The sequence below is a fragment of the Gossypium arboreum genome, chromosome 12 (assembly GCF_025698485.1).
Source record: "Gossypium arboreum isolate Shixiya-1 chromosome 12, ASM2569848v2, whole genome shotgun sequence".
NCBI lineage: Eukaryota > Viridiplantae > Streptophyta > Magnoliopsida > Malvales > Malvaceae > Gossypium > Gossypium arboreum.
This window is the reverse complement of record NC_069081.1, coordinates 75,297,358-75,369,446: the sequence shown is the minus strand read 5'-3', so window position 1 is coordinate 75,369,446 and position 72,089 is coordinate 75,297,358. Positions and strand designations below refer to the sequence as shown.

Sequence of the window (72,089 nt, the reverse complement as noted above, 5' to 3'; positions counted from 1 at the left end):
ATAAATCATACTTATGGGTATACCATGGCCGAATACATCACAACACCATACCATTTTAATTTTGGTCATGGTTAAACAAAGAACTTAATGTCTCACTCAAAAATGCTAAAAAGAAAATCCAAGATTCCTCAATCCACCATCACATGTATCATTATCAAGCTTCATATTTAGCATGCAATGGCATTAACACAAAATCCACCTTGGCCGAATATCATCCCCATGACATAGCAAAGATTTGAACCATGGGCTAATTAGAACTCAAGCTAGCAACTAAAAACATGCATGAATCTCATGGCATAACCTCAAACATACCTTAATCTAGACACAAGTATGGCCAAACCTCCTCCTAATCCTCTTCCAAACCAAGCATGAAGCAAGAACTCCTTCCTTCTTCCTTAGAATTTTCGGCTCAAAGAAATGAAAAAGGATGAACAATTTTTTTTTTCTTTTTCTTCAACTCACGGCAAAATGGGCGGGAATGGATGAGACCATTTTTTTTTCATCACTCCTCCCTTTCATTATTCAATTACCATGCTCATTATTTTATTTTTTCCTTACATACACCATTGTCAAAACATGTTTTATGACATGTTTTGCCCATCACTCTTTGTCATGGCCGGCCACTAGCAATTAGGGGGGAAATTTGACATGCAAGTCCTCCCTTTTGATTACATGCACTATTAGGTCCTTATAGATTAGCCTATCACATTTCAAAAGTGTCACACAAGTCCTACTAACTGAATTCACATGCAATCGACTAAATTGAAGCTTGAAATTTTCGCACATTCATAATTACATATTCTAGACAATAAATATTACGTTCAAACATTTCGGTGACTCGGTTTAGCGGTCTCGAAACCACTTCCTGACTAGGGTCAATTTTGGGCTGTCACACTGAACCACTAGTCCTTATACCATTTACTTCAATCTGTTTACCATCTTCATTTTGGACAGTAAATTTCTTTTTATAACAACCCAAAATTACTCCATGTTCTGACAACCAGTCCATACCCAGTATAATTTCAAAATCGCTGAATAGCATAATCAACAGATCAACAGAAAAGATTCTATCCTGAATCATCAACGGACATCTTCGACATATTTGATTTACTAACATAGTTTGCCCAATGGACTAGAGACTTCTATCGTTATTCTAGACAGTTCAGATTTTAAATTTCCCGTCCCAACTAGTTTTGTATTAACTTAGGAATGTAACGATCTTGGATCTATTAAAGCATATACAGGTTCTGAATGTAAAAAGAATATACATGTCACTACAACATGAGCATCCGCCTCCTCTCGAGTTCTTACAACATATGCTCGAGCCGGAACTCTTACTTTAGATTGTTGGGTAGCATTTTCACTAGTTCTTCTAGTACCTCCTCTAGCAACTGGACCACTTCAGCCTGATCCTCGACCTCTAGAAGCAGATTCAGATCTTTGTGATATCATTGGTGCTGACTTACCAACCCTCAGACAATCCTTAACAAAATGAACATTGGATCCACATCAGAAACAACCCCCAGTTAATTTTCTACATTCTTCTCTATGTCTGTTTCCACAATACTCACATTCTGGAATTTCAGTGTTCTGAGCTGGGCTTCTGATACTGCCAGTAGATACTGTAGTTTGTCTCTTTCGACTTCTATCTCCTCTTTCTGATCTTGAACTGAATCTTTCACTACCACGAGATTCCCTCGATCGTTTGAACCGCAAACTTGAACTAGCAGTTCCAGGAAGTTTTCTAGCTGAACAAACAGTTTCAGACTTTTTACTCTTCCCCAGTACTTGCTCAATCATTTTAGCTCTTTCTACTAAATCTGCAAATTCTGTAATTCGTAGAGGCATCAATTGCAGTTGAAATTCATCTCGCAGTCCTCTTAGAAGTCGCTTGCATCTGTCAGCTTCAGTCGGTACAAATTTAGTTGCATATCTGCTCAATCTCAGAAATTCCCATTTATAATCTACTACGGACATATCTCTCTGTTTTAGCATCAAAAACTCATGTTTCCGGTCTTCCATATATGTCTCTCCCAAATACTTCTTCTGAAATTCTCGTTGAAAGAATTCCCAGTTTACCTGTTCTTCTGGTATATTCTGAATCACTGATTCCCACCATATATAAATCTCCTCTTGTAACAGAGAAACAACATATACCAAACTTTCCTGGGCGTGCATTCTAATTGCATCAAAAATCTCTTGGTAGTCTCTATCCAATTTTCAGCTGTTGTTGAATCAGTTCCCTTTGATCCCAAAAATTCTATAGCTCCATACTTTCACAGTTCCTTAATAGGGGCTCTTCGGGTAGCAGGGATAGAAGTAGTAGCAGGCATACTTCCTACCGCTCTTTCAAGAGCTTTGGCAATCATTTTAAATATTTTTGTATTATCCCTTCCAGTATTCGGTGGTTGGTTACCTACCAGATTTACACTTAGGGTTGCAGATTCAGATTCATTTACATCATATGATTCATCTCTACTGTACATTTCTTGATCAGTACCCTCGATACTTTCATCAGACATCTTTTATTCACTATAAAACAAAGTTAATTTATCAGTAAATAAATCAGCATCCAATCCCGACTCAAAGTTAACGTAATAATGGCATGTACCTCTAGACTCTATTTCGTGCTCGATTTAGTCCTAGAATCGACTAAACCTGAGTAGCTATGATACCACTAAATGTAACACCCCCTAACCCCAAGTCGTCACCGGAATAGGGCTATGAGGTATTACTGGACTTATACACTAACATTTATACAAAACCGAGTCATAAACTTTACATTCCAGATCACTATTTATCAAACTTCATCATAAAGTCCCTAATATGGGTCTACAGGGCCCAATATATATTTTAGAAGTGATTCGGGACTAAATTGACAACTTTGGAAATTTTTCCTTGAAGATAGGGGCACAAGCCCGTGTGGCCTGGGACATGCCCGTGTGGCTGGGGACATGGCCGTGGGGCCAGGCCATGGGCAGATTCTGACTTATTCACACGGCCTGGGCACACGCCCATGTGACTTGGCTGTGTGAAGACATGATTTTTGACCATTTTAAAGCTATTTTCACATGCTAAACACATCTATTTCATGCCCAAACATTTACTAATAGTTCTTAAATCAAATATCATTCATTACGCCATTCAAACTTAGCAAATATTCTTTCTTCTACATCAATACCTCAATTCATATCGAAATTCTACTAAGTTATCATATTAGTCAAACTCGTGTAAATATAACTTCCAAAATATACATATTTTACCATGTTTCAACATCTTTCACACTTATTCTTTCCAATTACAAAATAAAATCATATTCAGCCTAGGTACATGCCATTTTACCAGAAGAAAAGTACTTCACCACTTTGAGTTCAGGATTGGCTTGGATACTGAGTCCTTAACTTTCTTTCGTACCTAGTCCTGCGCACGAAAACAAACCATACGCTGAGTATGCACTCAGTGGTATTTCTATAAACTAATGCTTAAACAAATATGAAGCTATGTATATACATTGTAACTTAAACTTTTTACTTTCATAATCTTAATAGTTTTGTCTTTTACATTCAATTTATATCTTTTACATTTCATTCAATGTCTTTCAACATCGTATATCAGTTTCAGTTGCACAAACGATAATAGTCAGTCTTCAGTACCTTTATTTACCCCTATTAACATGACTCGGACCTGAACAGATACACGGATCCAACCCATACACCGGGGATAATATACAGTGTTTCATCGGCCAGAACGAAAATACACCGTAGGATAACGAATGAAACAATGAATAGTCCATAGTCGTGCAAGTACCTCTTCAGAATGAATCTGGAATAGTCATAGTAGTCGACACATATACTGTCTCATCGACACACTGTCCAAATATCCCTAAACACTTCCAATCCTATGGCATGCCAATTATATCCGACTAGCCCGACACTGTTAATAAGGTATTAAAATCATATCATTATAATACGAAACGATGAATGATTTTCATCATATCATTCATTATACATTCTAACTATTAAAAATATCATTTACATTGTATTAAAAACATTAAGCATAGTTTATAGAAATACAAACCAAAATTCTCAAGTTTACTCGATACTCTAGTTCACTTTCTCCTTTCCCCTTTTCGATGACATTTTCGGTGCTACGTTAGCTACATAAATTTTAACATTTAAAATTATCAATATATATTATTTAATAACACACTCTTGTATTTCCATGTATTTTTTACTTAAATTCCAATTTAGTCCTTCCACTATAACCATTCTTTTCTTCAAAATAAATCCTATATTTTCATTCAATTATCATTTTAAACTATTCCAACTCTTAAATTTACAAAATAAAACATTAATTATAACATCTTCTCAATTCAATCCCTATTATTGCAAGACCTATGTTTTCTTTTACAATTTAATCCTTCTTCCACTTCTAACTTGAATTTCCATCAAATTAACACTTAATTCTTCCATTTATTCAACTTAATCAACATTTAAAATTTCAATAACTTTCTAAATTTCAACATAACCCAAAAAGTATTTTTTCCTAGGATTCCATAGACACCAAAATTGCAAGAAAAAAGATCAAATTGACTTACCAATTTAAGCTTGAAACCTCAAAGCCCTAATTTTTCCTTTCCTTTCTTTCTTTCTTTCCCCGCTCTGTTTAGTCCCTTTCTCCTTTCTTTTTCTTTATGTTTTATTCCTTTTATTTTCTTTATTCTATTATTATTATAACATATATATTATTATATTATTAAATTATTATAATTATTATTTCTTATTTAATAAGTAAATACTTATTTATACATACATTTGTACCAATTAAAATAATACAAATGTATTCATATATACCACACACTTGTCTCCTAAGGCTTATTTGCTAATTTAATCCCTTGAATTTTCTATAGTTTATAATTAAACTTTTACACTATATTCAATCTAGTCCTTTCACTAAATTAGCCTTGATTAAGCTAAATTTACTTAATTAAAATCTAATTAACCTCTCACTTAACTACGTAAATATTTCTAATAAATATTTACGAATCTAATTTTCAAAATCGAAGACCCAAAAATTCACTTTCTGATGGCCTAAAAATTTGGTTCATTACATTACCAACCACATAAAAAAAGTTCATTTGCACCTAGATATATATACATCATCAAGCTTTCCAAAATAAGCCAATTTAGATGGCTATACACATAACCAAACATTTATCGTTTACAAACCAAATCAAATGCCTAAATCCATTACTAACATATATACCAAAATGACCATAACTCCTATACATGCTATATAACCAAATACATAAGTTCAAAAGTACCAAAGTGATAACTTGATAGTGTGATGAGATCTCCTACGACTCCCAAATCCGAGCAAGCTTCGGTAATACTATAAGACATGGAAAAGTAACAGAATAAGCTACAAAGCTTAGTAAGTTTGTATAGTAATAAAATCAACTTACTATACATGCAAAATTTGAGCAATTAAACATATCATAATATAACTCAGATTGATCCACAAACCTATCACATATGCATTCAGAAGGTTAGATATGAAATTCACAAGTTTCTTCGATTCAATGCTTGTACGGTTCATGTACATACTTGTATCAGCTCATATCAATCTCATACTTATCCATATCTTTGATATACCCGTTGAACCATTTAGAATACTATCGGATACTCGGGAATCTCACACCCTAAGTGCCAATACATAGTTGAAGCTATCTCAATCTCATATCTCATATAATGCTCACTCTCGAGCTATCAACGGGTCTACTCACACAAGCTGACAGTCAAGACGTAGCTGCATGGTGCTTCTCACACTAGATAATGAGAATTTGCAACAAATGTCGGATAACTCAGCCACCGGTAGGACGTACGGACCAGCACCCAAACACATAACCCCTAATGACATGTCATTGTATCCTAATCTATTCCTAAGGTTCAACCGAGATTTCACATCGCCGAATCTTCGTCGAACATATCCATAAGGTCGTATTCATAATTAATTCAATAATAAAGCATTTAAAACACAATTATATTAATGCTTATTAACATGCGAACTTACCTCGATTGCAAAAATAACGAAATGGATCGACTAGTCCAATACTTTATTCTTTCCCCGATCTAGATCCGAACTTTGCTTTTCTTGATCTATATGTAATAAAATTTAACTTATTTAATTATCATCTATTCAATTTAGCCCAAAAATCATATTATAGAAAATTACACTTTTTCCCTTAATAGTTTAACATCTTTACAATTTAGTCCTTTGCTCATAAAAATACAAATTCATGCAATTAGGTTTCTACCCATGCTAGCCGAATTTCCCCCATTATCATAGAAGCCCATATTTTTCATTTATTTCACATTTCTACCACAAAATTTTCACATTTCACAAATAAATCCCTAATTGACCATTTTATCAAAACTTAACAAATGTTGTTTATCTAACAACAACCATTTATTTTCTATCATCAAACATCAAAATATACACATATTCATCAATGGTAAAACCCTAAACCTTTAACAATTTTGCAAATTAGTCCTTGGACTAGCTAGAGTAATTTACAACGATCTCAAAAACATAGAAATTAATAAAAATGGGACAAATATTGTACCTAATTGGACGAAAATGCCTTGGCCAAATGAAAAACCCTAAGAATGTCTTCTTCTCTTGTTAATTTTGGCTAAAGGAAGAAGATGGACATCAAAATATGATTTTGTTTTATTTATTTTAGTTTATTATATTAATTACCTATTTACCATTTACTAATACATTAAAACATACATAAATAATGTCCATAAATGTCCACTCAAATTTCAAATGGTCCAATTGCCACTTAAGGACATCCACTTTAAGGTTCCATAGCTATTAGACACATTTAGCTAATGGAACTCAACTTTTACACTTTATGCGATTTAGTCCTTTTTATCAAATTGAACATTCAAATGATAAAATTTCTTAACAAAATTTTCACACAATCATACTATCATGTTGTAGACATTAAAATAATAATAAAATAATTATTTTGACCTTAGATTTGTGGTCCCAAAACCACTGTTCTGATTTGACTAAAAACGGGTTGTTACACGGTGGACTGAGAGGGTATCCGTATGCCTAGGAAGAGGCCAAGAGGCTGACTTAGGTTGTAACGCCCCCGTACCTGATACCATCACAAGAGGCTGACTTAGAGTATGACGAGGTGTTAACGGACTTAATTCATTAATTAAACAGCTCAAACAATTTATTTAGAATTTCCAGACAAGTTGGCTAACTGCGTCACAGTCGCTAAAAAAATCATATCTCGAGTTACTAAACTCGAAATCCAATTCCGTAAATTTCTCCTGAAAGTAGACTCAGATATCTACTTAATAATTGTTTTCTAGAATTTTTTGGTCAGGCCAATTAGTATAGTTTATTAGTTAAAGTCTCCCCTATTTCAGGGTTCAGCTACTCTGACCCCTGTGCACTACGAATCAAATTTCTTTTTGTAAAGAGATCCAATGACTATGAAGTTTGTTTCTATTAAAAATAGACTCAATAAGGAATCCATAAATATAAAATTTGAGTCCTAATTATTTTTACACAATTTATGGTGAATTTATAAAGTCGGAATAGGGGATCTAGAAATCTCTCTGACCCTGTTTCACCAAAACGTAAATATCTCATAAAATACAACTTTTTTACCTAGTTTCTTCCACATGAAAATAGATTCATTAAGATTCAATTACATATTTTATTCATCATCTAATTCTATTTCTACTATTTTTAGTGATTTTTCAAATTCAAGTCACTACGGCTGTATGACACTGTTTTATAGCCAATTTCACCATTTTATGGTTTTCCATGGAGTAGGTAATACATTAAGCATACATAACAATAAATATAAATTTTGATTAGCCATTCCAATAGCTAATCATCAACAAGCATTTCCACATCACTCGTTCACCATATCATAAGAATATATACACAAAAGGATTATAATGCTATACATGCCATATTCCCAAAATATGCAAGCCACTATACCGAGATGGTCTGTTGATAGTGTGAGCGTGGCTCCGACCGTCTTGATCTCCAAGCCGGCTAGTCAAAACTACAAGGAATAGAAGGGAGGGAGTAAGCATAAATGCTTAGTAAGTTCACATGTAAATAGCAAGTAACAGAACCATGCAATAATACGAAGTCCACAATTGCATAATATCACCAAGGCATTCATATCAGATTTCTCATTCATGATCTTACCATATTATTGTTATATTGAAGTCTCAACCCGAGGGTTAAGTACATACCTATACAAAGTATCCATTCCACAACACTTTCCAACTAGTCACTTTCATCTCGAGAATTCTTCCATTTCACTAGAACTTTACCCGTTGAACACAATCGGAATATAATTCGGATACACGGATTTCATGCACGTAAGTGCCATACCTGTAGCTAGACAAACTCAATAGCCTGCGGAAATTATGTAGCCAATCTACCATGTAACCCGCCCATAAGTGAACTTCTACTCAACTCAACGAGCTCGAGCGTTCGCATCCATAAGTGAACTCGGACTCAACTCAACGAGCTCGGATGCCTAGTTACATCTCACGAACTCGGACTCCGCTCAACGAGTTCGGAACTCAAATATCCTAGTGACATGTCACTTGTATCCTAATCTATTCCCAAGGTTCAAATGGGCTTTTTCCTCGATTACACATCTTTTCCCTCTTCCACGGAATGTCGAAACCGATACTCGGTAGCAATTCAAATTTAACAAGTAGCATACATAATTTGCATATTACTCAATAATAACGACAAAGCATAATATTTCATGATATTAATCATCATATCATATAAATAACATTAAATTACTTAAAATGACAATTATGTTACTACATTTACACATGAACTTACCTCGTATGCGAAAATGGTCATTTTTACCATTTTGTCCATAACTTGGTATTTTTCCATTTTAGCCCGAATTTCGATTTTCCTTGCTCTATGATTTCAAATATAGCCTAATTAGGACTCATATTATTCAAATCAACCCAAAATCATATTTTGGAAAAATTACAATTTGCCCCTAAACTTTCACATATTTACACTCTTGCTCCAAATCTCGTAAATTAAACTTCATCCTATTTTCTTATGTTTTGTGACATGCTGATCATTTTTCCCTTCTATAGCAATATCCAATTCTCACTCTAACATGTATTTATGAACATTAGGTATTTTTACCGATTATGTCATTTTAGTTGTTTTTACATAAAATCACTTAGCAAAAGTTGTTTAACACAATCTCAAGCTTCATATTCTACCATAAAACATCAAAATTCATGTATATCATTCATGGGTAAATTTCTAAATATAAACCCTAGCTCAAAATATTGGTAGAAATAGGTAAACCGAGCTACGAGGATTTCAAAAATGTAAAGAACATTAAAAACAGGCATAGAAATCACTTACAATCAAGGCTTAAAAGTGTTGAAACCCTAGCTATGGTGGAGAGCAAAATTCAGCAGCAACTTATGGAGAAGATGATCATTTTTTTGTTATTTTTCCCATTTTATTTCATTTAATATCCAAATGACCAAAATGCCCTTCCTTACTAAAATTTCAAAAATTCCATTCATGTCCAATTTTTGTCCATAAACTTAGAAATTGGTAAAATTTCTATTTAAGACCTCCTAATTAATACTTCAAAGCAATTTTATACTAGAAACTTCTAGAATGCAAGTTTTGCAACTTATTCAATTTAGTCCCAAATTTCAAATTAAGCACTTTATGCATAGAATTTCTTCACGAAAGTTTCACACAATCATGCAATCATATCATAGACCTCAAAATAATTACAAAATAATTATTTCTATCTCAAATTTGTGGTCTCAAAACCACTATACCGATTAGGTCGTAATTCAGGATATCACAACTCTCCCCCCCTTTAGGGATTTTCGTCCCCGAAAATCTTACCGGAAAAGTGGTCTTCACTTAGATTCCTCAATTTCATATTCGGTGCTGAAGAACTTTCACTCAAGCAATGCCTCCAATATATCTTTTTAATTTCTCATATATTCTGAAAGCTTACGAACTCATCTCTCAATTGTTCTTAAATTTTCAACCCTTATCAGTTTCCCTTGTCATCTTGACATAAAACCAGATCTCAATTTGGTTAATGGAGACTAGAATTCCAAGAAATCCAACAATCAAAGGGACTTGCACTCTTCCGAAATAATCATACAGATTTTCATCATCAATAAATCACAATCCAATAACATCTGAATCAAATTACAGTACACGTCATTACTCTCTGAATGAATAGGAAAATTTTCACTGTGAGCTTCATACAATTCTTTCTGTATAAGCCTCGGAATAATAATACCATGAATCAGATCCAATCTGAAATTCAACATCAGAAGTCGATCTTCACTATACTCTTTTAGTTTACTACTCACTATCACATTTTCCTCTTTCTGCTACGGAAATAATTCTGATATAACCTCGAAAATAATCCTTTCTCATTTTCATCCTAATATCAATACTGGCAGAGATAACTCTGGTAGATCCTGATGCTCGGTTTTAACCCCATTAACAACTCAGATTTTCAGTGGCATCGAATGCTCTAAACTATTACATTACCTTATTGTCTTGAATCACATTACAATTCATACAGATTGAACACTCGAGTCGATCTTAATCACCAGTTAATGACATTTCAAGTAATCCTTTCTTCTAGTTACAAAACAATTCATCATGCCATCCTTTACTATTCATTCCTTACGTTAATCAAAACCGTCTCAATTACATTAGCTCAAATAACCAAAATATCTCAATTGAAGACATTAACTATAATTGACTTACTTGAGAGAAGTAATCCACCATACCGATTGAAACTCGCACTTTTATCACTTATGCCTTTACTGTTGTCAAACCTTACACGAAAATTAGAAAAATCCCAATACTGAAATCACCACATTACCCAAATCAAATCAGAAGTATAGTCATACTTGACATGATTATCACGAGCTAAAGAACGCACTTCGAACATGAGTCATAATTGAAAAATTACAGATAAAGATAATAAGAAAACCGAATAAAGATATCCAAGATAGAGAAACCCAGAATAAAGAAATCCAGAACAAAGAAACCCAAGATACGATACTATGCAGGAAAATCGAAAACCAAACTCATAGGAAAATATAGAAGATCCCGATAATTCCTCAGAGAAAAGAAATCCAGTAGAAAACATCATTTAATCTCACTGGAATCAAATGCAACAAGAACAATGTATCTTCCCATATATACATATCAAATGGAGCATCAAGTAGAAGAAACAAAATCATAGTATCGTACATATTCTCTTATCAATTTTTATTAGGAAGAATATAATAGAATGCCCGAAGGAATAGTATAACAAGAATTTCTTCAAAAGATCAACAACCATAGAAATATTTCTGGGAACGGATAAACACATAGAACATCTTAGAAGAAACTGCTAAAATCATCCCAACAGAATCGTCACACTCAGATATTACACATTGCAGATATCATTTCCCTAACTATTTCTGCCATCACAAATTTCATATTACTTTTCACTAAAGAAGACTAGTTATGAATAAATTTTGATTTGCACTTTTCTCGACCTTGTACCTTAGTACTTTGATTTATCAAAATAAATTTATTCTCTAACTGGAACAGTGCATAACTCCAATAATCCTTATGCCAATCTGATACTTTTCTAGCTTTAACTTTACTTACCAACTGATTCTTCAATCTCTAATCATATTTATAATTATTCTAGCACTGAACTCTTTGGTTTCTCAACCGGAAACTTATTCAGTATAAATCTCATGAAATTCCAATATAAACACCACTTCGGTAAGGGGAAGGAGTTGTAGGGCCTTTGACTCGACTTTCTCATACATATACATATGACACAATTTCCATCATCATAACAACATCATCAAAAACATATCATTTATTCAGGCAATGCATCATTCATGTTGGTTTACACAAATTTTCTAGTTATCCATTTAGACAAGTATACTTATGTATGCATCCTATGTTTTTTGGATAACTTGACTTATCCATTCATCTACTCAAACAAATCATACTCATGACATCATATAAGAGTTAAACAAATATAGATATTTGCATCACAATCGCAACTTTCATTTCGTGCATCATCATATACATATCATTACAATCATATAATTCAGTCCAAACAATTTAACATAGATAAATTCATTTCATTATAATCATTTATCTCATAAAAAAAATATCATTGACATTCATCAACATTCAACGTTCAATCAAGGCAATGACATTTTCATTCATATCATGATATTAGGAACTTTTACTCATACCTCTACGAGTTTCTATTTATCCCGTTCATCTTATCAAGTAAGCCAAGTGCACTATATCATATGAGCATCAAGCAAGTATGGATATTTATCACAACATGACCTTTGATCTCACGTGTTATCACTTATATATATATCATAAACTTTTATTCATACTTTTCTGCATCGAGACTCATCATAATCGTAATTTTATTCAAACACCTTTGCATCACATTGAACATGGTCAGTGCAGCTCTGTTGGAGAGTACCTCTGTCTAAAAAAGACGGTGCTCATACCCGTCGGGAGGCATCACACTATCACGGATCCGTGGCATGTATAGCTAGACTCTTACACGTGCTAGGTTAGTCCGAGAATTGACTAAACCATAGCTCTGATACCACCAAAGGTAAAGCCCCCGTACTCGAGACTGTCACCGGAGTCGAGCACGAGGTGTTAACGGACTTAATTCATTAATTAAACAGCTCAAACAATTTATTTTAGAATTTCTAGACAAGCTGGCTAACTACATCACAGTCGCTAAAAAATCATATCTCGAGTTACTAAACTCAAAATCCAATTCTGTAAATTTTTTCCTGAAACTAGACTCAGATATCTACTTACTAATTTTTTCTAGAATTTTTTGGTCGGGCCAATTAGTACAGTTTATTAGTTAAAGTCTCCCCTATTTTAGGGTTCGGCTACTCTAACCCCTGTGCACTACGAATCAAATTTCTTTCTGTAAAGAGATCTAATGACTATGACGTTTATTTTTATTAAAAATATACTCAACAAGGAATCCATAAATATAAAATTTGAGTCCTAATTATTTTTACAAAATTTATGGTGAATTTATAAAGTCAAAACAGGGGATCCAGAAATTGCTCTGACCCTGTTTCACCAAAACGTAAATATCCCATAAAATACAACTTTTTTACCTATTTTGTTTCTTCCACATGAAAATAGATTCATTAAGATTCAATTACATATTTTATTCATCATCTAATTCTATTTCTATTATTTTTAGTGATTTTTCAAATTCACGTCACTACTGTTGTATGACACTGTTTTATAGCCAATTTCACCATTTTATGGTTTTCCATGGAGTAGGTAATACATTAAGCATACATAACACTAAATATAAATTTTGATTAGCCATTCCAATAGCTAATCATCAACAAGCATTTCGACATCACTCGTTCACCATATCATAAGATTATATACACAAAAGGATTATAATGCTATACATGCCATATTCCCAAAATATGCAAGCCACTATCCAAGATGGTCTATTGATAGTGTGGGCGTGCCTCCGACCGTCTTGATCTCCAAGCCTGCTTGTCAAAACTACAAGGAATGGAAAGGAGGGAGTAAGCATAAATGCTTAGTAAGTTCACATGTAAATAGCAAGTAACATAACCATGCAATAATACAAAGTCCACATTTGCATAATATCACCAAAGCATTCATATCATATTTCTCATTCATGATCTTACCATATTATTGTTATATTGAAGTCTCAACCCGAGGGTTAAGTACATACCTATACAAAGTATCCGTTCGACAACACTTACCAACTAGTCACTTTCATCTCGAGAATTCTTCCATTGCACTAGAACTTTACTCGTTGAACACAATTAGAATATTATTCGGATACACGGATTTCATGCATGTAAGTGCCATACCCGTAGCTAGACAAACTCAATAGCCTGCGAAAATTATGTAGCCAAGCTACCATGTAACCCGCCCATAAGTGAACTTCTACTCAACTCAACGAGCTCAGGCGTTCGCATCTATAAGTGAACTCGGACTCAACTCAATGAGCTCGAATGCCTAGTTACATCTCACGAACTCGGACTCCACTCAACGAGTTCGGAACTCAAATATCCTAGTGACATGTCACTTTTATCCTAATCTATTCCCAAGGTTCAAACGGGCTTTTTCCTCGATTACACATCTTTGCCCTCTTCCAAGGAATGTTGAAATCGATACTCGGTAGCAATTCATATTTAACAAGTAGCACACATAATTTGCATATTACTCAATAATAACCACAAAGCATAATATTTCATGATATTAATCATCATATCAAATAAATAACATTAAATTACTTAAAATGACAATTATGTTACTACATTTACACATGAACTTACCTCGTATGCGAAAATGGTTATTTTTACCATTTTGTCCACAACTTGGTATTTTGTCAATTTTAGCCCGAATTTCGATTTTCCTTGCTCTATGATTTCAAATATAGCCTAATTAGGACTCATATTATTCAAATCAACCCAAAATCATATTTTTGCAAAATTACAATTTGCCCCTAAACTTTCACCTATTTACACTTTTGCCCCAAATCTCGTAAATTAAACTTCATCCTATTTTCTTATGTTTTGTGACATGCTGATCATTTTTCCCTTCTATAGCAATATCCAATTCTCACTCTAACATGTATTTATGAACATTAGGTATTTTTACCGATTATGTCATTTTAGTCGTTTTTACATAAAATCACTTAGCAAAAGTTGTTTAACACAATCTCAAGCTTCATATTCTACCATAAAACATCAAAATTCATGCATATCATTCATGGGTAAATTTTTAAATATAAACCCTAGCTCAAAATATTGGTAGAAATAGGTAAACCGAGCTACGAGGATTTCAAAAATGTAAAGAACATTAAAAACGGGCATAGAAATCACTTACAATCAAGGCTTAAAAGTGTTGAAACCTAGCTATGGTGGAGAGCAAAATTCAGCAGCAACTTATGGAGAAGATGGTCCTCTTTTTGTTATTTTTCCCATTTTATTTCATTTAGTATCCAAATGACCAAAATGCCCTTCCTTACTAAACTTTCAAAAATTCCATTCATGTCCAATTTTTGTCCATAAACTTAGAAATTGGTCAAATTTCTATTTAAGACCTCCTAATTAATATTTCAAAGCAATTTCATACTAGAAACTTCTAGAATGCAGGTTTTGCAACTTATTCAATTTAGTCCCAAATTTCAAATTAAGCACTTTATGCATAGAATTTCTTCACGAAAGTTTCACACAATCATGCAATCATATCATAGACCTCAAAATAATTATAAAATAATTATTTATATCTCGTATTTGTGGTCTCAAAACTACTATTTCGATTAGGCCGTAATTCGGGATATCACATAGGTGGTAATCCTTAGCAAATATGGACTGAGAGGGCATTCGTAGCTAATGGTGGTAAACAACTCAGCTGGGGGTAATTAATGACTTAGTTGATAATTAGGGAAATTCCATTAGGTTAATTAAGGTTTATTAATTTAATTAATTTAATAAATACTTTAATTAGAATTGCACTACTAATTTGTGACTCGATTAGATAAGTAATTATTTTCTTTAATTAATTTAATAATAAATTTCTCCACTATGTAATTACTTGGGTAAGATCCTCAAAATACTTATCGGTGTTTTGTTGTAACACTTCTATATTACAATTTGATATGTTCGCTTGCAGATATCGCACTTAATTTATATATGTCTATTTGCACAATTTTAACTCTAGCGTTCACACGTTTGTAGGCGGTTAAAAGCCAAGATTGACTTGATTCCGTCTCTCACAAAGCACAGGTACTATTCGGTTAAAGTTTATTATTATAAATATCACAAAATGACTCAGTATTGAAAATTTTCAAATCTTCTGTTATAACTATAAAACTATTCTTAACCAATTTTTTCAACATGGGTGAACCGTCGTCTCCACCTCCGTCCACATTTACCCTTCAATGGTATCAAAATGTTTTCACATTTAAAAAATTATAATGTATTTAAATTTAACTATTAACATAGAAATCTTAAAATATATACACTAGTATTTATCACATCCACAAATGTGAGTGAAAATGTAACAACCCAGTTTTAGCTAAATCGGGACAGTGGTTTCGAAACCATAAATCTGATATTAAAAATTATTTTAATATTATTTTTGGTGTTTAAATCATATGAATATGCATGTTTGAAAATTTTATGAGCTAATTCTATCGTTTAATAGCTCAATTTGAGAAAAAGGACTAAATTACGTAAAATACAAAAGTAGCATGCTATAAGTTAAAAGTGCTTATTTGCTATGGTTCATTAAACCAAAGGTCCTTATGATGTTATTATGCCATTGATTAGGTTAATTGACATTAATAGCCTTATAGTTGATGAATAAATAGTTTATTAACCAAGGGTAAAATGGTAAACTATTATTAATGTTAATATTACATAAAACAAAAGCTAAAATCATTTTATTTCCTTCATCTTCCAACCGAATATCAAAGGAAAAGAAAGGTTTTGAAGCTTTTTGAATTTTTGTCACTTGCATAGCTTGATTGAGGTATGAAATTTGTTCGGTTTTTGATGATTTCTATGTTTTTGTGATCATTGCTTTGAGTACTAGCTAGCCCATGCCTCAATTTTTTAAAGTGTTGATGATTTTGAAAGTTTCCATTGATGAATTCATTTGTTCTTGGATGATTTGATGATGAAATAGGAAAGTTTGGTGTTCGATATACATGTTTTGTAAAGTGATTTTGAGTAAAAATGCATATTAGGGATTAAATTGAGAAAAGTGTAAATTGAGGGGTTAAATTGTGAAATAAATGATAAATATGGGCTGATATGTGCACTAGGAAAATTTGGCTAGCATGTATTTGAATGAAATTGTGAAATTTGGTGTATTTGTGAAATAAGGACTAAATTGTAAAATGTGGAACTTTAGGTGCTAAAGTGAAAAAAGTCCAACTATGTGTTTGTGGACTAAATTAAATGGTTTGGTGAATAAATGAGTTAATTTTGAATGTGTTTAGATCAAGAACGAAATAATCGGATTTAGATAGGGGAAATCGAAAGTTATCGAGTAATCGATCTGATTCGTCTATTCTGACTACGAGGTAAGCTTAGATGAAAATTGTAACACCCCTAACCCGTATCCATTACCAGATTAGGGTTATGAGGCATTACTATATAAAACACAGTTCAGCACACTCATTCCTCACCTTCCATACACCAAGAATTAATAAACATTTAAAACTTATCAATTTCAAATATCCACAATTCACTTATTATAAATTCGAATACATGGGTCATAATTCCAATTCAGAAATAATCATACCTTACTGAACATATATTGCAAATAAGCACATTTCAAAAATTTCAACTAATTCAGTACGAACATATATCAAAACTTAACTGATTATGTTCCATAATTACTAAATTCAAACAAAACTTGTATATATCAAAGACATGTTCACATATTTAATACTTCCAATATTCAGTTCCTTATATCCATCATATTAATGCCATATTCATAATTAAAATCATATTCCATTATATATCATTACACTTCATACTTCGAATATATGCCAATTTCTATCTCATTAATCGTATATCAAACATATCATTTGATAACTTCTGCACAAGTTCATAATAAAACCAATTGAATCATATTACATGAATTATTGTGCAATCACATATGAAACTTAAATACATTATAACATGGCCAAACATACTAATGATGCATATATATACAAGTGCGCAATTGATCCTAAAAATAAAAGCCATACTTAACACTTGAACACAAATAACACTCCAGCGTGCATCTAATTCATATCTATATTAATATACTTAAACTTCATATTTTTATCCCATTAACTAACCCAAAACATACTTAATCATTGCCATCATTAACCATTTGAACCCATACCAATACAATCAACCAAAACAATCATAAAACATATTCATTACTTACCACTTAGTAACCGAACCTGTTAAGTTAATATACCATCATCCATTACTCTAATTATACCACATTTCATATTTCCAAAATGAGCTAACTATTAAAACGACTACCAAAACCAAACTCATTAAACATTTTAATTAAGAACATGTAAAACCAAACTTAAGCATAATAAGCAAGTCATTTTCACATGGCTTTAAATACATACTCATTCGAAATAATTAACTCCAAGACTAGCCTATACATGCCACATACCAAGTCTCAAAATATTATTTACTGAAATGATAACCGGATAGTCTGATGTCGTCTGCATCGACTTCCAACCTGAGCAAATCTCCGAAAATCTATAAACATAAGAAAAAGAAAACACAGAGTAAGCTTTTAAGCTTAGTAAGCTCGTATCTTAATAAAATTAACATAACAAATACTTTCATTACAATGCCGTAAACATAATATGCTATCCCATACAACCTTTCTAAATTTCATAACATGTTCTCTTATCAAATTATCATCATTGAATATTATACTTACTCACTTAACCAACTTTAACTTTCACAAACTTATTCAATTAAATTTTCATACATCAACCCTTTCATAATTTCATATAACCAAATGAACACATTATGGGAAATAACACATTTAATCATATATCTTTCTCATATGAATCTCGTATGATCATTTATAATCAAATTCACTTTTCATTCATATAACATCTGACAAATTTCACATATGCAACTTTACAAATCACATCTTATTCATTCATTTATGTTTCATTGGCACATAATCATATTTCATTTCCACATACATCACAATGCATTCTTTGCACATATACATACCTTATTTTCAAATAGGTAATCAATTATCACGTACCTGATCGTTTTAGCTCGTTTAATGTATTCAACTACCATATCAGCAATAAATCTTTTAGGCATAAACTTATAATAATTCACCGGCATAAAGTCTGCTAGGCCTAAGCCTGTATCTCACACCGGCACAAGGCCTGCTAGACTCAAAGTCTGATTTTATACACCGACAATAAGCCTGCTAGGCATAAGCCCAATTTAATTCACTAGCACAAGGCTTGCTAGGCTCTAAGCCCGAATATCACCATTATGAAATTGTTTCATAAATAATTCATATAATATAGCATGTATACCTGTTCATTTTGCTCGATTTAATCATTCAATCACAATTTATAATTTCCCTTTGAATCATTCGATATTTCGCACACTAAGTTTCATTCTCAATATCTCGCACACTATGTCATTCTCAATATTTCGTACACTGAGTGCCATATTTGATTGCCCCGCACACTAAGTGTCACATTTAGTCGATATGTCATCAGACATTAAAGTATTCACGTATATACAATTTATACGATATTAAAGCATTAGAAGCATAAATTTAACAATGCTTATTGCATACGAACTTACCTGCCTAAATTGTAGAGATACCAAAGTTCATGGGCATTTTGGTAATTTTCCCATTTTCCTCGATTTTCCACCCGATCTTGATCTAAATTAATAATTTCATTCAATATATTAATTTAGACAGTAATCATACAATTTGGTCATATTTTTCATTTTTACAAAATTACCCCCCTAAAGTTTTACTTTTATTCATTTTAGTCCTTGATCTCAAAACATGAAAATTAACCATTTTTAACCATAATTAAGCTTAGCTGAATGTTCATGGTATCAAAAAAGTCCATAATTCACTTTATGGAAAAATTACAGTTTTACCCCTAATATTTCAACTTCTTTACAATTTAGTCCCTATATCATAAAAAAAGCAAATTCATGAAATTGAGTAAAATTATACTATATCCAAATATCACTAGTGTCTCTAGCAGCCCACACATTTCATTTATTTCACATTTTAACCACAAAGTTTTCACATTTATCAATTTAGCCCTTAATTGTCAATTTCACAAAAATTCACTTAACAAAAAGTGTTTAACTATCAACAATGACTCATATTCTTCCATTAAACTTCAAAGCCCTATTATACTCATTAATGGAAAATATCAAACTATTCAATGGTTTTGCAAAATAGCCCCCTCATTAGATAGATTAAGCAACAACGATCCCGAAAATATAAAAATAATTAAAAACGGGACTAGAAATGCCTACCATGCATTAGCCGAAAGTTGGAAGCTTCTCCCATGGCTTCTCAAGCCTTCATATTTGGCTGGTAAAAAGAGAATGAAAAAGATGACACCTTGATTCTTTTATTTTATTCATTTTATTATTTTTTTTAACCAATTTACAATATTAACCTTTATACACTTTATTTATTACACCAAATGCCAAGCCATCATATCCCACTATCTCATTAATGAGCTAATTACCAAATAAGGACTTCCACTTTAAAGTTCTATAGCTATTTAATACCTTTAGCTTATAGAACACAACTTTTGCACTTTACGCGATTTAGTCCTTTTTGCTTAATTAACTATTGAAACGATAAAATTTTTCAACGAAACTTTAATACCATCTTATTGACAATTCATAAATATTTATAAAAATATTTATGACTCGGTTTATAGAAACAAGGTCCCGATACCTCATTTTCTAAACCCACTTGACCTTAGGGTCATACCACTTGAACTTAATAAATCGCTTATAAAACAAAAATCACAATATCAAAAACATTTTTAAAATCACAATTAACTCGTAAATATTAAATATAATATTTACAAACCTACTCGTCGGATTTGGTGGCCCCGAAATCACTATTCTGATTAACCCTAAAAACGGGCTGTTACAAAAATAAATGTCTTTAAATTGAATTATATGTGTTTACTTGCCATTGAATTATTATGAATTTTGAACGAGTAACTATGAGCAAGAATCGACAGAGTTTCGACATCTGAAAGTCTCATATGAACCTTAGGAGTAGTATAGGATATGAATGTCATGACTGTAGGTTACCGAGATGTGATTACATGTAAGACCATGTCTGGGACATTGGCATCGTTAACCGATTTCGTGTAAGACCCTATCTAGGACAGTGGCATCGATATGTGATAACATGTAAGACCATATCTGAGATATGGCATTGTTTGAGCTTATGTGATTTCTGAGTATCCTTAACAATTCCGAATGGTTCAACGGGAAAAGTCAAGTCGAGAAAGAATATGTGAATGAGTTAAATGACTCTGGTATGTACGAGTATTGAAAAGGTGAATTAATTGATGAATTTGATTATGTTATTGAATATGTGTTCAATGAGAAAGGTTTGTGAACTTGTATGTGAATAGCTATGCTTAGCATGTTTGAATTGATTTGTAAATGTTCATATGATAGCTTTATTTGTATATGGCTTACTAAGCTTTTAAAGCTTACTTTGTGTGTTCTTTCCATGTTTTATAAATTATCGAAGCTAGCTCGGCCTCAAGGATCATCAAGAAACGTCATCACACTATTAATTATCTCGTTGGTATTTTTTGAAGCTTTGTATATATGGTATATGGCATGTATAGGCTAGTGTCATCTTGGTATATTTTGGGTTGTGATTATAGCCATGAGATTTGGCTTGTAAATGTTGGAATATGGCCATTTAAGTTGGCTCGAATTATATGTTGGATAAATGATATATGTGATGTATATAATGTCCTAAGTGTTGGATTGTTTGGAATGGTTGTATGGATGCTCTTTTAGATAGTTATATGTTATGGTATTATTACTTGAGGAATGGTATATTTTGGTATGATTTGAGGATGATGAATTGATATGTTTGAGAAGCATGATCTAGTTGATGGAAAGGTATTATAAATGTATTTAGAAGTTATTTGAGTTTGATGATTTTGGTACAATGATTTGGTATGTTTTGAATAGAAAATTGAGTAATTGAAATGGTTGTGGATAGTTGACATGATTTGTGTAAGAAATTGCATGTTTTGGCTGCTTATATATGTGATGAAATGGTACCAAATTTTGTTACTTTGGGTGCTTGAGAAAAGGGTGGCAAATTGGCTTTGCAAATGGCCTATTTTTGTCTACACGGGCAGAGACACACTCCTGTGTCTCAGCCGTGTGTGACACACGGTCATGTGTCTCCTGAGGTACCCTTTTGAATTAAAGTAGTATACCCTATAGTTTTAACACGGCCTAGACACACGGGCGTGTCTATTGGCCGTATGTGGCACATGGGCTGGCACATGGGCGTGTGGTCGGCCGTGTGGCCAAGTCAGTAACCTCCTTAATTTTCCCACGACCATGGAACACGGGCATATCCTCGAACGTGTGGCACAAGTTAGTATGTATGCCCTGTTTTTACACGATCTGTGACACGAGCGTGTCTAGTAGCCGTGTGAGGCACACAGCCTGTTCACACAGGCATGTGACCCTTAAATGTTTGAAATTTTTTTATGTTTCCCAAAGTTTGCAAATGTTATCGGTTTAGTCCCGAACCTCTTCTAAGCATGTTTTAAGGTCTCGTAGAGCTTTATAAGGAAAAATGTGAATGATTTGAATGGATTTTGATTATGATTGCATAAATGTTTGTGAATAAGGTGTGTTATTCGGTAATGCCTCGTAACCCTATCCTGGCATCGGATACGAGTTAAGGGTGTTACAGAAAATAATACATCATATATTTTTTTATTTAAAATATGATTTTATATATGATTTTTTTATTTTGAAAAATAACATGAGCAATTACATAACTAGTTTATATATAATTCAGAGTTTGATTTTTACTTGGATAATTTTAGTGGGTGATAATTTTTTTAAAAAAATAGTAATGATCTTTATAATTTTTATTTAATTAATTTTGACTTTTTTATTTTTATCAACTTAGTTGGTGTCATTACACTCAAGGGCTAAGCTAAAAAAAATTAATGGGGTGAAATTCTTTTATAGGAGTTAAAATGCAATTTTATCATTGTATTGACATGTATTTTTATAATTTTTAGAATGATTAGATCAAAAGTACATTATCTTTAGAAGGTCAAACTATAATTTTACAATATATTAACTTCAAATTTTATAAATTTTGAAGAGCTAAACCTGAAATTTCCCATTTAAAGGGAAATGGCCCCTACCTCCCCCCCCCTCACTCGACTGTACTTAAAACATCAAACTCAATTAAAAAGTTTATATATATAGATAAATAAATAAATTATTGTTAGCAACGTAAGAGAGCAGTGGTCAAGATTCTTTGTTAAAACCTTATGGCCAAATGTGTATTTGGACATCACATGGTAATTGAGTGGAATTGTAATTACTAGAATGGTAATTACAAGATATAATTCCCTAAATATGTTTGGTCAATAAAGTGTAATTATATCAAAATTTCCTATTTTGTGTTTGGTAGTACAAATTATAATTACATAGTTACATAATTTAATTTATTTTTAAAATATTAATTGTTATAAAATATCATCAATAATACTTGAGAAAATAATTTCTAAACAAGCAACAAAAAATCATCGAGGTAATAAGAAAGTAGTCAACAACTACAAATAAAAATAACAAGAAAAATAAACGTCATATACTATTTTATCTAATTGCTTTAACATTCCATATTTGTTGAGTTATTCCCTCTTAACATTTAACACATACTAATTATCATCATTTATTGGTTATTGACCAATTTCTTATCATTTGAATCAAAATCTGAATTTGTATGATTAACATTGTTATAATATTTTTTCATGCACTCTTTAAAGTATGAATCATCTCAATTTTACCTACAAATAAAGTTATGAAGTATGCAACATATTAGCACGACCCAACTTTTTTTTTAGACTATACCAAGGAGGTGATGTTGGTATAGGAAATTTTTTTTTTTTTTTTTTAGAATAGGAAATTTCCTATCAACCACATTTTGAAGCTTTAAATGTTTCAAATGAAAGAGTTCACAAGCCATATTTGGTGTTTGTGTCTAGCTCTATTCTCTCAAATCGTATCATACCCTACAACATGGTACAAGAAAATCTTTTGTATTTGCATAATCAACATCTACTTCACAATATTTTTCTACAAAAAATAACATGTAACAATTTGAATAGTTTATAAGAAAAACAAAGTAAATTATGAAAGGTAGTGATGATAATATCAGTGGATTATCAAATTCTATATTTAACCTATTTTTGGATAGTTAACACCCTAGAATTTGAGGCACAAACCAACTTTATAGTCCTTCGGTTATAATAGTTTTTATAAACCTAATTTGTAGCTGAAGGGTGCCCAATAGCAAACCAACTTCATAACATTTCTATAATATTTTGATATTCCACACAATTTAGGTCAAAAATAATATAATATTTATAATATAATCTTTATAATAATAAAAAGGGTTTTATAGAGTGTTCAATAGTTTTATAACCGCTCAAATAAATGTACATGCAAAATAATATAGAATTTATAATATAACATTTATAAACTTAATTTGCTATTAGATCAAAGATTACGAGAAATAATTAGACTTGATGTATCGACTAACAAAGCATTTTTATCTATTAATAAATATAAAATATATTATTATTGTATAAAATAATTTTGCAAACTTGTATAAAAACAATTTGTTATATGTAAATCATGTATGTCTGTTTAGGAAGTTGTAGGGTGATTAGTAATTGCGTGTAATTACTCTAATTCTCAACCTCACACTAAAAATTGAAAAAAGTGTAGGACTAAATGGTTACCCAAACATGACATACTCTATATAATTATAAACAATTACACTCAAATCCAATTACTTAATATTTTCAAACAATATCAAAAATTTAAACTTTGTTAATGTAGTTGCATCTCCAAATTTATAATTGACTTTGCGCAAAAAGTAACATATCTATTTATTTTACAGCCATTTAAAAAAATATACTTTTTGAAGATTTTTGTGGGTATAAAGTGCATGACGTGTTAAAATAAAACTTTTATTTGTTTTTTCTTGTGAGTTTTATACCTATAATTTGGTGAATTTCGTTTTCAAATGCCATGATGCCCGATCATAAAACTTTATAGCGGAATTGCCAACATTTTGGGCCTTTGCTTTAGAGCCATCACAAATCAATTTCACAATTCCTATACTAATTCATTTGTTTGTATTCCCCAGGTGAATTGTATATATTATTTTTCACAAAAACTGGTGTACTCAAAATACTTTTAAAAATATATAATGAATTTAAAATTGATTATATTAATCTTTAAAATAACAAAAAAAAATCATGATTTGAATATTAATTGAAATAATACTATTAATAATTTATTTTAATGTCAATTTCTAAAAATTTTGCCTACCGACTTTGAAAAAGGTAATTAATTTAGTAGTTTCGAGGGAAGATATCGTCTAATAAGTCCTCGCCGTTAAAAGAGTTCGGATAAGGGAAGAAAATCCGTCAGATACTGTTGGAATGGACGTGGATTCTACCTCTATGGACAGGGTATCTTTGAAGGACATGCAGCTCAATGCTAACAATAATAATGTTGTGCCTTTTGCTTCAGAGGTGGATGATATTGAGCTTTTGGACAGTGACGTCATAACCGAGGGTTTCCCCTCTAGACAGAGTGCATGAGATTCTTATACAAAGCATGAGAAGAACAATTATTATAAAACTTTTAGGGAGAAGAATCAGCAATGTCCTACTTAATAATATTTATGCTTTGTGGAAACCTGTTTATGGATTTAGAGAATGATTATTGGATGGTCAAATTCTTGGACGAGACTAATTATTCTAACTCGCATTGCAGTTGGGATTTATGAGAATTTTAATCTAAATCTTTTGGAGGGGTCAGAACATTCTGTTCATCGAGGCTCTCTCCGGCTTCATAACGATCTTCCTTCTTCCTCTATTTCGCCGGATCGGTCAAAGGTTATCGGGACTTGGTCTCATGATACTTTTCTTATTCCAAAGGTGACTTGATACGAAATAATATCAGCTACATATGCAGTAGCACTTTCACCGCAACCTTAGTATTTGGTAGTAACTTCAAAAATTAAATTACGAGTTATTTAATTTTTTTCAAATCAATTCAAATAAATGATCTGGTTTTTGAGTTCTAGCTGAATTGACTTTTACAATTCAAATAATTCAATAACTCGAATAATAGTTTCATGCAAATACTCATTGGATCCTAATAATTTTGGAAATATGTAGAGTGATTTATTTCAAAAAATATTAAAATTTATAGATATTTATATATAAAATCAAAAATTAAAATTTATTAAATATATAAAATGTTAATTTATATATATATTTAAAAAATCTAAGATGATAAATTTGAGGTATTAAATAAGTAAATTACCAACTCCAGTTAATTATCTTGTTTTTTTCTTCTCTTATTTCATTTTATAAGAGTTTTCAAGTATATGTATATATGGTACTTATGTTCTTTTAACTTAGGTTGTGTTTGATAATTTGAAAATTACGCATTGGATTTTTATATTAAAAATTATTTAGTAAACTAGTAAATATAAGTACTGAATATAATTTTATTGTTTGATCAAATTAAATGCATATTTTTTAGTTTTAATCTTATTAATCTAATATTTTATATTATTTTAAATAATTTTGGATAAAAGATAAATATGATCATTTGAATATCTCAATCTTTTAAAAGAATGATAATTTATTTAAAATTTTAATAAAATGAAATCAAAATAATATTTTCTACCTTAAGTGATAAGAACTACCTACCTACTTATCTTATTCAACATTTTTTTGGTTGAAAATTTTATATTAAGTAAAAATTAAAATGATTATCAAGCACATTTGAAATATTAAATGTTGAAAATTTTCATTTTCATTAAAATGTGTAGCGACGTAAAAAAAAATTTAGTTTCGCTTCGTCGCTAATTGTGGCGATCTATTGAAAACTTGAAAACTTAAATTTTGATTTTTAAAATAAACAGGAAGTCGCCACCGATCTTTTTTTCCTAGGTGTGATCGGACACCTATTAGATCTCTTATTAAAACAAAATAAGAGGCTGAGTTTAGGTCTACGTTAAAATCCAGAGAAAAATTAGGGTTCGGGAGTCGGTTACGCGCGAGGAAGGCATTAGCACCCTCGCGACGCCCAAAAATTGGTATCTCATAAACAGGTGTTGTCTTGATTTTTAAAAATACGAATTCAATATAAAATTTAGTCGTGATCCGATTAAAAGAATGCGAGAAGTTTTAAACTTTAAATTTTTTTTGAGAAGGATATACCGTCTTAACACGAGTCGATTGATGTTCACCCAACATAGCGATGAAATCAACGACATGGTGTTAAATCGATATATTGCCTTACGTATTGAAATTAATAAAAACACGAATAAATATTTTAAAATAATGAACAACGGAGAAATATACAAGAATGGACGGAAACGAAAGATAATAGTTGGAAATACATCATGGCACATAATACATACAACAATGATATTTAAAATAATGACAATGCACGCAATATTACATGTAACAATAGTATCATATACGAGAATACAATGAGAATACGATGAATATACATACAAGGATAATTAAGAGTATATATGTAAAATATATATATATAGTTTTAGAAATATATTATATATATAGTGTTTGAAGTATATACATGAGATAGTAAAATACATAACTAGCAACAATAAAATATAATATATACATATATGTGTAAAAATATAATATTAAAAGGGGTATATATATACGTAATATATATAAATACATATATAATATAATGTTAAAATATTCACATAATATACATAATAATAATGTTGAAAACATCTATTAATAATAAATATATACTAATAATCACAATAGTAAAGATAAAAATGTATACGTGACATAATGCAAAAATATATAAATGTTATGATATCTAAAACATATACATAAAAATGAAAGAGATATATGAATAATGTAAAGATATTTGTGTGAAATAACAGAAATATATGAATAGCACGATATTTACAAGTGTATACTTAATATAATTATTTTTTTAAAATGATATAAATAAATGAATACATGAAAATAATACCATATATACAAAAATACCTATATATATATATATATATACACGTAATGAAATATGTGAACTAATATTAATATTAAAGAATATATAATATATGTATATAATAGTAGAAACGAAACGAAAAATATATATATAGTTAAATATAATACAATAATAATAAAACAACAATGATAACAATATTATATATATATATAACAATTAATATTTAAAATTGAATTAAACAGCAAAAATAATATGAAATTTAAGGTAAAAAAAATAGATGAAAAAGGGATGAGATTGGATTAAAACCAAATCTTTGGGGCGAATTTTGAAAGAAATTAAAGGAGAAGGGACTTATTAGAATGCGCGTTAAACTATGGGGGATCAAATAAGTAATTTATCCAAACACTTGAAATGACACCATTGGAAGGGGGACTAAATCGCAAAGTGTAATGGATTTCGGGTCAATTTATAAACAACGAATAACTTGATTATGAATGTAAAAATGCGGAAGGGCCAATTATAAATAGCCCTTCCGCTCAAAAACACGCGATCTCGCCTTAGTGCGGTCGGGTCGACCCGACCAGCGTCCAAAACGACGTCGTTTTATCATTAAGCAGGGGACCAAAGCGGTGCGTTTTGGTCCCTATAAAGCTAAATTTTTTAAAAATTCATTTGAGACCAGTGAGGAAAAAAAAAGAGAGAGAAAGAGGAGAGAGAGGTCCTGAGCGATTTCCACCGGGGAGGATGTCGGTCCGATCGCGGCTGAAGGCAGCCGCCGCATACACACGGCAGGAGAGGTAAAATTTTCAAAATTTTTATTTTTTTTATATTTGTTGTATATTTTTATGTTAAATAGATAGAAAATAAAGAAATATATATATATGTATGTAAAAATCGAAAGGAACAAAGAAAAAAAATACAACCTTTTGTTTCTTCTTTTTGTTTTTAACAACCACTGCTATCTGTTTATTGAAGACTGTAAATTTCTCTTTAGTGTTTACAAAGTAGAAAAGAAGAAGAAGGAAAAAGCCCCTGTTTACAGCTTCTGATTTGGGTTTTTATAACCCTTTTACACCTATTTTTAATTGCTTCTTGTCTTGTCTAATTGCAGGGAGTGGGTATGGTGGAGGTGACTGGTGGCTAGTGGAGTGGTTGGGGCAGAAGGCAAGTGGGGAGGGTTGCAGCTGAGTAGGCTAAGGTTTCTGAAACCCTAAGTCTGGAGTTTGGGCTTCTGGGCCTGGGTCAAGTGTTGGGTTTTGGGTAGTTGGGCTAAGGTTTGGGTAGGGGTTTTAGTGTATTGAAAAGGATCAATCGGGTTTGGGTTGTAAAAGGGGTAAATGGGTTTGTAAGGGGTTTAATTAAAAATGGGTTTGGTATTAGTGGGCCAAAATTGGCCTACTACAAAATGAATAAAAACTTTCAATGGTTTATCAAACACATCCTTATAATGTAGTCATATTATCAACAATATTTCAATACAGCCGGTGTAATTTTTTTAATTTGACTCGAACACATTTATTCACTCGACTCGAATTGAAAAAATTTCAAATCGAGTTATGATGATAAAATAAGACTTTTTAACTCAACTGATTCGAAACATTTTCACTCAATTAGATGGAATGCTTAGCCCTAGTATTTGGATAAGCTCGGTAAATTTGAAGAAGTAATTCTTTTGGGCAAATTTTTTTTTTCAATATTATGCATAGGGAACGGAAAAAAAATAATTTTAAAACTAAAATTAAACCTAGCAATATATTTATTATTGTTATAAAATAAAGAGAGACGGAGAGAATAAAGAATAAAGAAAATATGAAAGCAATAAAGAATGTATTTTATTGATCAAATGGATGATTTACAATGCTTCATCAGAGTCTCTATTTATAGGCATAAGAAGTATAATGAGTAGATATCTAATTCTAATAACTATTAGAATTTAAAGTACATCAAAACTTTTATCTTGATCATGATGGACATCCACTTAATAAGATATTCATAACAATTAATTTGATATAAAAATATTTCATTTTTCAGTAATTAGTTAAATTATATACCAAAATATAAAGCATATATCTTAAAAAGTATTTTTTATTTTTCTTTTTAAATTCATGATTTTTGTTGATAATAAATTAGTGTATGTTCATCTCTCTTATTCCTCATTTCATGTTTAAATAGTTATAATCTTTAAAATTGTATTTTATAATTAAATATTTATCATTTCAATCTATGTATTTCCTAAAGCAATATTTAATGAAAAGATACCTCTTAATTATGTGCATTAACTAACACACAAGTGATAACTATTTGTTTTAGATTGTAGGAAGTCATATTATTTGTCAAGTAAATGTTAGGTTTCTTTTATGTTATGTTTTTAATTGAGATAAAATATAATAATTAGGATGAAATTTTATAATAAAATTATATTTAATAAGAAGAGAAACTCAAAAGCAAAAACAAACTTTATGTTACAATGAGAAAATGAAGATTTACTTTTTTAAAACGATTGAAACTTATTATATTTAATGTGTGAAATACCAACAATTTAATTATTGTTTCATTAATTTAATGCAAATAAAATGACATTTAAACCTAAAATAAAGATTTTCTTTTAATGTAAATTTTACCTTTAAATTAAAAAGAAATAAATTTTAAGTTAAATCGTAACTCTCTTAAAATTAAAAGATAATTAAAAAGTATCAGAATAATTAGTACGTAATTAAAACACCATTAATTTAATTAATACATATTAAAATTTTAACATGTCATTAGTAAATTATATTATTGTTATGAAAAATGTTTATATGGAAATTATTGGGTATTTTTTTATATAATAATTATGTTGGTTATGATGGGTTTAGTTTTAGTTTTAAAAGCATATCTTTCTATTTAAGGGTTGGAGAGAATATAAGTAGTCTTAGACATTAAATTAAAAAATCTAGAAATATGTTAAAAATTATAATGAAGTTAATGCTTGTAAGGTTAAGATTAATGTGTTTTGAGTTAAATGGTGATGTTATGCTCTTAAATTATTAAAGCAATGATGCATCTTCTAAGAAAATTATTGAAAATGTAAGAATATGAAAGTAAAATTGCTACCATCCAAATAATAGAAAATTAAAATAAAATCATTAGCTATACATAAATTATAACATTGCCAAGCAAAAAGGAAATAAATTATGAGTTATCAAAATAGCAATAAAATGTATCACCTATCCAAATATTTTACCAATCACTTCTTCATGAGATACGAAGGAAATAGAGGAAGCAATAAGTACAAATGAATATTGTACTAAAAAAATATAGGTATGCTTATATAGAGATAAATAAATATTGTAACTTCTATTAAAATTAATATTAACAAATCACGGAAGTTAGATTAGATGGCAATGATCTCTCCTACCTTAATTAGTAGTTGAGAATTCGATCATTGTCTTGAGTGTAAAGCAACTTTAAACCTTGTGGCTAACATCTATTCTCTTAATGGGTCAATTACTTTATTATCTTAAGAATTGAATGATGAAAGGCTCGAATGTTATTCTGTTATAAGGTAAACTTTTTTTTTTGCTAAATTTATATAATTTTAGTGTAATTTGCACATTTCAAATCTAGAATAAGTTGATTGACACTCTTGTAACAATTTATTTATTATTTTTTGTCAAAACCACTTATTTTTGCTCCAAATGGTCCTCTATGTCAAATTTTTTATGAAATATATTTTCATTTTATTACCTTGTATAAAAGATATTGGTTGCATTGTCTTCCTCATCATTCGGAATATTAATTTTCTTTTATTAATTTGGTTTTAGCATTATATATATTATTTTCCATTTCTTAAATATCAAATTTAACCTTTAAATTTTAAGTTTTACCTAATTTGCACTTATTTATTCACATAAGAGCTGAAAAATATTATTAGATGTAAATATAAATCAATAAAATAAGTAAAATATATGAGAGAACTATGATAATGACTTTATTTACTCCTAAAATGTATAGATATAAATATAAATAATAAAAATAGAAAATAACGACCATTATAGTCCTATTTACTTTAAGACTCATTTACAGAGTTGATTTTATATTATATTCAAGATTTTATTTAAAATATCTTATAATTAAATAAACCTTGATATATTAATAATTCATATAATATATATCCATATATTTATTTATTGACTCTATACTAAAAACAAGCCTTAAAATATTGACAATTTAATATTATAATGCATAATTTATAAATTGCATAATAGAGAAAATTTTCTCAGCTAAAAAGATAAATGAATAAATGAAAATAAAAGTACTTTCATTTTTCAACAAAATGTAAAAAATTTTCTTTTTTTAATATTTTCACATCATGAATATGTTTTTGGTAGTGTTGGTTCCGTATATTGCAGCTGCAGGGTTTAAACAAAATATTTGGTTTTCGGTATCTCAAGGAAGGTTTGCCAAAAGGGCAAGTAAATTGCAGTCCCCCATTTCTGTAGCCAGAAATTCGAACGTTTTAAACAGGCATAAAAATGGAAAGAAGAAAATTAAGATTACAAAAACAGAAATCCAGATATGCCGCCTATTCTACCAAAACTTGCGTTCTAGCAACCAATTATCGTTTATGCAGATAACTATGATTTTCTCTTCTTGCTTGTTGATTTCGAACCATGCTCATCTTTACCTCTCTTTTTCCCACTTTTATTCGATTGGACTTCACTCCTGCTGGATTTCACACTGATGACACCGCCTGAAAGCACCTTTTCACCACCATTTTCCAAAGCATTCTCCAGTTCACCTTCTCTTCCTTCAATCGCAAATTGTTGGAGTAACTGCAGATTTAACACACCATCCGACTTGCCTTTCATTTCCTCCTATAAAATAAAACATCAAGTCAGATCAAAATAGAAATGAGACCCGCCACAGAAGAAATACCATGCTGATGTACCATACCTCAACTTTCTTTGCAGCATCATTGAGATCCTCATCCACAGAGATACTATGAGGTTCCAACACTCTCTGGAGGGGAAAACCATATATATAAAAACACCACTATGCAATAAAGGTGGGTGAACTGCAAGTTAAAACTTAACCACTTACTTCTTTTAGTCGAGGTAAAGCAGATTCAATCTCCTTTGATGCAACCCCATACAAATACTTGTACAGCTTTATCATAACCTTCTTAAAATATGATAGTATCTGCTGCCTCTCTAGTGCTTTCTTCAATTGTTCCTGCAAAATGACAATAAAAACAATTAAACACGTCAGTTTTAACCAAACTTGTCTGTCATTCAATTCCTCCCTCTTATATATTGGAAGAGCCCCAAATGCAGATATGTAGGTCACCCAGGTGTGTTAGTCATGTAGGTACCATAATGTTAACAGTACCAAGACCGGATTTTAAACCAACATGCAAGGATAGAGTCCTTTTTTCTCCACTATGCAGTTTACAGTGGTCAAAGAGTTGTAGAAGTCTAACCAGGTGTGTCAGTGTTGTGTAAGCAAAGCATGTAATAAGAAAGTTTTGAGTATCAAACCTCAACATAAGAGACATCCCGGTTCTGCAAGCCCATGCAGAGTAGAATAGAGGCCTGAACATATGTTAAAGTAACTGGGATCTTCCCTTGGAAATAAAGATGTGCGAGTATTGATAGAAGGTCAGTGATCTGAAAAAGGGGAACACAAAGTTCTTAAAAAGGCAATACTTTCAAACTTCAAGAGGTAAACTCTGTATTGGATAATGTTACTAAAATAAGTTTCACCACGACGTACATAAATGTTCTCATTCTGCAAGGTTTAATTAGTCTTTGCTACTGAATGGAAATAAGACAGAGCAATATGGCAAAATGACAGTGGAATGCTGACAATACTGCTTTACTTTTCCCAACAGATAAATTTCTCAAATAAATAAAAGACTAGTAAATTAACACCCAGCTACATTTCATTATCAAGTGCAGATGTCATAATTTGATAACACTATACCAGTTAGGCGTGATATAGATTTATGAATAAATCACACAATGCAGTGATGTACTGCATTTTCTATCAGAAATCTTACCGAGAGGTAGTCGATCAGATTATTTGAATAATCTTTCAACCGTCCCATATCATATGGTGATAATAAAGTATTAATTAACTTTGAAAGTTCATCTGACTTGGAAGGCGCGGGCTCTATATCCGTAAAGTCCATCTTAGGGTCCAGGACACTGAAAGATAGTAGCATCAGCATATAACTGAGACACTCAAATTTCCAGGAGAAAAAATTTCAACAGACCTCATAGCAAGCTTATATTCCATGTCACGGAAATCACGGCTTAGATTTCTACTGAACCTTAGCTTGAATTCTGAAACAGTCAAGGGAAATAAAATTAAGTAGGAATTACATATCAAAGCATTGGCAGAAAACATTCTTAGGGAATAAAGGACTTGCCTTGGTAAAACGGACTGAAGAAACCCCATTCATCACATCCACTGACCTCAAAATCATCATTGTTCAATGGTTTAAGGACCATAATTGTATGTTCACCCGTCACATTATTCTGTTCCCAGTTAAAGTGGAAAATATCAGACGCCCAGTTGATGCTCCAATCCAAAGGTAAATTTTGATGCACATACAAAATCTAGCCCGGGGGCAAGTAACAAAGTAGGAGAAAGATAATCTTAACTGGAATCTGGCATATGTAGAATGGAGCAAATTTGTGTTTCTTCCAGAAGCGAAAAAGGTCCAAGGTAAGCCCAAAGGAAACACCAAGGTAATGGAGCTTCTCAGGTCGGCGTTCACGCAGATGTACAAGCAAAGGTGGAAGATCTGTCTTAGGTTTAATATTTTCTTCCAACAAGGAGACCTAGAGATACAAATTTATTAGTTGTTCACTGAACCTGAAAAGCTTATACAACTTCATAAACACATCATAAGCATATGCCATTTTTTGGAAAGCAAAAAAACCTGAAAACGTATTTTTGGAAAGCAAAAAAACCTGAAAACGTATCAAGGACATAATACACATCAAAATCTAGAAAAAGGAAATTATTTTGAATCAAAGAAACCAAAATACAGGCCAAAAAAAAAAAAGGAACCAAAATAATTGTTTGTGCCATGATCAAAGATCTTGAAGTTAAAACCTCAATCCCGCAAAATACACCTAGTATGGTTTAGGGTGGAATGCTTGAACTTAAAACCCATTAAATACCAGAGAAGAGCATACTAATGCTTAATATGGAAAAAAAATCTGCAGAAATAAACTCGGTTGTGAGTTTGTAACATTGTATATTACAAAAAAAGGAAGAATCTATACAAGCATGCTATTAAGGAGAAAACCCTTGCAACATCAAAGGTTGGAATGTTGGCATGAAACCATGCAAAGATGTTTTGATTCTCACAATGCCTACAGTCAAGCATAATAAAATCAATTAAAAGTATGAGATAAAGCTTTCTAAAGTCATGAACCTTCTCTGCTGCTTCTGAAAGTCTGAGTTGTGACCGTTGTGGAGTCTCCTCGGCATCTTCAACATCTAGCTCAGAATAAGACCTTAATTGTCCTTCATAATATCTGCAGACAGTTGAACAATTCTTAAAATGATTCATCTTCTACAGGTACTTGACAATTTAATGGTCAGAAAATAAAATAAGTACATTACTCATAAAATGTACAAGTTCTATTATTTATTTACTCAGGAAAAAAAAAATGCTTCCCCTAGATTGCATAAGTTTATCATACTGACAAATTCTATTACTTATTCAGTTTCTCTCATGCACTGCAGGTCTCAAACTGGATAGTAATTTTTTGTCAGCAAAAGAAACAAGATATTGCAACCCACAATTTACTTCTTTCTACTCAAGAGTAGTACACACTTCCCAAATTCAAACATCAAACTTGGAACCCGCACATACAAGGTCATGCAGTCCGGAACTATAAAGCACTCTGATTATTAGGAATCGAGACAGAAAATTTTAATGGATGGAGACTGTGCAAGTGCACTGCACATCTGGAATAGAACAAAAATTGATTAGACCAAAGAAAGAATATACCAAAGATGCACGTACCTTGTCAAGAGTTCAATAGCAGCAGAACCATATCCAAGCTTCATAAGCCCAATAAAAAAGGTGTCAAAATGTTTACATACAATCCAAACAACCAAACACAACAATATATGCATAGAACATAGAACATAAATTTACCCTCATAGCACTAGGATGAGTGGCAATGCGAACAATGCGAGCACCAGAAAGACTTGGGAAATCAGGATCTCGGAACTGCTCACAGAATTTCCATGGTATTTGGTCTCCATGAGGTTGATAGCCAACACTTAAGCTTTTGATAGCCGATTTAAGCGAAATTTGACCTTCAAGAGAGATCTGCGATAAACTAATGTGAATATATAATGATACAGATAAAAGACTCTTCCATGAGAGTTCAACTTACACTAATTATTAAGTAATTTAATGAAACAGCTGAGAACCATTCTGCTCATAACACAAATACGTGTAGAGCTAATTTTTTGATACCACCGCTGCATCTAGTTCTCTAACAAAATATCACATGAGCATCAGAAGCAGGGAAATCCATATGGAGGAACTATATGATTACTGATTTTCTCTAGCCCTATTCTATTTCTCTTCTATCGTACGTACATCATCATCAGACCAATTACAGTAAAAAAATTACTAACTTATCCAACAAAATTATGGGTAAAATATAGTTTTCCAATATTGATTGCATAATGAACAAGTAACAGTAGCAGAGAGTTCCAAAATATCAAAACTCTACTAGATAAGGAACAATACACAATTGAAGAATCTGAAACGAACAAGTTTTCCTTGCATATTAAGAAAGACAACATGAATAGAAAAAAACTTGTTAAGAGTTTCATATGACAACGATGCAAACCTGGATAACACACAAAATATCAGGAAGCTGATTTTTTGACTCATCAACGGGACCTGCATTAAAGTAAGTTACAGAAACCCATTCCAAGCTTGGATTGAAAAGTAGATAAGCCAAGCAGACATACCTAGTAATACAAACAAATGGTGAGCTGGAGCATCAGCCATTAGTTGTAGATCATTCGGGGAATTTTTATAGTGAGAAGAAACATATAGGGCCATCATCCGCTGCAAGTATATGACATATTAGCATTTGTTTCACTGTATGTTAAACATAAATTGCATCAATTTTAAAGAAAATCTGATTACCTGCAAAAATAGTTCACTATCTTTGTGATAAGAAAAAAGTGTATCCCGATTAACATAGTAGAGATCACATTCACTGGGTGGAGGTAACCTAATTACAAAATGGTAAATATAAAGGAAATCACTCCTGAAATCGATAAAGTGGAGGAATAATTAACTCATAGATGTGCACAACCCAAACCTGCTAATACTGGGTACCGAGTTTGTAACATCTAGGCAAAGCAAAGCATTCAGCCAGGATTCTATGGGATCAGCAGATGCATATCTAATTGACTCACTAAGTTCTATCTTTTTAAAAACACGATCTGCATTAAAAGGGATTGAGAAATCAGCCCATTGCCTCAGAAACACAAACTTGAACCAAAAGTATCATATATAACTAAATATTGCTAAAAACTAATTCTGTCCAGCTCCACTTTACATGACAATCAGATGCATAATATTTGTTCATGGAACTAATAATGTCAATGAAGACTGGAAATACCAGAGAAAGAGCCCTCGACACCCTTAGACAGTTGGCTTTGCTCTTCCAATTGCTGCAGAAGTTTTAGGGATAAAGACCGACCAGTACCTTCGTAGCTTTAAATGGGATAAAAGAACTCAAATTCAGTCAAATCCATATCCTACTAAATATATATTGAGCATGCATGCAGGTGAACTTTTCAAGGGTGCAGATTAATATGTTACAAACTTATCATACCCATTTACAGTAGATGAAAGGAAGACCAAATATGGACCAAGCAAGGACTTCACAACAGGCAATGGTACAGCTGCTGCTTCATCAACAACAAGAAGCTCAACTTGGGAGAGCTTTTCATGTTCATGTGGCTGTATATACTGCAAGGCCAGGGTAGAAAAAACAGATTTGTTAGAGCTAAGCATGGAGGAACTCGTTGCTCATTCGATAATATAAACTTTGCAGTGTATATATAAAATAAAATGATTAAATAAAAGTTGTTCATCCATGTGTTCTCAACCTGAATCGTTTGTCTGTGCTGCTTGTAAATATTGATACGCACAGTTGCTTTCTTGAACTCAGGATTCACACTCTTCACAACATCATAATCAATGTGTACCTGGAAACAAAGGTACGAAAACAAAAATAATATAATATATATCAGGACTAACAATCCGAAAAAGATTCATAGTCATCATATCATTTATCAATAAATTCTTTTTTAGAAAATATATGAACCAGAAAAAATCATGTTTAGAAGCTAAAAAATGAAAAACAGTGACTGCTGATGCTAGAATAAAAAGTGTGCGCCCGGCTATAGACAACCTCCGCTATAAATACTTTAATAAACTCTAAGGTAGAATTATGATTTGGGTCCATGAAAAACAATGTCAAAATTTGAAAAAGATCCTTCTGAAATTATAGAGTTGTAGAGGCAGTGAAACACATCATGAGTTTTTCTTCCTAGTAACTGGCCGAAGATTCTATAAAAGTACTATGAAAAACAAAGCTAAAAGCATTTCCTTGCAAATAACTGTATAAACATTAAAGAAAAGTCAGAACATATGCACCTATACAAGCTTGTCAATGTGTACACAGATGAAGGGAAAAGAATGTACCTTATACTCAATAGCATCAAAACCCTTGCACACAAATTCAAACAAGGTCTTTAAGTTCTCAGGACTAGGCGCCGTTACATAGATATTTGAATACCTATTAGAATAAGTTCTCTCATTAGATTGAACAAAGATGAACTGGAAACAAGAAAAGGAAATTATATAAAAGGTAAAAGATTTTCATAACATAAATTCATCTTACCCGGCAGCAATAGCACCAGCAACTGCTAAACCGAGTGCAGCTGATTTCCCACGACCACGAGCAGCAAGCAAAGCAACTGTGCTGCGCAGGTTCTTGTCCAAAATTGCATCAAGAAATGTAACAACAGCTTTTCCCTAGAAAATAAAATATACCCATCAAATATTCCAGCGAAAGTTTGCCAAATTTGTTAGCCACATGCGAAAATAGTAAGGGAAATACATTTCCTACCTGATCCAGTGTACAACACTTCTTTATCAAAGGACCAACAGGAAAATCCTCATTTAGTTCTTGTTTTAAATTCTTCAGGTCCCGTTCAGATTCTGACAGCCCTTCAGAGTCCTTTTGCCAATCAGAGTCAGAAAAAAGTTAGAAATAAAAATGCCTTCACATTCCCAAGTGACTTCCCTAACTTATGTTGACAGATATGTGGTTGCCAGCAAACAGTTACATCAAAGATTTCTACGGCACTCACGTTCTCTGGTAACTTATCTATTGAATGTTGGAAAATGTGGTTGTAAACAAAAGGTTAAATTAAAGTTTCCTACAGCACTACAAAAAATTGTTTATAGTTTCTAGAATGATGATACACAGTACAAAACACCTGAACATTTCCAAACGACCCATACTCAATAAAGAAGTCAGATAGATACCTCATTAACTGGGACTGGGGTTATTGATTTTATATGAGATGAAATTGGTAATATATTTAGCTCATCATCCATGACCACACAGGCTTTGCATGATGCAAGAGATAACAAAAAACGTTCATTAAAGCGCCCAGCAGCTTCAGAATGGGACTCTGTACGATATCGCTCATGAACATCCTGAATCAACAAGCTTTCTATAAGTTACCACAGTGATGGTTTAAGCAAGTAGATTGTGTATGAAAACCAATAGTTTAGCAGGCTTTAGCAATGTAGTTAAGAAAATAGGCAGCCTAACCAATACAATTATCAAATAATTCCACTGATTTCAATAAGTTATTAACTCAACTAGAACTTCTACACACATGAGATTAGAACAAGAAGGTAGAGCAGAGAAGCATTAATTTCAAAATAACAACCTCAGATATTGAAATCGGGCTTAATAACCTAAAATACTCGCAAGACAAACCAACTGCATATTAAGAATGAAAAATAAAGGCTACAAAAGGCTGAGTAAAGAAAAAATAAGTGAAGAAAGAAACAAGGGTGACATTATGATATATGAGGTTTTTCTTGGAAGAACATTTGAAATTCTTAAACTAGCTTAAATTAACAGACTGAGAGATTTTTCTAAGCTTGAGAAGCCTTTTAGAATCTTAAGTGCCTTTCAAGTGTTACATCTACACCAATTTCTCAATAGTAGGAATCCTATTCATTTCTCTGGAGCAGCAAGAGAGTGACACCCTTCACATATCCAGCCCCCAGAAAAAAAATAATAAAAGAAAAACTGATAAACACTGGTTAGTGATCTGAAAATATCCCAAATGGATTATTAAACAAATGTAGGACTAACACTTTTAAAACAGAGTAGAGATAAAAAGAAATGACAAAGCAAAAGAAATCATGGTGTCATAAGTCAGTACATACAGTTTTCTTAATTTCTTTGGAGAATAATAAAATCAAACCAACAGTAGAACTAATTCATACCATAACCATGGTGTAAAGACTGGTCAATGAAGAAAGGGAACGAAGAAGCAAAATAATTAATCCTCCACCCTGAACTGTCTCTATTGTTCTGGCAAGAAGGTTTGGCGTCAGAGCCTCAAAATCCTAACATCAAAGCAAAGTAAACATTTTAAACTAAAGAAATGTGGGAGAAAAAAAAGAAAAAGATATATAGAACCGAAACCAGGCAAAATACAATCAAAAGGCTACCTGTAATATACACATTCCAAAAGTATTTCCAAGAATTCTCTCTGAATCTTTGTATAAGCAATAGGTTAATCCTCCAGTTTCAACAAAAAGAGAAAAAGGATCAACTTTCTCAGGATCCAGCAGCCCTCTCTGCATTAACTTTTTTATCTGTTTTGCACGTTTTTTCTTGTGACTGCATTAACATGACCATCACTTTAAGACATTAATATCAAGAGAGCTCATTTAACAAAGAAAAAGCATCAAATGAATTTTCTGTTTGATTGCTAATTTTTCTACTTGCTTTTCTTTTTTTAAATTTCGGTAACCAAAGGTAAATAGCAATATCACCAACTGCCTGAAACTAATATACAAACCTGCTGAGTTCAAGTTTGTCCTTGTAGCACCATAAAACAGTCGGCCTAGATTTAACCACAGCCTTACTTAGCATGTAGTGAAGGTTCACAATCTGCAAAAATAATTTTAAAAAACAAATTTCAAATTAGCCACGAAAACACACTCTCTGTTTGGCTCGTGAGAAATTTTACAAAGGTCTTTTCTTTTTCTTTTATGAAACAATTTAAACAAAAAAAGAACGAAAAGAAACGGAGGTACCTGATCACGGGACTTGTCACCAATGATGACGAACATCGAACGATGGCGATTTTTCACTCCATTTTCAATGAGAGTTCTGATGCGTTCGTCTACCTTCTTCCTCATTCTGAGCTTCCTTTTTCAAAAATTTTGGTTTTCGGTTGGTTACTTGCAGTTTTAAAGCTCCGCTGCCCTTTTATTTGCGAGGGTTTATGTCTTTACGAGACTATATGGGCGCTAGGGCTTTTGGAGTTATTTTTTATGAGTATATATTTAATCGAAGGGTAAACTTTACAGTATTACCTTCCCTTTTTTCAGGTAAAAGTTGGAAGGTGGATTGCATTTCAGTCCTTTCACTTGAATAGTTAAATTTATTTGTATATATTTCGAAACTGTAAATTATTTTATCACTTATATGTACATGCTGAAAATTATTTTTATGGATAAATTTTAAAAAGTCACTCAATTATATTTTTGTTTTATTTTGTTCACTTAATTATTAATTTTTTAGTTTAGTCACTAAACTTTTAAAATTAAATATTTTAGTCACTCTAAGTTGATGTTAATTTTTATTAATCTAGTAACAAAATTAGCCCTCAATGTTTACAAAATTTATCATTTTAGTTCTAATTCTAAAAAATCAATAAATTTGGCCTCAAAATTTATAAAATCTATCAATTTAGCCCTAACTCTAAAAATTAAAAAAATTTTAAAATAACAATCTTTTTAGCCCTTTATAACTCATCGTTAACCCATATGAGATATTAAAAATAAGAAAAAGAGTACCCTCTTTAAAATCACTTGCAAAAAAATTCTAAAAAGTTGGGATAAACACAAAAAAAAATTAGCATCCGAAAGAAAATAAATGCATTAAAAATGTTATCTGTTTAGGTGATAATGTAGTCAATTATTCCAAATAGGTTTCCAAATCAATTGGTTTGATCCAATGTGAACCCTAAATTATAGTAAAAGAAATTGTTACAAATGACTTGAAAGAGGGTACTCTTTTTCTTATTTTAATATCTCACATGAGTTAGTTGATGAGTTATAAAAGGCTAAAATGAAATTTTATTAAAAATATTTTAATTTTTAGAGTTAAGACTAAATTGACAAATTTTGTAAATATTGAGGGCCAATTTTATTGAATTTTTAGAATTAGAACTAAAATGACAAATTTTGCAAACATTGAGTGCTAAATTTTTTGAATTTTTTATATTTAGGATCAAAATGATAGAATGTGTAAATATTACAAGGCTAATTTTATTACTAGACCAATAAAAAAAACCCACATTAACTACTAAAATATTTAATTTCGAAAACTTTAATGACTAAATCGAAAAAGTTAATAGTTGGGTGACCAAAATAGAACAAAAGGCATAATTGAATGACCATTTTTATAGTTTACCAATAAAATTATAATTTCCAGCATAACCACATCATCATTTAACATATAAAAATTTAACAAATGGATCAAATTGCACGTTTGAAATATATTAGGGCCAATGAAAGGGCTATGATCAAGTTATCATTCATTATAGCTTGGAAGTTGTTAAATCCATTCTTGGAAGCTCTTCCATTGTTTCAAATTTCACTTTGATTAGGCAAATTCATAATATTTTATCTCAGGAAAATCAATGGTTTCTGCAGTATATTTCGAGGGAACAAAATCAAGTTGCGAATTGTTTAGCTAAGCAAGCTTTGACCGAGAAAGACAATTTGCAAGTTCATGATGTTCCTCCTGTCATGGCTCGTACCTTTATTGATAAGGACAAGTCTACAGGTGTTACTTTCGCTCAAACAATGTTTTTGTAATTAATTTAGTGTTTCCTTTTTCTCACCAAAAAATATATATATAAAGGCTAATTTATCTATTTTTTTAGTAGTGAGATTAAAATGCAATTTGCTTTTAAATATTAGGTTTTTTTTTTTGGTACATTTTCCCCTTTTTCACAATTAAAGGTTACAAAAGATTTACTTTTTTCTCTCCACTTCAAGCGGATTTTTTTTTGGTGTGTTAGGGCACTTTTATTTTGGTCACTCAAATTTTAATGTGCTTTTATCTTGGTCATCCAAATAAAACTCCTTACAATTTAGTCACATCATTAGAGAATGTTTGTATTTTAGTCACTCAAGCATTGAACCCCTTAACGACAGTTGACTGTACATGCCAAATCATCATTTTTTATTATATTTTGACCCATCACTATTCATCTTCTTCTTCCTTAACCCATTTTTTCTCCAAGTCATCCTCTCATGCCCTTGCTTCTCAAAACTATTATTACCAAATTCTTAAAATAGAAAATTAGTATGAGAGAAACTGGGTGCCTGCTACGACCAATCTGTGAGTTTTGAGAACAAACCACCTTAACCGCCAGTAATAAATAGCTTGAAGCAATGCCAAAGACAATACAAATATCTAAGAGAAAGTAATCGGTTTAATAAGTTAATTCGATCAACTTTTTTCAAACAAACTTTAACATTAGAAAATCGACCCAATCCAAATCGATCTGAACTGACTTTGATTTGGTCAATTTGACTATTTTTTTATTAACTTTTTAGGATACTGAGTTGGGTTTACATGGTTACATATTTATATATATTATAAAATATAAATATATTTTAAATAATTTAAAAATAATATAAAATAAGTCAATTTTTTCAATCAATTCAGTTACAAGATTCAAAAACTGATAATTGACCAAATTAATTAATTAAATCGAAGTCAAAATCGACCAACCCGTCCCACTCGACTAAACCAAAACCAAAAAAATCAAATAAGTTAATTTTTTTTATTTTTTATTTTATTAAAACCAAAAATTGCTCTTCCCTACAAATGTCCATTTAAAACCTATCTGCATTAGATGACAGAAATGTCAACAATAGGTTCATTAAGCAAAAGTCTGTCATTTGATATCGATTGATATAATAATACGACTAGCTTCCTTTCTTCCATTTTAGATTCGACTGCCCATGACAAAAATGTAACCACATCTTTCCCCATCTAAACAATCACAATACCAAAGAGTGGGCCACATACACCAAAAAAGCATGCAATACATTGAAAGGTTTTCGAACACATTGGTAATAAGAAAGAATTATAGAAGTTGAAACTATTGGAAAAACTGATTTAGAAAACAGTTATTTTAGGAATAGAGAAAGTTTTAAAATTTTCTAAAATCAAGTTTGTTGTGTTATTTATAATAATAAATTTAATTAAAATATACCTATATTTTCTATTGAACGACATTCTTCATTATTCTTGAATCATGAACTGCTTTGAGTGTGGACTCAAAGTTTACCGAACCAATCATACAAAAGGAAAAACTTTATTAATTTTTAGTATGAAAGTTAATTCTCTCAATCATTAGAATCATGCGTTTTTCCTAGAAAATAGAATTTTTAATATTAAAATAAATTACCATTATTTTTTGATAGAATAGCAATTGTGTGAACGAAAATAACCCCAGATGACTTGGGCAGCACATTGACCTATGTCCCGCCATACAAGGGCTATAGCGCAACACTACATGTGATTTGTGCCTTGTATGGTTCATTTCATGCTTTGACAACTCGATAAGCTTGTGCATCACTCGTCCCTTGCTCCCACATCAATTAGGCTTATAATTCATTATCCTACACACTCAATTCAACACATTAGCACTACCTAAAGCCTGTGTCGGCCTAATAGGTCACAACACTCACAAAATTTGTTAAAAACACTTAATTTTATTAACTTTTACTACTAACTACTAAATAATGAAAACATAATATTAAATACTAAATTGCCAAGAAAACAAGCTCCTTAAGTGCGAAAATAGACCAATATTTGTAACACCCTCACCTGTCTCCATCACCAGATTAGAGTTATGAGATGCTACGGTAAATAATAGAACATAATCATGATTCAAAAACTTATTAAAACATTAATTAATCATCAAACATTCGGTTAAACATATTATACATGTAAGGCCTGGCTTAAATCGAGCTTACAAAAGCTTTAAATTAACTCAGCATCAATTAAGGATCAATTTGAAAAAATACAAAAGATGGGAAAATTTTGTAAACAAGGGTCACACGGCCGTGAAAATAAGTCATGTAACAAAATATGGCCGTGTGGACCTAATTGTAAAACTTTGTAAATGTTCACACAGTCGTGTCACCAGGCTGTGTAAGAGACTGTGATCGTGTGCACCAATTATCACCTAAAACATACAGACCACACAGCGTGCCAGATGCTCGTGTATGGCATATGACTGTGTGACGAATTGTGTATACCTAAAGGTACCTTTCAAAACAAGCTTTTTAGTCCTAAGTTCACTTAAGCCACAAGCAAGCATTATACCATCTCTCAAGTGACTTCAGTGATTAAATAATGTTGCAATTAATAGACAAAAAGTTAAAACTTTATTTGAGCCCTAATTATATATTTATAATCGGTTCCTCTACTAGCTCGAGATAACCAAAAACAAATTGCATTAGAACCAAATGATATGGAATGAATGAAAATGATGAAGTAACCAAAATAGATTGCATGTATCACTATTTATAATGAATGTGTTTTAATACTAAGTACAAAAATTACTTAGGAATTAGTTTAATGTTCAAATTATTATTTAATTAATTTTAATTAAATAATTTTAATTTGAAATAGGAATTAAATTAATTAGTCATTATAAATTTTTGAATAAGACAATTAAATATATTTCATTGTAGATTCTAATATAATAAAGTTACAATGACTTTAACGGTATTAGAATTGGGTTAAAAATAATTTAATTGAAAAATTAATCTAAATAAAAGCTAATTAAATTTAATAAATAATATTTTGGGTAATAGAAAATAAATATTGGGTTGGATAAATTATAAATGTTGAACTAAAAATCTAGGAAACACATATAATTGGAACCAATACAAGAAAGGCCCAACTAGGCCTTATTCCATGTGAGGAGCGCAAACCTTAGTGTTCTATTTAATGCTAAGTACAAAAATTACTTAGGAATTATTTTAATGTTTTCAATTATCATTTACACTTTGAGAGTTATGGTTGATTAGAAACACACATGTATTTAGTAATTCTTGACCTAAGAATTGTTTGTACAAAGAATTCTTTATGCTATAGGGGGAATTAGTTGCCATTCCCCCTTCTTTTCATTGAATCTCGCTACTTTCCTTTACCTCTATGACTTAGAAACCTCTTGCTTAGGAATTTTATAAGCTTAACATGTGTAGCTCTTCGTTAGGTGATTTGGGGAAGGCCAAGGCGAGAGCTTTCATACGAGATCATCATGGCAATTGAATTATAGGCACCTTTTGCAATATTCCAAGTGCTATTAGTGTTCAAGTTGAAATATGAGCCCTCAAAGATGGACTTCAATTAGCTAAAGACCTAAGCTTAGCTAACCTAGAAATTGAAGTTGATGCAACCACTCTTATTCAGCTATTGTCTAATTCTAATATCGCTAATCCTTTTTTTCTCCCATTATTGATGAGTGTAGGATGCTATGCTGATTCTTTATTGCTAGCTTTATGAAACATGTCTTTCGAGGAGAGAACCAATGTGCAAATGCATTAGCTCGTTTAGGGAGTAATTTTCAACCTCTTTCTCCCTCGAATGTTCTAGATTATCTAGTCTTTTTAATATTTGCAGTACTCCTCCGAGTAGTATTAAACCCTTATTACTAAGTGATAAGTGTAAACTAAAAATATATAGGATTTTTCTATGTAATTTATCACCTTTTTAATTAAATTCGTTGTTAAAATTAAGTAATTGTTTAATAAATTAATGAATCATGTGAAAAGATGAAATTAGGACATAGAAATTATAATATGTGATTTTGTACTTTATTATATAGTTTTCATGATAAAATGGATTATTTTATACTTATTTGAACATATTATATTTTTAAGACATAAAATGGGCCATGCATAATTAAATTAAACAAATAAAATATAAAATTATATTTAATAAATCATTTTAAATATTTCATTAATAATTTGGGTTGGAATTAATTATTTAAATTGGATAAATTTTATTCCTTGGTCCTTTAACTTATTGATTTATTTTGGACAGGTTTGATAGCTTTGTTGAATTACAAAAACCGTCCAAATTGAAGACCAAGTCAACCCAAATTCGGCTACACATGGCTGTCCACTTAAACCACTTTTTGGTTTAATTACACAAGGTCCTTGCATTGTTGAAGAAATTAGAGATTTACTCGAAGATCTACATTGGACCGAGTCTCAGTCTTGAGTTATTATGGAATTTAAATTGCTTAGAAATCAAGCAAAAATTAGCTCAAATTCCACTAATTATGGCCGATCACTCATGGAAGAAGTGCGAAAAGACTAAACCCAGCTATTTTTAGCAAACTACCTGTAACACCCCGAACCCGAGACCGTCGCCGGAGTCGAACACGAGGTGTTAACAGACTTCAAACCACTTATTGAGAATTTCCCAGACAAGCTGCCAATCTGTGTACTAGTCGCTTCAAAAATCATAACTTGAGTTTTGCAACTCGAAAATCAGTTTCGTAATTTTTCCCTGAAACTAGACTCATATGTCCATCTACAGATTTTTTTCCAGAATTTTTGGTCAAGCCAATTAGTACAGTTTATTAGTTAAAGTCTCCCCTGTTGCAGGGATCGACTACACTGACCTTTGTGCATTACGAATTGGATATCTCCCTGTACAGGGCTTCAATACTGATGCCGTTTGTTTCTATAGAAACTAGACTCAGAGAGGAATCTACACATATATGGCACGACTCCTAATTATCTCTGGTTAATTTACAATGATTTTCCAAAGTCGGAACAGGGGATCCAGAAACCGTTCTGGCCCTGTTTCACGAGAACTTTAATATCTCTTAAAATACAGCTCATATGGTCGTTTCGTTTCATCCATATGAAAATAGACCCATCAAGATTCGAGTACGAAATTTTTTTTAGCTATTAATTCCACTTCTACTATTTTTAGTGATTTTTCGATCTCATATCACTGCTGCTGTCCGCAACAGTTACTGCAGTAGACTATGCCAATTTCATGAATCCTTCCTTAGCCTTACTAATCATCCATCATACGTGACACATATTATGGCCACCTTATCAAAATTAAGGTTTCTAAGACTCGTGGCTATAGATTCTAGCATCCCACTCAAACGACCACATAGGCCATTTTCACATGGCTTAAAGTTTACAACCCCAAAATTTAACAAAACAAAATAGCCCATACATGCCAAATGTTCTCCTAAGTCGACTAAGAAGACAATACCAAAATTTGCTCGCCGGTGTGATGACTTCGTTGATTTGTTCTGAACACCCAAAAGGAGACGAGTCCAAGAAACCTAAAATGGGTGACAAGAAAACACCGAGTGAGTTTATAACTCAAGAAGTCATAAGCATTCCACAACCATCCATTAATAACATTATCATAAAATGAAATAATGAAACAAGGCCAAGTGTTCTAGCCATACCGAACTATACCATAGTTCCTTAGATCCTTCGGATCAATCTCATACCAAGTCATACATTTACATTTCATATACTATTCAATAGGATATTTGAAGCAATTTCCATACATCATTTCATTTCCGCAACAATCATGCAATTGAAATCATCACATAGATTTAAATCTTACCAACTCCACCCGAGCATGAACATAGCATCTATTAGCCATGAACTCAAGGTACTTACTCTTTCCGCTGTCCATACTCATCTCGATAGAGTCACACCTCCATATAGATATTCAATCGGAGATATATGTAGAGTTCGCACACATAGTGCTTAATACTCAATCACGCACACTTAGTGCCATGTGATTCAAGCCCACACACATAGTGCCATATAGTCCAAACTCGCACACTTAGTGCCATACATTACAAGCTCGCACACTCAGTGCCAATCTCGTCACCGTACACATCTATTTCTCGCACACTTAGTGCCGAAGCAAACTTCCTACACATTTCACTATCTCTTTTACGTTCAACATTATCATCTTTTCATACACATACATTTGTATATATTTCATCTCATTAAACACAATTGCATAGATATTACAATCACTTAAGCAATATCAAATATATGCTTAATGACTTACCTTGTGTTGGGTAAAATAGTCCAAGTCGGCACTCGATGACCTTCGTCTTTCCCTTGCTTGATTCTCCTTCTTTAACTCCTTGAGCTTAATCAATAAATCAACTAGTTTAACCATCTTGCTAAACATTCATAATTCAATTACACATGCATATGTATGTTTGTATATTCGGCAACCATCCTCACTTATTACCCGTTCAGTCAACAATCTAAGCCAAGATAAGGCTTCAATATGGTTGCCTCTAACCGAATACATGCACACCAATTTCCCCTCATGTGGCCGAATATGCATGTCCATGTTGAGGCCATTTATGCACTTATTACCACACAAAAACAGCATACATTTTACTAACTAATACCTTTCCATATTGTAACTCAATACACATCTATCATTTCCTTCATAACCGAAACATCATCATAAGTAAGTATATACCTTAAGATAGTATATATGTCATGCCAATACATCATGCTCAAACATATATACATATATGTATGCTAGAGCCGAATCTCAAGTTGATTGTAACTAAACATAAACATGATTTCGAAACACAAATCTTACTCTCCATGCAAAGAACATAAATCACACTTGGGGATGTACCATGGCCGAATACATCACACACCATAATTTTGGTCATGATTACACAAAGAACTTAGTATATCATTCAAAAATGCTCAAAGAAAATCTAAGAGTCCTCAATCCACCATCACATGTATCATTATCAAGCTTCATATTTAACATGCAATGGCATTAACTCAAAATCCACCTTGGCCAAATACCATCCCCATGATATAACAAAGATTTGAACCATGGGCTAATAAGAACATCAAGTTAGCAACCAAAACATGCATGAATCTCATGGCACAACATCAAACATACCTTAATCTTGATGCAAATATAGCCAAACCTCTTCCTAATCCTCTTCCAACCCAAGCATGAAGCAAAATTCCTCCTTCCCTCTAGTATTTTCGGTCAAGAGAGAATGAAATGGATGAGCAAAATTTTTTCTTTTCTTTTCTTCCATGTACTGCAATGGGGGGTTTCACTCACACACACATTTTTTTTTCCTTTCTTTACTACCCATGCTTATTTGTTTATTATTTCCCCTAATGCACCAACAAAACATGTTTCATGACATGTTTAGCCCATACTCCTTGTCATGGCGGCCATCACTTGTAAAAGGGGTATTTGACATGCAAGGCCATTGTTTTGCATGCATGCTTTAATTAGTCATCATACATTTCCCCATCATACTTTCAAAGTTTTCTACTAGGTCCTTTCTAGTGAAATTCACATTTATAACTCTAAATTAAAGCATCAAAATGTCACAAATGAGTTAACACATATTATAGGCATCAAAATAAATATCAAATTATTTTTATGCCTCGGTTTTGTGGTCCCGAAACCACATTCCGACTAGGGTCGTTTTAAGGCTGTCACACTACCCACCTCTCTTCACCTATAAATAAGACCCATTCATTCTCTCATTCATCATCCCTCATCCCTCATCATTCTCTCTTCTCTCTCAATTCTCTTTAGCATTTTTCATTCCCCACGCCTAGCATCATCTCTTCATAGAGATTTTAGTAATTAAACCTCTTAAAAAGCCCTTAGTCGTCCACCTTGGAGAGCCATCAGCAAAGGAGCAAAGTAAACGAGTGAAATAGCCTCGTCGGTCAGAGTCTTGGGTGACAGCCACTCTGATTTGGGTTTAATCTTTCTTTTCTTTAATTTAATCTAAAAATGTTTGCTATGTGTTCTTTGTTCTTGTTTACAACAATGTTAGCTTAATTTTATTTAAGCTAGGATGATTGCATTGATTAAATAATATTTATTTGATTCATGCTTAGAATGTTTGTGCCTCAATCAATCATGTTTTCAATTAAAATAAAGTCTGTATTTCATTTATACGTGATTGAAATGCACCTGAATTAGCTGAGCGATCCTAACCAGATGATGGCTAATGGACACATAGTTGAAATGTGCATGCTCAATTTAGATTCTAACCCAATTAATTTGCAAGTTGCATAACAACTCTAACCAAGCTCTGTTATCTCCATAGTTGTTAGATTTGTGTGATTAAACTGTTTCAAACCTAACACGTTTTTGTTACCTCACACGAATGCTAAGAAGCCCTTAGTAAATAAGGATTAGTAAAATGCATATTTACTTAGTAAATGATTCCAAAAGGACCTAATGTGGTTTCCAAACTCATGAAAGATCAAGGTGCCATGGAATGTTTTTCTAAATGTTATTAAGCATGTTGATAATAAATTGAGTTTAATTAAAGTGATTGTCCTGGTTTATTTATGTTATAATTGTTGCAAATTGTGTTTAATTTTGCTAAAATATATTTCATTCATATAGATTGCATACTTAGGATAATTTGTATTAGGGATCATTGCATTTAATTTAACATATTTAATTTTAATCATCACTTCTCAACCATATTGTGTTTTTATTTACCAAGTTGTTAGTATAATTTTACAATTAAGTGATTTAACACAAATATAATCCATGTGGAGACGATAACTCGATACTTACTTATTACTTGATAACGGCTGTGTACACTTGCACAAGCCTACGCATTACAATAAGCAAGGATGTAGACTTTAATTATTACGTAACACCCTAAACCCGACTTAGACGTTATGGTCGAATATCAGAAATTACATTAACGACGTGCGAAATTATTTGTTTATTTTGAAAAAAAAATAGAGGTTTGAATTTGAAATCATAAAAATCTATAAGATTGACTAATTTTATCTCTTGAAAAATATTTAGTAAAATATATTTATTTTTAAAAGAAAAGCGTCATTTAATTGTAATGTTGTTTGAAAACATCTAAATAAGAAGGATCTTATATTATCATTATAAAATGATTTTTTATAAAGAAGCTCATGATGGATTTTCATAAATCTATTTAGGAAATTCACAATTATTATTTTGTTTAAAATTTAAAAAAACATAATTAATTTAGAAAATGACATTATTTAAAATACTTAAAATCCCATAATTTTGCATGCATGCATGATAATTTTAAAGTCATAAAAATATAAATCACAACCAAAATAAAGGTAAAGTCTAAAGTCCACAAAAACACAACCCAAAGTCCAAATAGTTAAAAATCTAATAAATATCCATGATGTAAAATTTTCTGAGAGGCTTCACTAAATGCTGATCCAAGTCCTATGTTTGAGTGTTACCTGAAAGGTTGAAACACTAATGAGTGAGATTTTTAAGCCTAGTGTGGGATTAACACAAACTCATGCACAACATAAAACATATACGATACAAAGTAATAGAATTACATATCTCAATATTTCATAAGCATATCATGCATGATCATGTCAACACATAATTCGTAAAACAATGCAGATTTTAGGAAAATGATCCTACTCATCTCTGCTACACACCATAATCGAGTTTACCCAGAACTTGTCCAACCAACATACCAAATTGTGAATAGTGTCACAGTAACACAGATAAACTGTTATATAAACAAATTTATGGACAAGCCACCAGAGTCGCAGAATCGTGAACAGTGTCACATTAATGCAGATAAACTATTATATACTTCCACCTTTCACATATCCTACCCCATGCATGTGATATGGCCAAAACACTCGAAATCATATAAGCATGTTTAGCATGCAAATCACATACGTACTCCAGGTACCAAAATTTCACATCTTATTTTCATACAAATATCACATATGTCATATAATCACATAACATGAGAATAAGATGAACATGTTTTTCATATTATTAGCAAGCATCAATATCACACAACATGTTTTCATAAGTATACAATCTAAGAAAAACACTTACTTGATAAAAATCCATAAAGACGACTTATCTCACTTTATGGATACATATAGTATCCCCATCAAACAACATTATTTTAATAGCAACATTTTGATCAATATAATAATAGTCTTAATTTATTTAGTGTTAAAACCCACACCTAATCGTAGATTCGATGTGCAATAAATATCTCAAAATCCCCACACGTGGATCTACAATTAGATTACCTAATCGAGCAACAAATGATGATCTTGAGTTAAGACTATCATCTTAAGAGTTAATATGATAAATTGATTATTGATTATTATTAACACTTACCATTAAAAGACTCTCATATTAGCGGTTTAATCCTAACAGTTAATGGTCTCTCGGGTTGATGTCGATCAGCCCCTCTACACATAATATATATGAAATATTAATCATTGAGAAAATAAATCACTAAGGTCCTCCTAAAGTAAACGGCTAAGGGACAAACAGTAAGGGAGGAGTGGTTCTCATTCAACCCTTGTACTTACTCTATTTGGTCGAAAAGGAAAGGTCGGTGGATTGTCTTGATTTTGATCCAGGAAAATTGAACCATCTAAAGAGGGGGTTGATTAAGAGTAAGTTTACAAAATAAAGACTTAGAATTTAAGAAACTAAGTGAAATAAATAGTGCATATTTTTATTTACTAAAAGAAATGATGTAGGTTGAAAAATGATGAAGAAAATAGGAGGAAACACAACCATCGGCGGTGATGCTATGGTGGCGACGGTGGTGGTCTAGCGACGGAGGCGACAGTCTGGCGGAGGAGAAAGAAATGAGAAGGGTTTCGGTCACTAGATAAAAGAATGAGATAGGAGAAGAGAGAAGAAAAAAATAAAGAAAAAGGGTGATGTTTCGCGGTGGCGTGTAGTGGTTGTCACAGTGGTGAAGGGTAGTGCTAAAGGGGGGCGATAGAACTAAAAAAAGAAGAAAAGTGGCGGTGCAATAGAGGTTCGGTACTGGTGAAGGTTGTTCAAAACCAAGGAATGGTGGAGGAGAGGAGAAATTAGAGAGAAAATGGGTGGTCGATGACTAAACAAAAAAAAAAAAAAAAGAAAATGAGAGAATTGGGAGGAGCTTTAGGGAGGTGCAACAATGAGAGGGGAAAAATGAAAAGATGGATGAAAATGGGTGTTGTCAAACATGTCCAGGTTCAGTAAACATCACTCATGGTAATGGTGAAGAGAATAGCAAGTTAGGGGGACAAAAGAGTGAAAAGGGGACTTAATGAGGGAATGTTGACTCACATAAAAGGAAAGAATCTTTCCCCATGCATGGCAACTAACATGGACAGTTTTAAGGGTGTTGACCACTAAAGTTGGCAAAAAAATTAAACAAAAAAAAGAAATGGCATAAACTTGAACTTAGGATATTTAGAAAACTAATTGAGCACTTAACCACTAAACTAACTTATTTGCTTATTATTATTTTAATAGAAAATATTTAAAAACATAGGATGACCTTTGCTAAGGGTTTGAAACAAATTTGCACCTAATAGAAATTAGTGTGAGGGAAGAGATTTGAACACAGATAATCAATGATAGCTCCACCACTACTCAATCACTATAATTGATTTTTGTTTATCAAAAGTGTAAAGATAATCTTAAAAAAATTCAAGGTGTGACTACTCTCGGTTCACTAACTGAATTTCTACTAACCCAGATTTAGAGATGTGACATATTATGTTATATTTCCTTTTCGACAAAAGAAAGTTATAACTAAAAGAAGTGTAAATAATTCGGCTCAATAGTTAATCCTATCAAAATAAAATTGTAAACAATAAAGTTCTAATAAACTAAAATACAGAAGTACTAATATGGTTTTACTTTAGTCATGCTCGTGTCAATTTTGATGTCAGTTGCTTAATTAATATTTCAAGTGTAGTGATTTTATTAGAAAAAACTAGTCGATGGTGATTTGTTAGTAGTATTATAAGTTAATGTGAACTAAATATAAAAATTAAATACAAAATAAAAAACAAGTAAGATCATACGATATTTATGTAGATATCTTAGAAAAAAAAGCACATATGACATAATGACTAGTATATATTATATAAATAAAAAAAGAAGTTAGCTAGTAATTAAAAAGAAAATATTGAGGCTGAGAAAGAGAACTGCTCTAACATTATTCTACGGAGTGGGAGCCGAAACTCATTTTATGGAATGGTGTAGAATTTGAGTCTCAAACTTAAAACAAAAAGAACAAGGTGACTAATGAAGAAATAGCTGCAACGGCTCCTTGCGCAAAACTTAGCCTGGTGGCCCCATCAACCTTTATTTGAGTATTGAATCTGCAGGACATGGTGGAAGGATCCTTGGATACAACAGTGGCTAAACCCTCGAAGTCACAGGCATCTTCATCTTGGTTATTCATTTGATAGTAACTGTTAAAAGCATAGGAGACCGTACGGTCGGGATCCAGATTAGAACAAGATGCACCATCCTGCAGGGCAGTGCAATCGGATCTGGCGCAAGCCCAACCGATCTGTTGACCAATCAAATCTTGGTTGGAGGCGTAGCTTTCCAAAACGCACCATTGTTTAGGCAAGTACTTGACTCCTTTGGCGGCCACTAAATGCTTGTCACCTCCCTTGCCAGATATGTCCATTGTGAATTTGGGTTTGCCATCAAAGTCAAAAATTCCCCAATGCCTCTCGAAATTCCCTGGTTCAATGCTCTTGGTGTCCTCATCAAACAAGCCGAATAGGTAGACATCCATTTCCCCAGGACGAAGTGGGGTTCCCTTTTTACTAGCCAACACTTTGAACAGACCATCGTAAAACTTCTTAGCACTGTTCTTATTTGCCTTTTTGTGGCCATCTGTTGGCCAACCAACTTCCCCCACAAGGATCGTCAAATTAGGGGTGCCCAGGTCTTTCAATGCGTAAATAAGAGTGTCAAAGTTTGCCTCAAAAACGTTATTATACTGAACATTATCGTCCTGGATGGGGTGGCCTCCATCAAAGAAGGCAAAATCCGAAGGGAACTTACTATTCATGGTGAGACTGATGAAAGGATATATGTTAACCACAAATGGGGCTCCATTTTCCTTCAAGAAACGCACAATTTGGGCCATCACAGCCTTTACGTCTCTGCGAAACACTCCGTCTGATGGTTTGTCCGATTTTGATTCATAAACGTCCGCGTTCTGTGGTACGACTGCTTTGATTTTGTTTCCTAAACCTGCTTCATTAAGGGCCTTCTGAATGTTTTTCAATGCTGGGAAGGTGGTTTTGAGAAATCTCCCTTTGTAGCTAGTCAAAAACGGCTCATTTCCAACGGCTACGTACCTGCAATATATGTCACACAATAAATATTAACAACTTCCTTTCCTTGGACCTTTAATTTCCATGGAACAATTGAAGTACGTACTTGATATTGACACCTCCCTTGTGAAGATGTGATGTGCAGTTTTCTTTGACCCAATCCTTGGCATTGCCGTAGTCTTGAGACAAAAACTCAAGCTGATCATTAGGGATCCCAAGCATGACCTCGATGCCGGTTCCGGCCAAGTACCCCACCATCCAAGGATCTGAATCGAAAAGCTTAACCTTTTCAAACCCATTATCTTTCAGCAGCTGAACCACTATTCTGGGATGCAACGGGTGCGACGTCATCGTGCCCCAATTCACACCAATGTTATCTGCAACAACCTTAACGCTGGTTGCCACCTGGATCAGGGCACCCGCCCATAACACTGCCATCACTCCAGCCATGCCTTGGACACAAATTCCTCTAAAATCTTTTGAAGTGTGGTAGGGTCTCACTCTGATGATACTTACGCTTGTGTGGGAGAATTTTGTTAATTGTTGAGGTAGAATGAAGTACGGTTGAACGACGATTTAGCGACTGTTGGAGTGGTTTCTTTCTGGTTGTGTTTTGTTGTCTGATCACAGACACTGTCTAGTCTGAAGTAGTTGGTTAGACAATCTGATTTTCTAATTTTAGTTTCTACAAATAACGGATTTGCTAATACCCGGCTTTATGTCAGTTGATTCATTCAACTACATTTTAGTTCATTTAGACTAACCCTCTGTATTTTAAGACTTCAAAACAAGCTGAAAACAAAAAAGAAGCTTTCGAACTTTGTTAGTATCAGCTAAAAGATGTCCGAAACAACTTTTTGCTATTTTTCAAAAAAAACAAAAAACAAAAAATACTGCTACGAAGATTTACTTCTTATAAAGTAAAATTAAAAAAAAAGAATTTAATGTTGAATTTGGCTCTCAAATTATCCAAATATTTATCTCACTTTCATATTTAAATTATTCTTCATTATCTAGATTAACCCACAGCATTAGGAAAAATAATGACTTATACGTTAGTTTTTTTTAATTATCTATATTAAATTGATTAAAAATCATATAAAATATTAAAAAACATTTAAAATTTTTATAGAGTTCAAAAGTTAATAAATATAAATTTAAAAATGGGTAAACTATATTGCAGATCACCCTAAAATAGCGCTGTTACTATTTTGGTCCCTTAAATATTTTTTGTCAAGTTAGTCACTCTAATTAAGATAATTGCTCAAATTGATCACTGCTGTTAAAAATTTCGTTAATCCACTAATAGTTTACTGACGTGTCCAAAGCTTTTTTTTTTTGTTTATTTGCAACATGAAAATTTAATGGTGACATCGTCAACATTTGAATCTTCTTTAAAAAGATAAAATTTAACGAGCACGACAATGGACCATGATCATGACCTCACCCTTTTGGATGAGCCCACCTGCCAGCATAACACCTCCAGCCACCCTACCCCCAACGAATACCAGGACCATGAATTTTCTACTGGTTTTCATACTTTATTGCTCTTACAATTGGGTCATTTTCTAAGTCTAGCTTATCGTCATCATCAAGTTCATCTAATATTGACTGGTCAATCTTTTTGCATGATTGCCTCCTATGTTTCTTTGGTTCCAGTCGAGGTTCAGCTTGCTGGATGCCCATCTTTCCCACCTTGAACCTGCAAATGGCATTCTAAATTTCAGAATGAAGTGGAAATATTCAGAAGTTGTAATAAAATTTAAACAACATATAGGATGAGAAGTTGGGAAAATACCAAAATTGAAGGAAAAGAAGAAAATAAGTTGAGTTCTTAAATTATTGAGCATGGAACATGACCAATAAGAAACAAAGTTATGTGGTAAAGACATAGTTTTGAGTTAATTGTAAAAGATACTTGGTTCTACAAGTTCTTCTAGATAAAAGATACTGGCTTGTCATAGCATATCAACTTGAAGAATAAACTTTACATATTCTAGATCTAAGCATTTCTCACTAGACTATCATTTCAGAACTGTAGGAACTGCTGCAAGTATGAACAGGAAATAAAAAATGATCCCTTGTTGCCAGATTTGTAATTAAATTAGCATTGGATTAACCAACCACCAACACCTAAAGCCCTTATTAAACCTGCCTTCCGTCACCGGCCAACTCGAGCCAAGTAACCATCACCGACGATAATGGCGCGTACAGAGGAAGCAAAACTCGACCACTTCAATGGCTTCCGGTTTAGCTCTCCAACACCTTGAACTCAACTTCAAGCCTTCAACTCTACATTTCTATTCCTCTGCTTCAACAAACATCGATTTTAATTCAGGTCAACGAAGCTCAATTCCGCGGATGCAATATCAAGTATTGCGACGATGGTCAGTAGCAAAAATCCCTTTAGAAAGCAAGTTAAACATAGAATTATGTTTGATTGTTTATAAGGTTTTCATTAATTTTATGAGAACAAAAAAACTAGGCAGGGGTAGTCGATGGCACCTGGTTAGTCGGTGGTTTTATGTTGGTAGGCGAGTTCATTGGAAAAGGTGAGGTTATGGTCATAATTCGTTGTGATCTTTGTTGGATTCTCTCCTTTTATAAACGATTCAAATGTTGATAATACTGTAAATAAATAAAAAAATATTTTAAATTAATTATAGATATTTTTAACTTTAGTTAAAAGTAAGAAAATGTCACATAAGCAATTCGAACAATTATCTAAATCAGATTAATTAAATTGACGAAAAAATTATTCTATTTTAGAGGGACTAATTGTCTATTTTACTTTAAGCTCTTAAAACTCATAATAATATGAAAATTGAAAATTTTATAAAAAAAACTGAAAATGTATTTAAATTTTAAAACTTTCAAAAATTTTAAAAATTTCAAAAGTATATATTCTAAAACAGTTTTAGTTTTTCTAAAAAAAATTCTAAAAGTTCAAAGCAATGAATAAAATTTCAAAAAAAAAGAGGTTAATGTCTAGAAATTGAAAAAGTAACTTAAAAAAGTTAGAATATATAAATTTATATTTTTAATATTTTTAAAAATTCAAAATATATTTTGAAAAACTTATGCAAATTTGAAAATAATTAAAAGTAAAAAAAAAAAACATTGGTGAACGACCGATTAATGCGCGATCAACATCGTGTTGAAAAAATCAATTTAGCAAATAGTGTTTTTTTGCACAATGAAAATTTAAAAATTTTCTTAAAACTGAGTCATTGTAATATTTATATCAATAAATCATTTCACCCTAATTGTACACTTGTTTTCGGAATTGGTGGACTTAATTGTTTCCGGTTTTCAACCACTCAAACTTCGCGGCTAATCTCAACCTCAGTTTGATAATGTATGGGTTCTATTCGCAAATAGACAAAAACTTTGTGAAAACTTTCTAAGTTAGTGGTGTCAAAAATAATGATTTTGGAATCTCATTTTCGATAATTGAGTCTGTAAATATTATTATTTAATGTTTACGAGGTTAGTATATAATTTAATTAAAGTTTGGTCCTTTAATTTTGTTAATTGGATAGTTAATTAAGGTACAGAGACTAAATTGTAAAAGTGATAAAAATTAATTTCTATAAATTTTTAATTAATTGGAGGACCAAATTTGTAACACCTCTAACCCGTATCCATCGTTAGAACAGGGTTACAGAGCATTACTAAAGTTCACAGAACATTTACAGATAATTCATGTTAATTACTATTCATTTCCCAAAATTATTCATAACATCCCTTAAATGGACCCTCGAGGCCCAAATTGAATATTAAAATCGAGTCGGGACTTAACCGAGAACTCTAAAATTTTTTCGCGAAATTTTGAAAATTTTCCTAGTTATAGGACTCACACGCCCGTGTGGTCTAAAGGACACGCCCGTGTGACCCTAGGACACGCCTGTGCTACAGGCTGTGTTCGAAACTTACCAGCTCTCTGACTTATGCCACACGGCTAGCCACACGCTCGTGTGCTAGGCCGTGTGGTTAATTTAATTTTTCGAAATTAGGTGCAGGTTTCACACGGCCAAGACAAACGCTAGTGTTGCTCACACGGCTGAGACACATGCCCGTATCTCTACCCGTGTGCTCAATTTTGAGCATTCTGTTTTTTGAATTTAAGATGCAGAGGACACGCGGCCTAATCACATGCCCATGTACCAGGCCGTTTGTCACACACGGTTTAGACACACGCCCGTATGTCTGCCCGTGTGGACAAAATAAAGCCATTTCTAGCTTCATTTCTCACCCAAAATTTTACCAATATCCTGCACCAAAACTTACATCCAAAAACTAACCAATTCAAGCATTGAATTCATGCAAATTTTAACATCTAATATGATATGACATTGTATACATACATGTTTAAAATCTTACCTTGGTTTAATCTAAACATTAAACATCATTTGATCTTTTATACTTAACACATAAGTGTTTATCAAGGTATTATGCTCAATAAGTACCAAAACATACCATTACTAGCATTCCAATGGCTAGATTACAAATAACATATTCAAGCCATCTATGGCCAAGTTACCCTATACATGCCATTTTACTAAAATAAGTTTGCTATTTATACCAAAATAAGCTTGTGGATAGTGTGATGATGCTCCAACCGTTCTCCAAACTTCGCAAGATTTCGAGCACTATAAAACAAAGAAAATAAAACCTAGTAAGCATTATATGCTTAGTAAGTTCATATAACAAGAATTAAACTTACCAATCTTATTTATTAAATCAATACATACAATAACATGTTTTCCATCAACTTGGCAAAATTGTCTAAACACATGCATTCAATCAAACATGTTAGTCACATAATTCTAAAATAAATCAAGTAAACATAGACGAGCTCATCATACTATATTCTTTTAAAATATTATTCATTTCATCTCACAACTCTCATTTCATGTCAAGTATTTTATCCGTTGAATCATTGAAATTTCGATGGATACTCAGGTAGTACACTCAAGGTGTACAATTCAATAACCCCCCAATTTATATTCAGGAGTACCCATTAGGGTACTAAATTAAAGAGCACACTCTCGAGCCATATATCATATATCAGGATTAACAGTTCAGGCTAAATCCTTTCTGTAACATGTGCTTAGAAGAGCTCAATTAGGATTACCAGTCCAGGCTAAATCCTAATTATAACATATGCTGAAGAGGGATTATAATAGGATTACCTGTTCGGGCTAAATCCTATCTGTAATGAGGTCAATAGGATTACTCGTCCGAGCTAAATCCCATCAGCAACAAATGCAGGACCTCATTCAATAAGGGAAATCACATTTATCCATCGAAATCCAATATTCAAACGGAATTTAACTCTTTTAAACCATTTCAAAAATATATATTCATTGCTTTATTATGACATTCAATTTAATTCACTTAAATATAAAACACATTCCATACAAACACAACATTCAATTTAACATATTTACAAGTTTGATTAAGTTACACGAACTTACCTTTACATTTGTTTGCATATATAAATCTACTAATCTGAAACTTTTTCTTTTCCTCGATCTATCCTCGAATTTGTGTTATTCGAATCTATATAAATGAATTTAATCACCAATTTATCACATTTTATATTTATTTGGACTCAATTTACATCCTAGGAAAAATTACCATTTTGCGCCTAAACTTTCCAAAAATTCCAATTTCATCCCTAGGCTCGGAAAATGACTCTTTTTTTTTTCAAGCCTAACCGAGATTTCAATATAAAATTTACAGCACATATATTCTATAAATTTTAGAAGTTTTCTTCAATTTTGACAACTTTACAAATTAGTCCCTAAATCATGTTTTCATCAAAAATCACTTTGTAAAAGTTATTTATCTATTAACAACCTTTCATTTTTTACCATAAATTTCTAATTTTCAGCATATTCATCCATGACATAACTTCTATAATTTGACAACTTTTCAAATTGATTCCCTAAATAGATAGATTAGACTATCCCGGTTTCAAACATATACAAATTACTAAAAACAGACAAGAAAACTTATCCAATTAGGCCAAGAAAGATTTTTTCTCTTTCCTAGGGTTTCCATGTATTTTGTTGAAGAAGACGATATAAAATAAGATGTTAATTTCTTTTTAATTATTTATCATCTTTTAATTATTTCTATTTCCAATTTAGTCATTGCCTTTTTCTAAATTTCCATGGATGAATCACCAAAAATATCTACTAACTTTTGATTAATGGTCTAATTACCATATAAGGACCTCAATTTTTGAATTCCATATCTATTTAATTCTTCTAGCTACTAGAATTCAACTTTTGCATTTTATACGATTTGGTCCTTCTCATAATTAAGCACATAATCAATAAAATTTTTTTATCACAATTTTTACATGACATCTCTATCATAATATGGACCATACAATAAAATTAAAATAAATTTTATTTTAGGCTTGGATTTGTGGTCCCGAAACCATTATTTCGATTTCACTGAAAATAGGCTGTTGCAACTCTCCCCCTTAAGGATTTTCTTCCTCTAAAATCTTACCAGTAAAGAGGTTTGGATATTGATTTTTCATTGTATCCTTCGGTTCCTAATTTGCTTCTTCAATACCATGTCTCTGCCAGAGAACTTTTACTAATGCCACCTTTTTATTTCTTAACTTTTTTGTTTCCTAGGCTAAGATTTTGATTGGTTCTTCGCTGTATGTCATATCAGGCTGAATCTCTACTTCTGTTGGAGAAATAACATGTGAAGGATTTGATCGATACCGTCATAGCATTGACACATGAAAAACATTATGAATCCAATCAAGTTCTAGTGGTAAAGCTAACCGAAACATAACAGGTCCAATTCTTTCTGTGATTTCATAAGGTCCAATAAACCGTGTACTCAATTTTCCTTTACAGCCAAATCGAAGAACTTTCTTCCATGGTGACACTTTCAAAAATACCTTGTCACTGACTTGAAATTCTATTTCTTTCTGTTTAGGATCGGCATAGGACTTTTGACTATATGCCGATTAGAAGCTACTTTCAAACTGTCCTGAATTATTTTCACCTTTTATTGGGATTCACAGACTAAATCAACCCCGTGTAAATTTTTCTCACTACGTTCTATCCAATATAATTGAGTTTTGCACTTGCGGCCATACAGAGCTTCATACGGTGCCATCTTGATACTAGACTGATAACTGTTATTATAAGCAAATTCAACCAAAGGTAAATACTTTTCCCAATTAGCTTCAAATTCAAGTACACAACATCGAAACATATCTTCCAAGATTTGTATTACATGTTCAGATTGACCATTTGTCTGAGGATGAAATGTAGTGCTAAAATGTAACTGCGTACCCAAAGCTTCTTGCAATTTATTCTAGAATCAGGATGTAAATCGATGATCTCTGTTTGAAATAATGGAGACAGGTACTCCATACAATCTAACTATCTTAGAGACATATAATTCAACCAATCTATCTAAAGAAAAATCCATACATACTGGAATAAAGTGTGCAGACTTTGTCAACCGATCAACAATTACCCAAATGACATATTTCTTATTTGGAGACAGGGGTAATCCCGATATAAAGTCCATGGTAATTCTTTCGCAATTCCATTCCGGTATCGTAACTAGCTGTAATAATCCCGAAGGCAATTGATGTTCAACTTTCACTTGCTGACATATTAAACATTTAGATACAAACTCAGAAATATCCCGTTTCATTCCCGGCCACCAGTATATCTTTTTTAGATCATTATACATTTTATTACTACCAGGATGAATAGACATGTTACCATTACGAGCTTCATTCAAAATCTTTTGTATTAATTCTTAATTCTTTGGTACACATATTCTGCCTCTAAACAACAGACAACCATCAATCCCGATCTGAAATTCTGTATCAGAAGTCGATTCACACTGTATCCGTTTTGCTTGTAACTTACTATCATCTTTCTGAGCTTTAGAGATCTGCTACAAAAATGTAGGTCTAGCTTTTAACTCAGCTATGATTGAACCATCATCAGATGATATCAATCGAGTATTCATATCTTGTAAGGAAAATAGGTATTTCTGCTCAGAGCATCAACAGCCAAATTGGCTTTTCCCGGATGGTAGTCAATAACCAAATCATAATCTTTCAATAATTCAAGCCACCTGCGCTGTCTCAAATTCAAATCTTTCTGTGAAATTAAATACTTCAAACTTTTATGATCAGTGAATATGTGAAATTTTTCACCAGATATATAATGCCGCCAAATGTTTAATGCAAACACTATAGCTGCCAATTCAGGATCATGTATCGGGTAATTTCTTTCATGTGGTTTTAGCTATCTTGAAGCATAGGCTATTACTTTACCTTCTTGCATCAAAACATAGCCTAAACCATTTAATGATGTATCACTGTAAATTATAAACTCCTTACCCGATTCAGGTTAAACTAACGCAGGTGCTTCTATCAATAAAGCTTTCAACCTATCAAAGCTGTATTGACACTTATCAGACCACTCTAACTTCACATGTTTTTGCAACAATCGAGTCATCAGAGAAGCTATCATTGAAAAACCTTTTACAAACCTCTGATAATATCAAGCAAGTCCTAGAAAACTTCAGACTTCAGATAAATTCTTCGGTGGCTTCCAATTGACAATGGCTGAAATTTTACTTGGATCTACTCGAATACCATCTACAGATACAACATCCAAGAAAACCAACTTTCCGTAGCCAAAATTCACATTTACTAAATTTACCATACAACTATTTTTCACGTAATGTTTGCAGCACAATTCTCAAATGTTAAGCATGTTCATTTTCGTCTTGGGAATAAACCAAAATATTATCAATGAATACCACTATAAACCTGTTTAGATAAGGTCTGAAAATTTTGTTCATCAGATCCATAAATACTACAAGTGCATTTGTCAAACCGAATGGCATCACAAGAAACTCATAATGTCTATACCTGGTTCTAAAAGCTGGCTTCGGCACATCTGAGTCTTTTACTCGTAGTTGATAGTAACCAAAACGGAGATCAATATTTGAAAATACAGTGGCCCCCTTCAATTGATTAAACAAATCATTGATACGAGGTAATGGATACTTGTTCTTTATTGTAACTTTGTTAAGCTGTCAATAATCAATGCATAGCCTCAACAATCCATCTTTCTTCTTTTCAAACAAAATTGGTGCACCCCAAGGTGAAAAACTGGGTCGAGCAAAACCTCTGTGCTTTCAACTCCTTTAATTTAGTAGGAGCCATTCTTTAAGGTGCTATGAATATAGGTGTTGTTCCCAGGACAAGATTTATAGAAAACTCCACTTCTCTAAATACATCAGGAAATTCACATACAATTGGCACTAACTGAATCTTTGATTCAAATACTTTTGTGTCCAACAAATATGCAAAATAAGCATCATAACCCTTTCTAACATATTTCTGTGCTGATATTGCTGAAATCACATTTGATAATCCATCTAATTTATCAAATTCAACATGGAGTAACTCACCATTCTGAAATTTCAATACAATATATTTCTGTTTACAATTCACCACTGCGTCATGTTGAGTTAACCAGTCCATTCCCAAAATCACATCAAATTTGTCAAATGACAATAGCATCAAATCAATCAGAAAGCAATAACCCTTTACCATCAATGGACAATTTTTACAGACTTTAACCACCATAACATACTGGCCCAGGGGATTTGAAGCTTTAACCATAAATTCAATGAGTTCAATAGGTAAATTTTTAACAGACACTAAATTTGTACATGTGTGGGTCAATCAAAGTAGTAATATAAGTATCAAGTAGAGAATATGTACCAGTAATATCCCTACCGGTGCTCGTGCCTTAGATTTAACGGTTGTATCCCTTGTATTACCTTGGCTACCACTGACATTGCCGAGGTAACGGTGTGGTCTACCTCTCAAAACAGGATTACTCGATTTTGGAGCCAGCTCAATTTCTTTTTCAACCCTTTCTGACAATCTCTGAGAAAATGGTCAGGAGAACCACATCCATAACAAACCCCGCTTCTTAAACGACATTCTGTAACACCCCTTACCCGTATCCATTGCCAGAATAGGGTACGGGGCATTACTTGACATAATTGTAAACACACATGCAAATCCTAGCCATAAAATTTTATTCTTTAAAGTTGCCCCTGTTCTGTTATTTGACAACTTCGACCTTACTTTACTAAAAATCAATTATATCTTAGTACGGGATTCGGATGGTGTTCCCGTCTGTTCCACTTGAAATTAGACTCATTGAGAATTTAGTCATATAAATTCTAACCCATAATCTTTTTTTTTTACAATTTTTAGTGATTTCCAAAGTTAAGATAGGGGAGCCTGGAATCACTCTGCCCTGTCTCACAAACGTTCAAATATCTCATAATATGAAACTCTTTTGCTTACACCATTTCCTTTATGTGAAACTAGACTCAATAAGCCTTAATTTCATATCTTATTCAGTCTTTAATTCGATTTCATCAATTTTTGGTGGATTTTCAAATTCGAGATACTGCTGCTGTCCCAAAACTGTTTTAGTGCAATATAATGATAACTATCATAAGTTCACTTTCAACTAATCGTGAGCTCGCCATTTCATAAATTCCATGTTCAAATACGCAATATAAGTTAACATGATATTGCAAAAAAATTCATAATCATAATTCATACATCTTAGCTCATCGATATCTTGACATTTCAAAGTTTCAATAACCATAAGCTTAGTGTACATACCTGTACCATACATTCTTACCCATTTTATTCCACTTTTTATCCCAACATCTTGATTGGCCCGTTGAACCACCGGAAAACTAAAGGACACTCAAGATTATCATACGCCAAATAAAGTACCAATGCCATGTCCCCGACATGGTCTTACATGAATCCACATATCATCGTCGATGCCATGTCCCAGATATGGTCTTACACAGGCACATATATCATCGTTGATGCCATGTCCCAGACATGGTCTTACACAGGCACACATATCACTGCCGATGCCATGTCCAAGACATGGTCTTACACAGGCACACATATCATCCCCGATGCCATGTCCTAGACATGGTTTTACACAGGTACACATATCATCGCTGATGCTATATCCTAGACATGGTCTTACATAGGCACACATATCATCCCCAATGCCATGTCCCAGACATGGTCTTACACAGGCACACATTAATATGGTGTCATGATACCCGAATCCTAAGCATTCCTTAGAGTCACCTGGGATTTCTAAGATACAAAGCTATCATCACATTTTCATTGAATCGTCACAAGTCAATTCCAATAAAGGCATAAATCCACATTCCGTACAATATCAAGTATTAAGCACATGATAATGAAGTTGATGAATTACTTTCACACAAACTTACTCGTTTCAAAGAAACATCATATTCCATCAAACTTCCAATATATTCAATCATCACGTATCATGTTAACGACATTTGAGCTATCGATTACTTCATGGGGTTTATTACTTTCCCATACACAATATCATTAACATATAATTCAATACAATCATAACAAAGTGGATTTCAAGTATAATAATAACACGAATAACATGCTTATATAGTCACACGAACTTACCTCGAATGCAATTATGACCAACTATTCCAATTTAGTCCATAATCTCGAACTTTCCCGATTTAAGCCTGAATCTCGGTTTTCTTGATCTAACATTTCAAATATAGCTCATTTATTATTCAAATTATTCAAATTGACCCAAAAATCATACTTTTACAAATTTTCATTTTTACCCCTAAACTTTCACTTATTTACACATTGGCCTCTAGGCTCGTAAAATGATTTTTATTCAATTTCTTTGCACATTAAGCCAAGTCGAATAATTTTCATAACTATAGCAGCCCACAATTTCCACTAAATCACACTTTTATGACAAATTTTATAACTTTTACAAAACGGTCCTTTTAAGCATTTTCACCGAAAATCACTTAGTAAAAGTCGTTTATTTAATACCCAACATTCACTTTCTACCATTAGACATCAAAACACATGCATATCACTCATGGGTAAAATTTTAAACATGAAACCTAGCTCAAAATAATGGTAGAAATAGGTAAATTGAGTTACCGAGACTTCAAAAATGTAAAGAATATTAAAAATGGGGTTCGGGATCACTTAAAAATGAGCTTGGAAGCTTGAACCAAACCCTAGCCATGGCTTCCATGCAAATTTTTGCTGAATGGGGAAGACGATGGACAATTTTGGCTTATTTTCCCTTTTTATTATTGTAATTACCAAAAGACCAAAATGCTCCTAAAAATGATCTATTTCACCCATTTCATGTCCATTTTTGTCCAAAAAATTAACCAATGGTCTAATTACCATTTAAGGACCCCTAATTAAAAATTTCATAATAATTGGACACATCTAACAGGTAGAACTCAACTTTTACACTTTTTACAATTTAGTCCTTTTGACCAAATTGAGTGCCCAAATGTCGAAATTTTCGAACGAAATTTTCACAAAATCAACCGTTGAAATTGTAGACCATAAAAATATAATAAAAATAAGCTTTCTTACATCGAATTTGTGGTCCCAAAACTACTGTTTCGACTAGGCCCTAATTCGGGATGTTATAATTCTCCCTCATTAGGGACTTTCGTCCTCGAAAGTCTTACCAAAAGAGTGGTTTAGCTTACACATAAACTCCACTATCACATAATCATTGCTAAAGAACTTTTACTCAGGCTATGCTTAACACTTCACTCTTTAATTTCTCATACTAAAGTCATGAGCAATTCTTTGTTATACAACACATCAACTGAATCTTGGTCTGTAACACCCCGAACCCGAGACCATCGCCGGTGTCGGACACGAGGGGTTAACGAGACAAATCCTCTTAAAGTACCGACCAATTTGGCATTTCCGGACAGGCTGGAAAACTGCATCACTGTCGCCTTAAAAATCATATCTCGAGTTTCAAAACTCGGAAACTGATTCCGTAAATTTTCAATGAATTTAGACTCATATATCCATCCATGGATTTATTTCTAGAATTTTTTGTTGGGCCAATTGGTACAGTTTATTAGTTAAAGTCACCCATGTTACAGGGGTCGACTACACTAACCTTCGCACGTTACAACTTGAATATCTCTCTGTACAGGGCTTTAATACTGGTGCCGTTTGTTTCTAATGAAACTAGACTCAAAATAGAATCTGCACATATAAGGCATGACTTCTAATTATTTCTAGATAATTTATAGTAAATTTTCAAAGTCGCGACAGGGGACCCAGAAACCGTTCTGGCCCCGTCTCACGAAATCTCGAATATCTCTTAAAATACGCCTCATATGGTCGTTTTGTTTCATCCATATGAAAATAGATTCATCAAGGTTCAATTTCATAATTTATTCACTATTTAATTCTACTTCTACTATTTTTAGTGATTTTTCCATCTCACCTCGCTGCTGCTGGCAGCATCTGTTACTAAAGCAAACAATGACTGTTTCATAATTCTTCCATGGCCAACTATTTCATCATACGTAATGCAACTATGGCCACCTTATCAAAATTAAGGTTTCTAAGGCTCGTGACCATAGGTTTTAGAATCACACTCAACCGACCACATAGGCCATTTTCGCATGGCTTAAAGTTTACAACCCACAATTCAACAAAACAAAATAGCCTATACATGCCAAACGTTCTCCTAGTTCAACTACAAAGACAATACCAAAAGATTTCCAGCCGGTGTGATGACTTCAACGACGGTTTCGAGCACGCATAAGCGATCACGAGTCCAAGAGACCTAAAATGGGTGACAAGAAAACACCGAGTGAGTTTATAACTCAGTAAGTCATAAGCATTCATCAACCAACCATTAATAAAATTATCACAACATGAAACGATAAACGAGGCTAGGTACTCCATCCATATCGAAACTATACTATAATTCCTCGGACCTTTCGGATCAATCTCATACCAAGTCATACATCCACATTTCATATTCTATACAATAAGGTATTTGAGGCATTTTCACACACCAACTCATTTTCACCACAATCATACAATTGCAATCATCACATAGATTTAAAGCTTACCAAGCTCAACCCCGAGCATGAACATATTGCCTATTTGTCATGAGCTCAAGGTACTTACCTGATCCGCTGTCCGAGATTAACTCGGTAATGTTGCACACTCAGTGCCAATTGTAATGCAAGAGCATATAGTGAATCCGCACACTTAGTGCTATATGCATTCAACTCGCACACTTAGTGCTATATGCATTCAGCTCGCACACTTAGTGCTGTACAATTTTAAACCCGCACACTTAGTGCCAATCTTGTCACCGTGTCCATTTATACCCGCACACTTAGTGCCGAGACCAATACCTTATGCATTTTGCTGCCTTTATACATTCAACAATGGCATCATTCCATACACATACATTTCCATTTACACATCAACTCATTTAAACACATTTGCATATATATTATGATCATTCAAATCAACACCAAATATATGCTTAATGACTTACCTCGTGTTGGGTAAAATAGTTCCAAGTCGGCTACTCGATGACCTTCGTCTTTCCCTTGCTTGATTCTCCTTCTTTAACTCCTTGAGCTTAATCAATAAATCACTAGTTTAACCATCTTGCTAAACATTCATAATTCAACTACACATGCATATGTATGCTTGTATATTCGGCAACCATTCTTACTAATCGCCCATTTGGTCGATTATACACCTAACCGAATATGCACCAAAACTTGATTCAACATTACCTACATACTCACTTTAATGGCCGAATATATATATATATGTACAATGTCAACTAACATCTTTTAATCACCTAATTTCATCTCATGAACATTTAGTCAAATTTTCCCAATCTAGCATATATTTTCACATCCATTTGTAACATCATGTACAAACACATATACACATATATCAAAACACAAATTTTTACCTATCATGCAACAAGCATAAATCGCACTTATGAGCATGCCATGGCGAATACATCCCACACCATCCCTTTCAATTTTTGGTCATGGTTAAACAAAGAAAACTCCATGTCTTACTCAAGAATGCTAAAAGAAATTTCAAGAGTAGTCAATCCATCATTACATGCATCATCAACAAGCTTCACATTTAGCATGCAATGGCTTTAACACAATATCAACCTTGGCCAAATACCATTTCCATGGCATAACAAGGATTTGAACCATGGGCTAACATGAACATCAAGTTAGCAACTAAAACATGCATGAATCTCATGACACAACCTCAAACATACCTTAATCTTGACACAAGTATGACCAAATCTCCTTCTAGTTCTCTTCTAAACCAAGCATGAAGCAAAAATCCTTCCTTTTTCCCTTAGTATTTTCGGCCAAGATTTGAGAATGGATGAACAAATTTTTCTCCTTTCTTTTTCCTCTACTCACGGCAACAAGGGGGGGCATCCATGCTCATTTTTTTTTTCATTTCTATATTTTTTCTACATGATCCACTAACTAAACATGTTGGAAACATGTTCCCTTGCCCATATTCT

The 72,089-nt window shown here is 32.3% G+C and overlaps 2 protein-coding genes and 1 long non-coding RNA gene across 3 annotated transcripts; all 3 read right to left on the bottom strand.

The window, feature by feature from the left end:
• Positions 1-32,298: 32,298 nt before the first annotated feature.
• On the bottom strand, positions 32,299-41,666 carry LOC108479582 (RNA cytidine acetyltransferase 1-like). Its single transcript, XM_017782276.2, has 26 exons — positions 41,416-41,666; positions 41,178-41,269; positions 40,825-40,996; positions 40,597-40,719; positions 39,616-39,789; positions 39,194-39,304; positions 38,966-39,099; positions 38,767-38,860; positions 38,169-38,267; positions 37,892-38,028; positions 37,676-37,770; positions 37,373-37,496; positions 37,195-37,282; positions 37,014-37,113; positions 36,890-36,942; positions 36,181-36,357; positions 36,046-36,083; positions 35,449-35,551; positions 34,667-34,846; positions 34,432-34,540; positions 34,276-34,345; positions 34,060-34,207; positions 33,539-33,667; positions 33,102-33,233; positions 32,955-33,020; positions 32,299-32,875 (listed from the first exon to the last, which is right to left on the bottom strand). The coding sequence occupies exons 1-26, from the start codon at positions 41,518-41,520 to the stop codon at positions 32,636-32,638; spliced, it is 3,093 nt and encodes a 1,030-aa protein (XP_017637765.1). The 5' UTR covers positions 41,521-41,666; the 3' UTR covers positions 32,299-32,635.
• Positions 41,667-55,502: 13,836 nt separating this feature from the next.
• LOC108477952 (glucan endo-1,3-beta-glucosidase 8-like) lies at positions 55,503-57,200 on the bottom strand. The gene is made up of 2 exons (XM_017780412.2): positions 56,687-57,200; positions 55,503-56,604 (listed from the first exon to the last, which is right to left on the bottom strand). The coding sequence occupies exons 1-2, from the start codon at positions 57,028-57,030 to the stop codon at positions 55,503-55,505; spliced, it is 1,446 nt and encodes a 481-aa protein (XP_017635901.1). The 5' UTR covers positions 57,031-57,200.
• A 1,255-nt stretch (positions 57,201-58,455) lies between these two features.
• On the bottom strand, positions 58,456-59,189 carry LOC128285679 (uncharacterized). Its single transcript, XR_008276206.1, has 2 exons — positions 59,086-59,189; positions 58,456-58,984 (listed from the first exon to the last, which is right to left on the bottom strand). It is a non-coding gene; the product is annotated as an uncharacterized LOC128285679 (long non-coding RNA).
• Positions 59,190-72,089: the final 12,900 nt, after the last annotated feature.

Excerpts from the sequence above, each read along its gene's own strand:
- LOC108477952 (XM_017780412.2), bottom strand. The coding sequence starts at position 57,030 with ATGGCTGGAGTGATGGCAGTGTTATGGGCGGGTGCCCTGATCCAGGTG. Across the intron at positions 56,605-56,686 it reads AAGGGAGGTGTCAATATCAA|GTACGTAGCCGTTGGAAATG; the intron begins GTACGTACTTCA and ends CATATATTGCAG.
- LOC108479582 (XM_017782276.2), bottom strand. The coding sequence starts at position 41,520 with ATGAGGAAGAAGGTAGACGAACGCATCAGAACTCTCATTGAAAATGGA. Across the intron at positions 34,346-34,431 it reads CTTCAGTCCGTTTTACCAAG|AATTCAAGCTAAGGTTCAGT; the intron begins GCAAGTCCTTTA and ends TGACTGTTTCAG. Across the intron at positions 33,234-33,538 it reads GGGATGTCTCTTATGTTGAG|GAACAATTGAAGAAAGCACT; the intron begins GTTTGATACTCA and ends GTCATTTTGCAG.